Genomic DNA, 72,089 nt, shown 5'->3' with positions numbered 1-72,089 from the left:
TTTTAAGTTTTGCATAGTTTTGATAACATGAATAATGTAAGTTTTTTTATTAATTTTCAAATAACTTAATTATATTTCAAACATTAGATTTATTTCGAAATACGTTATTTCAATTTGAAGTACTCAGCATTAAAAACTGTTAATTATAAACTTGCAAAAAAACTACAAAAAAGATGATCAGTAAGTAAGTCAATTTTTATGTGAAATAATTTCTTTCATGTATGCACTCTTTGTGATTCTTGGTTAGTAAATGAAATATAACACACAGTGTTACGAACCATCCGAAGAACGCCATGTGCAGTGTTGAGCACGTAGCCGGCCGCACAAGGCAGGAAACAAAGTGAGTCCAGGAATAACTGAAAAGACAGAAATGCCTTTTGATAACGAATAAACCGCTGCTCTATCCATAATTTGCACATTAGTTTTATTTCGGAGTATCTAAAGATTCAACAGCAAATTAAAGCATCTAAACAAACACAGAAACGAAAGAAACCTTGTAATAACAATTCCCTACAAATAGAAGAACCGAAATCTGTAAACAGATTTCGACTGTTGTCATTTTGAGAGAAAGTAATAAATTTTTCTCCATGGTCGTTTGGCGATCGCGAGTATTTCGCGATACTGCTGGAGAACAGTGACCCCGCTTTTGTTGCCGACACCTAGTGTTGATGGTTCATCTATTCTCTCTCTCGAAGTGCTCTCAGTTAAACTTGTGTAGCTATAGGTGAATGCTATTTCTATACCTCATTCTGTGAAAGAGTCTATGTCAATCGAGGCTGCTCTCGGTTAAAAGTGCGTTGTTCTGTGCTAATTTCAGAATATATCTTTTTGTGCTACTTTCTAAATCTTTTATTTGTCTTTCAATTTCTACCACCTTCGCCCCAGCGTCTGTTCAAATTAGAGGTTCACTGCCAGTAGGGTGGTAGTCCATGTATTCCCACGGTCGGGCACTGTGTAGAATAATAACATTAGATCCCGATGGCCTGTCAATATTTACCTCGCCCACTAACTGGGATACGAAAACGGTCGCAGTCAATTTAGGTGTGGTAGCATAGGAAGTCGTATGTTGGCGGTAAGTTGGTGCACGGTGTGTATAATATCATACTCTGAGTTTTAGACATAGTTATAGGTTACAATTGTGCTGTGTCACATTAAAGTGAATTTTATGCTCTGTGTGCATGCAACAAATTATTTTGCGTACATATTTTGAATAAAAAACCTGAACACTTTCCTGCACGCAGAAGGATAATTCTAGATACTGAGCAGCAACAAATATGACGAAATAATTCGAATGAAGGCAATAAGTTAAGCAATGGGAATTACTAAATTAATTTTTATAAGTATCTTCCTTTCATGGACAATTCAACCTGTCCTCAGCTGCAGAACACATCACTCAAATACAAAGAGGTTATTGTCTGGGTTTGTCATTAATTAAAATTAAATATTGTACATGCAAGGAGACAGGTCTGAAAACGTGTGGGCTCATCTGAGGTCAAAGGTTTGAAAATGTGGGCGTCAGCCGCGATACAAATAAATATGAAAATGTAACGAAATGATATACATGTTGCAGGAGCAAAACAGAGGAATACATAAATGTTGTTGAAATTGTAAAACGTGAAAACAGTTAAAACAACAACCAATATCCTGTTGGAAAATAAATGAACTGGTATGTAGCTGTATTTCAAATCTCACAAGTCAATAAATATGGCAATTAAAATATCACATTGGACGTATTAATTATGGCCAAGGATCTCGTGCTTAAGTTGAATGCAACAGTAAATAAAAAAATGGACAAATTACCTCAGAACGAGTCTTTAATAGCAAAAAAATAATTAGAGCACTTTCAACACATATTACAGAAATCTATTAACAACTGAACCCATGCATAGAAAAATGAACTAACCTACAGTTTTTAAAAATGGAGAATACCAGGTTTTTGTAAATGAGGTAGTAAAAATATACATCAAATTACTTTATTATTATTTTTTTAACGGAAATTCGTACAGAAAGGACCAGTTAATGTTTCTAATCAGTCACGTCCCTTATAATGCAACTTAAAATATGAAATAATAATTGATTACTAACGAAGAACAATATTTTATGAAGACTGTTTTGTACATTATCAAACCTCGACAATCACACATTACCACTAAATCTAGTAAAATGTGTTTCTCTAGCCTTAACACTGTATAACAAGTTTGATGTATTTTAAATGAATTTATTCTAAAAAACACGCAGAACATATTGCTGTCTTTGCTCTTATCTTGCTAATGTTTGTATCTGTAAACGAATATGTCATGCTGGGATTCTTTTTCCTGGAGTAGTGACATGATTGCATAGAAGAACTATTTATCTCGATGCGTTTGTGTGTTCCATATCTCCTCCTAAACCACTGGACTGATTTCAACCAAATTTGGTACAGGCATCCTTTTCCGTCAGGTGACAATTGCTGTCAGGGAAATATCCACATACCCGTTATAGTTCAGAAGATATGACGTCATAAACGATGTGATGAGTGAAAAAGTGCAACGTCATGTATGTCGTTTAAAATTAGTACTTCTGAGATACTATCTCTATTGGTAATAAATCTCACTGACAGTATCCACATATGCCGCTAAATACACTTACAAAATAATGTCATTGTACCTCACATTGTTCAGGAGATATGACGTCATAAACGTTGAGATGTGTGAAAAAATTACCGCTCTGTACATGAAGTCCTAATACGTTTATTCTTTACTACTGAAACATTCCTATAGTCCAGTCAACTCAAGGAAATCCCTGACATCTGGTAGCGCTTTTGACAGCTTTCAACTGCGAAGCTCAAATGGCTGCAGACGAAAACAATAGCTGTCTATAGAACTATGAAGAGACGTTGCCATAGATATATTTACAAAATCGTGTTGTAGACACGCGAAGCAGCTGCGCCCAGCACACAAAAATATTGCGTTTATTAATCTGGATACTGAACTTATACTTTTGTACATTATGCATATTTCTTTGTATGATTCTTTCATAGTTTCAAAACTATTTTCACGAATACATGAAAATGAAATTTTTTGCGTACTTTACTACAGGCACAATTGATTTTTGTTTTCGTTTACATCCTATACAACGTAATTCAGCCTCCATGATATTTTCATATTATGAAAATAATATTTTCATTTGGGCTGAAAATGTTATAAGGGGGGGGATAGGACATGACATTTTATCCAACCTGTTTAACAGACACACATTACGATATTGATGAAGAAAAATGTATATTCTATTTAAGAGGTTATCCCTTGTTGTATTGAGTTTTCTATTTATCTCACAAATATTAACCAATATCAGAAGTGAAATAGGGGTCGAACAAAAAGTAGGAAGCACCACACTACCTCTCTACTCCACACATGGCTAAGGGGCTGCATATGTCTATCACTGTGAATGTAAGCCTAGTGTTTTGTTGTATGATCAAACGCAGAAACTTATCTCAGAAATTCCAGATGTTTATTTTGCCGAAACACATGAGACCGGTATCCGTCGATTATATGGAAGATTGATAGAACAGCTTTCTAACAGATCCAAACGTCTACGTCACCAAAATAACCTTACAGACGTGCTCCCTTGTATCTGTAGGTACAACACTGAAGCAGCTTCTCCCACATTCACAATCTGAACCTTGTGATTTTGGCCTTCGCATTAGAACCATATAATTCGTGTGCTCTTTACCATTGTTTCGCTTCTTCTTCTCAACTTCTTAGCACCAGCTGTGCAGATTACGCTTCCGCTTTCGGTAATTTCCACAGATCTTCCCATGTTCGTATTCACACTTTCCTTAATTCAAATATAATCTACCTCTGTCCCCAAACCTATTGATATTCAGTTAATTTACTTTTTCTGTTTATCATAAAGCACATTGTTAACTATCTTACTACTCAGCAGCTCAGCTTTTTGTCACTAGAGGGAGGCTGGAGTGTGGTGAAAGTTAGCCGTTTTAGACATCACAAAACTAATATCTAGAGATATGCCAGAAATTCTCTATGCTGAATTACATCCTAATGTGATACTTAGGGGATCAACCAACGTAAATTTTGATAGCTACTGTACCCAGTAACACATGGCAGCACTTACCACAGATTTGTTTTCCTTTTTTTAAAACCATTAGAAGGTTAGCCCGTTTTTCTGTGAATGCCGTGGCAAAATTATTGGAGGTAATGGTAAACCACCGCTAAAACACATAGCAGAATCCATTACAACAGAGGCTAGCGAACAAGATGTTTCAGTAAAGCTGTAAACTTTGAATGGCATGTTTAGGGAAAAGACCAAAACATGGCTAAAATAGTCAACGAAATTAAATGAAGCATAGAAGAAATAAGAGCACACTTACAGTAAAATAGTGTGTGCTGAAAGTAAAAACGTATATGACTCAGAATTGTGTTAGTAGCTAAAAATAACCCTGTAATTAGTGTTGAAAACTGCGATTTGTCTGAAATAGATACTTCAAAGGAACATATAATTAATTCCTTTAAAGCTGTAGTAATTAGTAATGAAACTGAACTGGACAATTTGTATGAGGGGATTGTAAGTATAGTAGATGATCTTGGTGTAGAGACAAATGGTTTTCTTGCTTTGAAATATGCCTTTGTTTCGGTGGAAAGTAAAAAGAAGGCATTTGAACTGTCAGTAACAGACAAATTTTCAGTATTAGATGCAAACAGAAGAAATGGCACTGATTCATGTAATGGTGTGGAAGACGTTAACGTTTTGAGTCATGTGCTAAAAATGTTGATGAAGAAGTAGACTGTTTTCTTGTTTTGAAAGACAGTCTTGTACTTGAAGAAGGTGTAAAGGTAGAACCCGAATTGTCTCTGACAAAAAAGTTTTCAAAACTGTATACAGGAAAATTTTTAATATCTAAATCGCATAAAAATTGTCCTGTGGGTTAGTTATACAAATTTTGTAATCAGATTCAAATTGACCAATGAAAGCTGTATCGAAACGAGTTTTGTCAACAGTTCAGAAACAATTGTAAAGGACGCTGTGTTACTGAAGCAAATTTCAAAATACTGATCTTTTGTATGCGCAGAAGGGAATAATTATTGAAGTCTGTGAATGTAAATTTATGTTGTTCTTGCTCAAAAGCAGCCCCAGATCTACGATATTTCCGAACCGGAGAAAAAAAATTGATAGTTGCGCTTCCCCTCCTCCCTTCCCCTCGAACGATTGATATAAGATGTCAAAAATTAAAAAAGAAATCGATGTTTCAAAAATGTCTATTTTGTAGCGCACATCTTTCTGAAGAGTTTAAAACATATATGTTCGAGGAAATGTAAGACATGTTATTTGTTCTTAAGTGTGCCATAGTGCAGTGGCACACCTGTTCACACAGCATTCTTGTATCGCAGGTCAAGGTACCTGTATTTCACTCTGTGGAATTCAAACGTGTTTGTTTTGTAATGGAAGCCATCAAACCTACACTCCTGGAAATGGAAAAAAGAACACATTGACACCGGTGTGTCAGACCCACCATACTTGCTCCGGACACTGCGAGAGGGCTGTACAAGCAATGATCACACGCACGGCACAGCGGACACACCAGGAACCGCGGTGTTGGCCGTCGAATGGCGCTAGCTGCGCAGCATTTGTGCACCGCTGCCGTCAGTGTCAGCCAGCTTGCCGTGGCATACGGAGCTCCATCGCAGTCTTTAACACTGGTAGCATGTCGCGACAGCGTGGACGTGAACCGTATGTGCAGTTGACGGACTTTGAGCGAGGGCGTATAGTGGGCATGCGGGAGGCCGGGTGGACGTACAGCCGAATTGCTCAACACGTGGGGCGTGAGGTCTCCACAGTACATCGATGTTGTCGCCAGTGGTCGGCGGAAGGTGCACGTGCCCGTCGACCTGGGACCGGACCGCAGCGACGCACGGATGCACGCCAAGACCGTAGGATCCTACGCAGTGCCGTAGGGAACCGCACCGCCACTTCCCAGCAAATTAGGGACACTGTTGCTCCTGGGGTATCGGCGAGGACCATTCGCAACCGTCTCGCACACCGTTAGGCCGTCTTCCGCTCACGCCCCAACATCGTGCAGCCCGCCTCCAGTGGTGTCGCGACAGGCGTGAATGGAGGGACGAATGGAGACGTGTCGTCTTCAGCGATGAGAGTCGCTTCTGCCTTGGTGCCAATGATGGTCGTATGCGTGTTTGGCGCCGTGCAGGTGAGCGCCACAATCAGGACTGCATACGACCGAGGCACACAGGGCCAACATCCGGCATCATGGTGTGGGGAGCGATCTCCTACACTGGCCGTACACCACTGGTGATCGTCGAGGGGACACTGAATAGTGCACGGTACATCCAAACCGTCATCGAACCCATCGTTCTACCATTCCTAGACTGGCAAGGGAACTTGCTGTTCCAACAGGACAATGCACGTCCGCATGTATCCCGTGCCACCCAGCGTGCTCTAGAAGGTGTAAGTCAACTACCCTGGCCAGCAAGATCTCCGGATCTGTCCCCCATTGAGCATGTTTGGGACTGGATGAAGCGTCGTCTCACGCGGTCTGCACGTCCAGCACGAACGCTGGTCCAACTGAGGCGCCAGGTGGAAATGGCATGGCAAGCCGTTCCACAGGACTACATCCATCATCTCTACGATCGTCTCCATGGGAGAATAGCAGCCTGCATTGCTGCGAAAGGTGGATATACACTGTACTAGTGCCGACATTGTGCATGCTCTGTTGCCTGTGTCTATGTGCCTGTGGTTCTGTCAGTGTGATCATGTGATGTATCTGACCCCAGGAATGTGTCAATAAAGTTTCCCCTTCCTGGGACAATGAATTCACGGTGTTCTTATTTCAATTTCCAGGAGTGTATATTGAGGACATTGGAAATTAAAATGTCCTGTGGTGCCTCTCCTGCTCCCAGTCGTTCGATTTGATGCTCTACCCCCTTTAAGGACACAGGGTACTTATAAATGGTGGAAAAATCGAAATATTTATGACTTTATTAAATTATATAGTCTTTAATGATTACAATGATGTATGTATTATGGGGTTTCAAATGAAAAATGATCTATATTTACAAAATTTTAAAGCAATGGTCATGTATGCCGCCACGTCCCCTTTATTTCTGTTACAGAAACCAGTATTATTTCGAAAAGAACAGTGAACTTTCTGTTTCCAACGTATGAATATTGTATATGTTGGTAACAGTCCAGGTTTCTAGTGTCTGTAAGTGATTATGTTTGCTAGTATTTACTTTTGTTTCGCTGAAGCTGTTTGTTCACATGTTACTGAATGTTTGTTGCCCAGGTGCTACATATATTTGTGGAAGTACATATCACTTAGTGTGCAATAAATAAGAACTATGCCACGCATCCAGAAATTCAATGAAAGGAAATTCTGTGGTAACCAGTTCACAAACAAAGCAAGCCACACTGTTGAAAGTAACCTCTGTATCAGTTCTTCAAGGAAGAAACTCCCACATGGCATGCCCTCTAGTGATCAAATTTTTGTGTTAACTACGTATGACGCTGTTTGTAGTGGATTTGTTCTTTTTGATGTGGGCGTCTTATCTTCTCTGATAAAGGAAGTGGCAAAATGTAAACAATGTGATGGTGTAGTCTGTCTAGAAATGACTGAACAACAAAGCAACAGGAAGGGTTTAGCGCCAAAATTAGTTTTCCTGTGTAGATCCTGCAATAAATTTACCGTGAAAATGACTTCGAACATTGTACATAATTCATATGATGTGAATTTGAAGTTAGTGTATGCAATGCGTGCAATAGGAAAAGGAAAAAAGATTGCTCAAACTTTTGCGGTTTAATGGACCTTCCTCCTCCTCCCAGTTGGTTCAGCAAGTACGTAAAAATACTTTTAGGTGCCTTGACGGTTGTGTCTAAAGCATCTATGAAACGTGCAGTGGCAGAAACTGTAAATATTAGTGGAACCAGGGACATTGCTGTTGCACTTGATGGGACATGGCAACGTCGAGGACATCGGTTATCTAAGTACTGCCACACCTGCCATGGTAACAATGAAGGACTTTCATTCGCAATTTCCCACTAGTTGTATTTTTCAGAATTCAGGTACAAATATTTCCTAAAGTTTATAAAGCATTGCTCTAATTTTTTTCTGTAATTTGCATTAGTCCATAATTATGTAGTAGACCTAAGCTTTATTGCAGAATCAACTAAATAATTTTAAAAAATAACATTTTTATTAGGAAAAAATTATAAAAATTAAAATGTAAGATGCGATATTTTTTATCCACGTAATAGGTGGAATTAAATAGGTCTAGTACCTCAGCCATTATGTTACGCATATCTGGAAAAAAATTTGGTCTCCTTCAAATGTATAACAGTGGATTAAATGGTAGCTCAAATTGAGGAAGCATTCTGGAAAAAAAAGGCATCATTTTCTTTGTAATTTTTGAATAACCCTAAGCAGATTCAATATTCAAAATATTCAAGAATTTTCAAAATTTGTTTAGAAACTGTGCTGCATTACCTGATATCAACAAACAATCTGTAAAACATATACATTATAAACAGTGCCTGAAAGATATAAGTGTTGATTTTGACATAACATTGAGCTGGAAAAGTACCCTGTATCCTTAAAAAAACTCACAATTAATACTGGTTGGCATTACTTGTGACTGGGAGAATAGGAACTCTTCAGAAAATTTGCACTTTTTATTGCCTGTTAGCTGATAACTTTCTCTTTTGTGTGATATAAAATGAAATGTAAGAAGCATAAAAACAGTAAAGACAAGAGACAAGCAATACAGCACACATTCCTTCAGTTCTTAGGTCTCAGTATTTTTTTGTCTCTAATCTTGCTACAGCTTTGCACAGCGTGCTTTCTTTCTGCGAAAGAATCTATTACTTCATCAAAGTTCGTCAAACGTTTAGCGACATGAAAACTCAAAACGTCGTCTAATACTGAAAAAGATGTTAGTATGAATAGTACCCAAGACTGCTGTGGTTTCTCAATTTGATTACTTCTATTTTGTCACTGTCTGGTAAACAAAGCGAAACAGGTGTTTCTAATATTTCAGCCACTGTAACAAGTGCCAAATAAGCGAGACTGTTTTGGCACAAATGGTCTTATTTATGTACCTCATTTTCATATATAACACGATAGACTATAATTCACGAAGTACCAATATCAAATGCCTATTAACCCTACAAGTAAAAAGTTTTATATAAGGAAATAGTTTCACATTTCATTCATACGCTCCAGTTTCTCAAGCATGACGTCGAAAAGTAGTAGTAAGAAATTTGTGTATAAATATGGAATCTTCATATTCTTTTATATAATTTGTGTGATGTATTTCTTCTCCTTCCTCGTTCTAACAAACAATCTTGTCATAACTAATTCTGTAACTATTCCTGTCATTGTCAAAACTTACTCTCCCGTTAACTTCACTAACCCTGCCAGAATCGCAGGTTCAGTTATCCCGCATTTATTCTCCAGTTAGGCGTCATTACGTATTCGTACCAACGCATTTTCCGTGCTGTTCCGAGAACAGAACATAATCGGCTGCTAACCGGAGACTGTATAATTGGCCCTTAGAAGTGTAGCCTTCTAGCAAAAATTTTCTATCAAAATTTGTTTTTCTTGGGTACACCGAGAAGATAATACGTAATCTTCCGTACCTGTTATTCCTGTTAGTTTTTTATTTCCACTCTGGTAGTTTGAATTTATGGATTTAGCTAATAATCATAACAACGCTGATCATTCGCACACCCAATCAACCATGTAAACAAACTGCTATTGGCACTTACTCGTTCGGGTTTATTCGGCTCAGCACGTATAGCCCTGTCCCCTTTTTGTCTGCGAGAAAGTTTTTTTATTTCTAGATGCAACGGGGATTCCCCTGGCAGGTACATCACGTACACTATGCATGCATTCAAAAATCTATTTACGATTTGTTCAGAAATTAACTTGGAATGTGTTCAAAAATGTTCAAAAACAAACTGGGATGCTTTTCAAAATCATATGAATAACCGATAAAGCAACGTGCGCTGTATACTTGGCGCTTTGTGAAACAATGTTATTTTCTTCAAGAATACGAATTTGTGGCACCCTCAAATTGCCGCCCGAGGCAGATTTGTTCACCCCCCCCCCCCCCCCCCGCCATTAAACTGGCCCTGCTGAAAAGGTACATAGTTTTTGGTTTGCCAGTGGGTTTAAGGTTTAAAAGAAAAAGCGAATGCAGGATGTACAAGAAACGTTATGTCCAACTGTGGAAAATTTAATGGTAGTGTTGTATTTGACTTTCACATTGAAATAGAAAAGGTACCACATGATGTCTTACTGCAAAGAGTAAAAAAATATAAAAAGTAATGTGTCTCAAAAAAATAACTGCAACGTAACTAAAATTTTGCCTCTTACAGAAGATGCCAAATATGTTCATTATATTTCGATATTGATCATTTCCTTGCCCTGTTATGTTGCACTTTATGAATTGTTTATTAATGTAGTTAACAATTTTGATGATCATTTAATATCTTAGCTTACATTATGACAGAATTTATGTTGAACCATGAGTAATAAATACTTTTGCGTGCGTTAACCCACTGTTGATAAATGTCTCCGTTCACTTCACGATACCTTTGACTTAACCATAATGCATTTTGAGACATTTCATGTCTCTGGAAGGTTTTCTCAAAGTTATTATCGCAGAAAACGTTTTGCAACTCGACCATCGTTCATGAACCTGCTATAAACGACATCTTTAAATACAAAGTGTCCATGTTGATAGAGGAAATCTTGAGCACAGATTATGATGTTCACATTTAGGGGTGCCATCATGAAAGGGTTTAACTGTAGTGTTGTACCTATTAATTTATACAAGTCGCTGCACAATTCCAGTAAGTGGACAGTAATTGATGATGAGATTGTATAGTATTAATGTGAATGCTGCTGTGTTCTTTCGAAAATTATATACAGACGTCAGTCAGCCAAGACTTTATAATCTCTTTCTGTTACGAACAATCTGTAATGTCAATGAAAGAAAACTTCTTAAATGCCTTCAGAATGAACATACATCCTTTATCCTCTTCAATGTCATAGTATGCTGGACATAACCTTGTGTACATATTGCGAAGCAGTATGTATAAATTGTCATACAGTTAAAAATCGGAACTATAAATTGTAATTGTTGAATTCACTCAAATCACATTTCAGGTTCACTTTACTATCGGTTTAAAATTCAAGTAGCATGAATCAAGGTGTTTCTAATTGAAGTGCTGTTTGAATAGTCCATCATTGTCAGGATGAACCTGTAAGTAGAGGATATTAAAAACCTCCTATTATCTGACATTTAAAGGCGACTGAATGTCGAAACTGAGTATTTTTAAAATTTCCTAATTTTTTCGTCGCTTACAGGGACATAAGATATTTTCCAATTAATGTCTCAAGTACAGTCTTGTTCTTTTAAGGATTAACACCCTGACTATATGCATTACCGTCCGTTCCACTTTATACTAATATAAGATGAAAGGTCTCTGTGTACTGCAGCACTATAAAAATATGTAAATTACCTAAATGTTCACATGCAAGTCCTAAATTAGATTTACATTGAATATATTTTATGAATGTATTTTATGTTGAAACAAAACTGGCGTTCTTCGCATCGGAGCGTGGAATATCAGATCTTTTTATCGGGCGGGAAGGTTAGAAAATTTAAAAAGGGAAATGGATAGATTAAATTTAGATATAGTGGGAATTAGTGAAGTTGGGTGGTAGGAGGAGCAAGACTTCTGGTCGGGTGAATACAGGGTTATAAATATAAAATCGAATAGGAGTAATGCAGGAGTATGTTTAATAATGAATTAAAAAATAGGAGCGCGGGTAAGCTACTACGAAGAGTACAGTGAACGCATCATTGTAGCCATGATAGGGACGAAGCCCACGCCTACCACAGTAGTACAAGTATATATGCCAACTAGCTCTGCAAATGACGAAGGGATTTAAGAAACGTATGATGAGATAAAAGAAATTATTCAGGTAGTGAAGGGAGACGAAAATTTAATAGTCATGGGGGACTGGAATTTGATAGTAGGAAAAGGAAGAGAAGGAAAAGTAGTAAGTGAATATGGAATGGAGGTAAGGAATGACAGAGGAAGCCTAAGCAAAGAAGGGAAAGCGGAAAGGTGGAAGGAATATACAGAGTGTCTATACAAGGGCGATGAACTTGAAGGCAATATTGTGGAGATAGAAGAGGAAGTAGATGAAGATGAAATGGGAGATGTGATACTGCGTGAAGAGTTTGACAGAACACTGTAAGGCCTCAGTCGAAACAAAGTCCCGGCAGTAGACGATATTCCGTTAGAACCACTGATAGCCTTGGGATAGACAGCCATGACAAAACTCTATCATCTGCTGAGCAAGATGTATGAGACAGGTGAAATAGCCTCAGATTTCAAGAAGTTTGTGGCATTTGTAGACTTAGAAAGAGCTTTTGACAATGTTGACTGAATACTCTCTTTCAAATTCTGAAGGTGGCAGAGGTAAATTACAGGGAGGGAAAGGCTATTTACAATTTGTACAGAAATGAGGTGACAGTTGTAAGAGTCGAGGAGCATGAAAGGGAAGCAGTGGTTGGGAAGGGAGTGAGACAGGGTTGTAGCCTGTCCCCGACGTTATTCAATCTGTATACTGAGAAAGCAGTAAAGGAAAGAAAAGAAAAATTTGAAGTAGGAATTAAAATCTATAGAGAAGAAATAAAAACTTCGAGATTTGAAGATGACATTGTAATTCTGTCAGCAAAGGACCTGGAAGAGCAGTTGAACGGAATGGACAGTGTCCTGAAGGGAGGATATAAGATGAACATCAACAAAAGCGAAACGAGGATTATGGAATGCAGTCGAATTAAATCAGATGATGCTGAGGGAATTAGATTAGGAAATGAGACACTTATAGTAGTAAATGAGTTTTGCTATTTGGGAAGCAAAACAACTGATTATGGTCAAGCAGAGAGGATATAAAATATAGACCGGTAATGGCAAGGAAAGCGTTTCTGAAGAAGAGAAGTTTGTTAACATCGAGTATAGATTTAAGTGTCAGGAAGTCGTTTCTGAAAGTATTTGTATGGAGTGCAGCCATGTATGGAAGTGAAACATGGACAATAAATAGTTTAGACAAGAAGAGAATAGAAGCTTTCGAAATGTGGTGCTACCGAAGAATGCTGAAGGTTAGATGGGTAGACCACGTAACTAATGAGGAGGTACTGAATAAAACTGGGGAGAAGAGGAATTTGTGGTACAGCTTGACTAGAAAAAGGGATCGGTTGGTAGGACATGTTCTGAGGCATCAAGGGATCACCAATTTAGTACTGGAGGGCAGTGTGGAGGGTAAAAATCGTAGAGGGAGACCAAGAGATGAATACACTGAGCAGATTCAGAAGGATGTCGGTTGCAGTAGGTACTGGGAGATGAAGAAGCTTGCACAGGAGAGCATGGAGACCTGCATCAAACCAGTCTCTGGACTAAAGACCACAACAACTACAAACATATTTTATGCTCCTAGATTTTTATCCTTCTCATTACCGTCTGTGTGAAAGTGCATGTATTTTTCCATTGGTAGCTAGTAGTATGGAAGTTGCTTTGGTCAGTCTGGCCAACTTTTGGTGTTATGTCAAAGCAAAGAGGTTTGTGCCATCTAAGTCGTCTTTATCGACGGTGGGTTGGTTGGTACCGGAAGCAGACCCTTTGGTCTGTTCTGGCTGCCTCCTTAGATTCGTGGTTTTAGGGTGGTTCTGTATTTGACGGTGGGCAGTTGTTGAGTGTGGTCGGTAGCTTAAGACAGACCTTAGCGTGAGATGTGTAAGTCTTCAGGCTAGTTGATGTAGTATAATTCACTTTTTATTACAGTGATAGGTTCGTTATATGATCCACAGTTTACCCAGGATAGGCCATGGTGCAATTTACCAATTGTTATAAGTGTCTTCTGGTACTTTCTTTGTGCCACCATAACTTCTAGTGTACAAACTCCTCCCATCTAGTGATGCTGACATTACGTTACAGTAGATTTTCCTAAGTGTGTAGGCAAGAATGGATACATTCTCGTGTGAATTCTTTCATTTATTATTCCAGTTTGAATTCTTTCGGTTTCACCTCTGATTTGAAAAAATTTGCATTTATGGTTTGCACCACATGTTGCGAACTTGCCTTCTGTGTTGTTCAGCGGTAATCAATCGTGTTCCCTAGAGTGAATTTAATATGTGTTGAATGTTCTACGTAAGTCATGGTTTTTGGTGTGAAATTTCAAATGAATGGCGTGCTTGCATTTTTAGTCTGAACTAGGTGCTTGGACGAGCCAGCTGAGCTCTCAGCTCTCTGCGTCCATCGAAGGATAAATTTCTTGCAGTTCATTTTATCTTTCTTCGCGTGTCACGCATATAATTTAACCGTTTTGTGAAAATATTCAGCCATCTGCTAAATGTGCTACCTTTTTTTAATCTATTTTCCACGTGGTCCCCACCCCCTCCCCAACTTTGTATCGGTTTTATTTGTGTGAGAATATTTTAAGCAATTGCATTTGTCAAAAGATTACTATTTCGGAAGACACGAATCTCTTTCCCTGACTCTTTGGTGAAGGCGTAATGTGTCTTGAGGTTTGTTCTTTAGTATGTATCTTACGTAAATACATGCATTTATCCTATCCTCTTCCCAGAATTTTCACATGCCTTCCCATTCATGTGGTCTGTCACCATTCAACCATTTGAAACAGTTGAAACAGTGTTAAATTTGACTCAGACAACAAGTGTTATTACAATCTGTTTATTGCATAGTGTTTAACTTGTGTTTTTTATTAAAATAAATTGTGTTTATACTTCATGAGTGTCCATCAACGCAGCCGCCCCTTCCGAAATCGATCTTAGTACATCCTACTTGTCGTTACCAAAGCGAAGTATTCTTGCAGGCCCAGATTCTGAATTTTAAATAGATTCTAAAGCATTATGTTTTAATTCAACTTCTTTCATTCAGTATGATCATTCTTTTGAGTAAATTCATTTCAGTGTTCATTTGATGAGTACTGACATATTAATGGTTGCTATGGTACAAGTTAATAATTTCTTTAATTAATTGTAATTAAGTTATTCCCAACTTCGTTGGGTGGCGACCTCAAGCAGAGAAGCAAATGTATTATGTTATGGTGTGATGTTACCATAAGATGTGAATCCTTTTTTGATGAGCTTCTCCAAGTATAGGACATTGCTGCTTGGAATGGTCAAAGTAACTTGGTGCTAAATGGCTACGCACGCCTCGATGTTATGCTAGAACATCACAGAAGAAAAAGGTTTGTGCGAAAAGTATTCTTGGTGATAGACTCGTTCATTGTTTTTGACTGGAGCGATTATGTTGAGTGATGACATTATTCCTGGATAGTTTATAGCCCAACGATTTAAAGAATTGATGGTTCTTTGGCTTAAACGCATCATGTTTAGGTTGTAAAATGATGTCCTGTTGGTTGCGTTTCCTGATTTTATACCATATGGCCAGCGTGCCGCAAATATGATCGTATCACGATTTCTTCATTGTGAAAGTTTACAAGATGATCTTTCTGATCCACAATCCTCAGCTTATGATGCTCTAATATCTGAACAGTCACTGGGAGGTTGGTGGCACTGCATGGCATCTCTACAATTTTGTACCCTGGACCGACTGTAGTGAAGAGTCCATAGACTGAATCAATTCGTTGCTGAAAAATGAATTGGTCACAGTATTGCATTTGACACAAATTGTGCTAACCAGTTCTTGTAAAATTTATTCTGATCATTCTGCAGAATTTGACCCTTTGAGAAACATAGTAGTGATCCTACAAATTTTTTTTTGTAAAGTCTATTGCTTCGTTGGTCGTTCTTATTTCCATTTTAAATGTATTGATGGTGAGATTAACTCTAATTCAGTAACAGCCCTTTAAAGTAAACATTTAAATCATACCTGTGGTATGTGTCATGGGGTATTTGCACTTCTTAACCATTTCCCAGACGTGCAGTTTGATGCTGTGATATTAGGAATAGTGTTTTAAGCCTATCAAAACAGTACTCCAATCACTTTGTCTTAATTTGATTGGTAGAAAGTAATTCGTACGTGATACCGACGATCGATCTTTTAAAATCAAAATATGTGGTATCGCTCCTGAAACTCAAGTAATAAGCTAGTGTGTCTGACTATTGTTTTCTTATCTTATTCTTCTTTGCAACTCTCAAAATGAACATGAGAATCGGTGCCCACAGAAGTAAGTATTTAACCTCTGACAGTGTTTAAAATTGTAGAATAGGTGGTTACCATTACAGTAGCGGCATAATTCTTCTGGTGGCTGTGAGTCACCGAATGAACTCAAGTAGTGGACACTGATTTGGGTTCCTCTTGTAATATGCGACCCAGTGAGTTCCAGGTCGTCCCCAAGGTCTAAATTTGCGGTTCCACATTTATTAGATTTCCACACAGTCACGGGTAGAGTATTCCGCATAAACACTGCACGAAATCTTGGAATGGAGAACTTCTAGACAAATTTAAGAAGATTAATGTATGCAAGTGACCTGTCGGACAGTATAGCTGTCAGCTTGTTTCTAATCAGCAATCCAAGCCGTATAGGGCTTTTCCAATAGCCAGAGAATCCATGAATTTGTAATGTCTCTTTCCTTTGTCAAGCTCCTGCTGTAAGTTTTCAGCAGTTTTCACTGTTGTACCAATAGCTGCCGCGTCACCAGCAAAAGAACCAAATGCTGAAATGCCGGTTAGAACTGGAATTTGCAGGGGAGATTCCATCTGATGTGGCAAGTACTGGTAGGACACTGGGCGTTTTGATCATTTGTCCTCTCAGAAATAATTTAGCTACTAAAATGATAACTGAATGTATTTTTTAAACAACCTAGTGTACTCTTGCCCTTCTTATTCTTCTGTGGATAACGAGCTGCATAAATAACTCAACTCAAATTTAGCCTCATACCTAATTTAAGTTTTGCATGCATTGCTTTGTCTACCACAAGTACGGTGACATGTTGGCCAGCACCAGTTTCCCTTCTTGGGTGTAGTTCCTTAGCACTGTTGACTAAACTTCGATATGCAGTGTGATGACCTGGGAGACCCTTAACTGCTTTGCACTCAATATCAATTTGCTGCAGGGTTCGTCTAAATGATTCCTTTGTCACCACGTAAGAGTCATTTGTGAAGCTTGGTTCCGGGCCCACAACAATTATACATAGGGATGTGAAGTTCTGTAAGTCGCTTGTCGATGTGCTTCTTATTATGCATGTAATACGACTGCGCCGTCAGATTTGTGCATCTTGTTGTATAGCAAACCACTAGCATCCACTCAACTGTTTTTCGATGAAGTGAAGCTCAGCCATTTAACAAGGGGCCTTTTCATCCCATCATCTTGTAACACGTTCTATGACAATGACGTTTAGTAAACTGCTTCTCTCTAATCATTGCAGGTAAAAACTACGAGCCACTTCATACCACTGCTATACTTTATGATGCAAGTTCTAGTGTTTGTTCATCAAACTTTGGAAACTGTAAATATCTCCGTTGATCAGTTTGGCAGGCATAAATTCTCAAATGCTCTCTTGCATTTTGAAATACGTACTAAATTATCTATATTACATTTCTGTTTGTAGCGGTCTGCCAGTTTAATACGACTGTACACAGTATTTAAAAGCTCATTATCATAAACATCAGTTGGTTTCAGTTTATCACCTGGTGCACGGTCTGGTTATACATGTCAGTGATAGGTAGGAGTATATCAGTTCATGTACTTACTACCCTCCCATGCTCAATATTTGTATCGCTCTCTTGGTCGGTTTTAGAACAAATGAAGAACACGTTTAATGACTCCCGTCTCTGGAGGGCCGCTCGAATTTTCGCGAGAGATGGACTGATCGGTTAACTTCAATGCTAATGAATTCAGAAATGGCGCAACGTTTCTTTGTTAACAATTATTTCTCAGCAGAATCTGCACTGCAACACCCTCACAAGCTTTTCAATCTGTTTCTAACCACCCTATTTACTTTCTCAGGGCAGCGTAGCTAATTTGGTAAACGAAAGTCTGTGATTGATCTATTGCTTTTAGCAGTGGAACCTACTATTTGACCCTTTGGTGGTACAGAAAGCCTACTATTTCAGTCTACTGAATGAACCTACTACCACAACTCTGTGGGACCTACAACTATTACTATGCCAAATGCAATACACAGACTACACGTTTTTTCACTTTTAGGTGAGTGATGTGTTATTAGCATTTAAAGTGCCAGAAGGTTTGCGAGTTCCATTTATTAATAGATACCAGAACTTATTCTGTGAAGTAACTTGAAAGAATCTCCCTCAGGGGCTCAGCATTCGTTTGCCGAGTACGGGCTTGGCGATCGCGGGGTTCCTGAGCTGGGGACAGGTAAGCGCCACCAGTCCTGTCGCCGTAAGCTCAGGTCATAATTCAACGACCACCGTGCGGCGCAGCGGTGGAATGTTCTGTGTTTCGGAGAACGGGGGTCTTGGCTTCGCCGCCTGGACTCCGAGGAAGGTACCCACCCACACACACACACACACACAAACACACACACATATATATACCTCAAGGTGTGCTACATGCTGAGGAGGTGAATAGCTGTTGAGATGAAACAGTTTTTAGCGAGCAACCTTTGGGGCACCTGCCGCACCCCAGTTGAATCAGGCTTGCTCAGGCATGCAGGGCTCTGCCTGGGTCGACGGTGGTTTCCCTAGCGTCTCGTAGGATCCTTATGGAACTGTCTCATGAAACTACTACTCCTGACGGGATGGGTGTACCGTCAGGCAACACCTACACCCACTCCTCAAAGAGAGCTCGGTTGGTCAGTCCTCCCAAAAAGAAGTTTCAGAGTAATAGTAACAGGGCATTAGTGTGCCATAACACTTTCACCGTAATCAAGCAAAATGGGGGAAGCTTTGAGAAGATATCCCCTTTCTATATTAACAAGGCATTGGAAGGTATTGCTGGGTCTCTGAAAAGTGTCAAACGACTACATAATGGAACACTTTTGGTTGAAACTGCTAATTCCACCCAAAATATCTGAACTTCTGGGATGTAAGGCCTTAGGTGACTCCCCAATCGAGGCTGAATTGCATAACAACCTTAACTATAATAAGGGCGTGGTTACCTCCTCCGATGTATTGGAGATGGACCCCGCGGAGTTGCGTGAAGAGTGGAAGAATGTGGGCGTCTTGGAGGTGCAGAATTATATGAGGAGAGTAATGGCAAATTGGAAAAATCGGCAACGTTTATTCTAACGTTTAGTGCTCCCGAATTACCGGGACATATCCTTGCCGGCTATATCCGCCTTAAGGTTCGCCCGTTTGTTCCTAACCCCATGCGATGCTATAAACGTCAAAGATTTGGCCATACCACTATGGGATGTAAGGGGAAGACTACGTGTGACAATTGTGGAGGCTCCGCTCACGAGTCAGGGACTTCTTGTACACTTCTTCCGAAATGTGTTAACTGCTCTGGGGATCACCCAGTGTGGAGCAGAAAGTGTGGGGTTTACAACGAGGAAAAGAAAATTCAAGAGTTGAAAGTACTGAGACACATACCCTATGGTGAAGCTAAAGAGGCTTACAAAGCCATGCAACCACCGGTTTTTGCATCAGCCCTTCAAACACCAATAGCTAAGTGTGATGCCTTCACACAAACTCAGATCACTGATTTAAGTACGAGCACATGCACTTGTCGCTGTACCTGTGGGGGAAACGCTCCACTTGCAACTGATGTCGCTCGGAAGCCGTAAGCAGTAGACTTACAACCTAAGCCACATACCACTCCCCAGCTTCAGAAGCCACCTAAGCCATCCCAGCAACCCCGGCAGCCTCCTCCTCCTCCTATCAGTACAGAAAAACGTCCTTCTAAAAGTAGTTCTAAGTCCAAGAAAGTAATAGGTAAGTCTTCGGATCGACGAGCGCTCTCCCTTTCTGATGGCGACTATGCCCTTGAAGATATGGACTTCCAATCGGAGGAACTAGAGAACGCAGAACCGGCTAACGTTCCCCCTGACCTCCCCGGTAAATCACCGCCCCCGACGGAGAAACGAAAGAACCACCATCGCTAACCAATGGCTTCCATAGGGACTTCTGTGTTGCAGTGGAAATTGAATGGATATTGCTCACATTTAGAAGAATTGCAGCTGCTGGTCCAGGATAAACCTTTCGGCATCTGCTTACAAGAAATGCATCTTAAAGTCACAGACACACCTACATTACGGGGCTATCACATATACAGGAAAGACGATACTTCTGTAGGCAGGGCTGAAGGTGGAGTGGCTATTTTTCTTGATGACACATACCACCCCTCTCCTGTCCCTCTTACCACGACCATCCAAGCAATTGCTGTGAAAGTTCTCTCACCGTTTACTATCACAGTGTGTTCTTTGTACCTGCCCCCCATGACGCTTTGGATGCGGACGCACTGGCAGATCTCTTCCAGGCACTGCCGCGCCCATTCCTTCTTGTGGAGAACTTTAATGCCTACAATGTGCTGTGGGGCTCGGCTAGGCTACTACTTGCTCCAGGGGTCGGCTGATCGAGCGACTCCTTCATTCTAAGGATATCTGCCTTCTGAACGCGGGTCAGATGACTCTCTTTTCCAAAGCTACAGGGTCGTTTTCAGCTATTGAACTATACTTTTGTTCCTCAGCTATTGCACATTCAGTTCAGTGGGAAATGGCTCCAGATTTACATTCTAGTGACCACTTCCCAGTGTGGATTCGTCTGCCGCCTAGGACAGTGACCAGTAGGAGACCAAAGCACTTCCACTCTTGGCAACTTAATTCTACTGGAGACGGCGATACAGGAGTCCTTCTTACGCCGAAACCTTAGTCTGTGTGTTTTTGACCTCGAAAAAGCATATGACACTACTTGGAGGTACAACATCCTTCGCCAACTTCATGAATGGGAAATACGTGGACGCCTGACGCTTCTGACCCAATCCTTTCTCGAGGACAGGCGTTTTCGTTATCGCATTGGCGATACCATGTCTGATTGCTATGTTCAGGAGAGTGGTATGCCAGGGCAGTGTCCTCAGTGTCACATTGCTTGCCATCGCTACCAATGGCATTTCCTCTGCAGTCAGAAGACTTGTCAAATGCTCTTTGTTTGTGGATGACTTTGCAATCTTCTACTCTTCCTCTGATCTTGCGACGACGACGAGGCAGCTACAGCTCACCATTAGGAGGATGGAAACCTGGGCCCAGACAACAGGTTTTCGGTTCTCACCTGAGAAGACTGTGTGTGTCAATTTTAATTGTGCTCGTCGGAGTTTTAGCCAACCAGAGCTTACAGGGGGGGGGGGGGGGGGAGGGGACAGGGGGGGACTTTGTTTACTTTTTCAAGGTACAGTGCGCTTTTTGGGTTTATTATTTGACTCGAAATTAACATGGCTCCCACACCTGAAAGATCTACAAACAAAGGGCTTCCGGTTGTTGAACATTTTAAAATGCAGAATCAGATTATCACTCTGCAACGGAGTGTGCGCTGATATGAAACTTCCTGACAGATTAAAACTGTGTGCCGGACCGAGACTCGAGCTCGGTACCTTTGCCTTTCGTAGGCAAGTGCTCTACCAACTGAGCTACCCGAGCACGACTCATATCAACGCACACTTCGCTGCAGAGTGAAAATCTCATTCTGGAAACATCCCCTAGGCTGTGGCTAAGCCATGTCTCCGCAATATCCTTTCTTCCAGGAGTGCTAGTTCTGCAAGGTTTGCAGAGAAGCTTCTGTGAAGTTTGGAAGGTAGGAGACGAGGTACTGGCAGAATTGAAGCTGTGAGGACGGGTCGGGAGTCGTGCTTGGGTAGCTCAGTTGGTAGACCTCTTGCCCGCGAAAGGCAAAGGTCCCGAGTTCGAGTCTCGGTCCGGCACACAGTTTTAATCTGTCAGGAAGTTTCATTTTGAAATGCCTTGGCGGAAAAACAGGGGGAGCTGACAGGTTCCGCCTCCTACAGTTTTATAGGGCATTTGTTCGATCAAGCTTAGACTATGGTTGCGTCGTCTACTGCCTACCTCCTGATGTTAGATGCTGTCCACCATGCGGGCATTCGGACTAGCTCAGTTCAGAGTATGTGTGCAGAGGCTGGTGAAGCACCACTCTGGATTCGGCGACGTACCCTTTTGGCTCGACAGGCGCTGAAAATCTCAGCGTCACCCCAGTCATTGGCATTTAGTTCAGTGATCCAACCCATCCTCGAACGACCGTTCAGGAATCGGCCCCAAGCGACCCAGCCATTTGGTATACGTGCTACAGACTGCCTCAAGGATTTGGATCTATCGGGCATGAAAATATACACCCAGGGATGGAACGCACTGCCGCCTTGGTGTCTTCGGAGGCCCAAAGTGATTTTAAGCTTGACGCAGTACCAGAAAAATTGTACTCCAGATATGGTTTTTACAACTTTCTTTTCGCCTATTTTAAGTATGTACCATAGTTTTATCGTTAATAATACAGATGGATCCCAGCAGGGGAATGCTCTCAGTTGTTCTGTGGTTTTCACTGATAGGGATTTTGGAGTACATCTTCCAGAACAATTTACAAATTATGATGCGGAGTTATATGGCATTCTAATGGCACTGGAGAGGGTTCACAGACATCACCATACGAGTTTTCTTGTCTGTTCCGACTGTCTTAGTGCGCTGCAAGCGCTTCACCAAATGTAACCGGCAGACTCGCTGATTCAGCTCGTCCGTGACTGTTTACATTGGCTCCAACGCCGTGGTAAGGAGGTGATCTTTTGCTTGGTACCTGGCTACGTTGGGATACAGAGTAACGACATGGCTGATTAAGCTGCCAATAAAGCACGTTGGGATGGTGCTGTCCATCAATGTCCCATCCTGCTGCACGCCATTATCTCATTTTCTGACAGATGCATCATGCGTCAGAGGGAGACTGAATGGTTGCAGGTGTCGGATAACAAACTGTGGTCGCTCAAACCGACCACAAAAGCTTGGCGGACTTCGTGACAGCCTCGCCGCTGGAAGGAGGTTCTGATTACCAGACTGTGCATCGGGCATATCCTTTCACTCATGGCTTCCTCCTCCGGGGGGAGGATCCACCTTTCTGTGAAGTTTGTGACGTGCTGCTTTCAGTTCAGCATATTGTGGATACGTGTGTTCTGTATACTGTATATTAATATTAGGGCAGCCCTTGGTCTCGCTGGAGATCTGCCCACCGTCCTCTCAGATACCGATACCAGTGTTAACAGAGTGGTGAAATTTTGTGAACTGTCAGGCCTCATCCCTAAACTGGTGGGAAAGGTGGCAGACTTTAGTACATTATAAATTGCTCAGCATGTGAGGACAGCCTTCGTCCCCAGCCATGAAATTTCGTCTTGACTTTTCGTCAGGGCTCTGATGACCGTGATGTCGAGCGCCCCCTCAACCCAACTCATCATCATCGTGTCAGCCTCGCCGCTGGATGGACGTTTTGCTTACCAGACTGTGCATCGGGCATAGCCCTTTCACACATGACTTCCTCCTCCGGGGGGAGGATCCACCTTCCTGTGAAGTTTGTGGCGTGCCGCTTTCAGTTCAGCATATTGTGGCTAGGTGTGTCCTGTATACTGATATTAGGGCAGCCCTTGGTCTCGTGGGAGATCTGCCCACCGACCTCGCAGATACCGATACTAGTGTTAACAGAGTGGTGAAATTTTGTGAACTATCAGGCCTCATCCCTAAACTGGCGGGGAAGGGCGGCAGACTTTCGTACGTTATAAACTGCTCTGCATGTGGGGACAGCCTTCGTCCCCACCTATGAGATTTCATGTTGACTTTTCGTCAGGTTACTGATGACCGTGATGTCGAGCGTCCCCCTCAACCCAACTCATCATCACTGAAAATATCTCTTCAGATTCCTGATGCATTAATTTTCGTAGATCTGCTATAAAAACGGCCCTGCAAGTCCCTACATGTCTGAGTGCTTTTCGTCATGAATAACAGCTACTACGTGGATTTTTATATCGTCAGCTATAAATAGTATAGGGAAAATCCTACCGGTATTGGTAAAAATATGTTTACATCTCCTAAGTAGATTATTGAAAATAGCCAGCAGGTATAGAAAGGGAATAGGATAAATATCTTTGTTCTGCCTGTAAATAGCAGCAATTCTAAGAGCATTCTCTAACTGGAGTGTGCTACAGGTATAAGCTTATCTGGAAGAAATCATCTTTGTCCAGAGTATGAAGAGCAGGCAAGCTTGGACCTGCAAATGGGGCAAATACCTTTTTTGTCTAGGATATGAAAAGCAGGGAGGCTTGGACCTGCAGGGGAAATGAACTTTGTCTCAGCTATGAATAGAACAGGAGTCGACCCGCCAGCAATCGTAAAATCGCGTGTGATAATGGGTGGTCAATGCGGCCACTGCAGTGTGGACATCTGGGATGCAGGAGTATCAGTGCAAGTGGAAGTAAGAGTGGGCTGGTAGAGGGGAAGCGTTGGCCATCACTGTGACGTGTGCTGTGGGGGGTGGGAGCAGGTAGCAGCAACGGAGTGCGCCCAGTCATGTTTGGGGCGATGAACTGCACAGACAGTGGCTTGCTGCTGGTGGTCGCGTGAGTCACATGGTGGCCCTGGTGGAGCGAATCAGGAGGCAGTTGGAAGACACCTCAATCTGACCCGGCATGGCACAGCAGACTAGGCTCAGTGCTGTGTGAATGTTGCATGGTGCGAACTTCCCATCCAGTTCGGCAATAATGAATCTCGCAATCACGGAATAGGGGACTCTCCCTACTGTGGTGTTCGTTTAAATAAATTTATAAACAACCCTGTCTTATTGCTACTACACAAAAAATAGTGTTAAACTTAGCGTGAGGACCATTTTAAAGCGTAAACTTTGTGATTTTCAAACTTAAGGGGAAGTGGACTCTTAGCACAAATGTAACGCCCTAGAGAAGAGATAAAATCAAGTATTTTTTCAATTTCCAGCAATTTTAACTTAAAAAAATATTCTAAACTTACAGCATATGCTATGTGACAACCATGCAGGCTGTCCTCGTTTTTTACGTCCACTACATTGGATTTAAGTGACCTTGTAACTATGTAGACTGTCCTCATAACTCCAGGTCAGCCATATTGGATTCTGACATCATATAGACTGTCATCGTATCTACTGGTTACCGTCTTGGATTGCCGTCTTGGACTTTTGATTTTAATTTCCCACCAGCTTAGGAAATCTGCCCTTCCATATTGATGCCGTACGATGTTCAAAATTGTTCAAAATTTGTGTGAATTCTTAAGGGACCAAACTGCTGAGGTCATCAGTCCCTAGACTTACACACTACCTGAAGTAACTTAAACTAACTTAAGACACGCACACCCATGCCCGAAGGAGGACTCGAACCTCCTGTGGGAGGGATGATAGGCTGGGTGAAACCCATCGCACAATTGGACCATTCTGAATTTCCCACCATTTATTCAATTTTATACATAGGGTAATAGGGGTCAGATGATGGTGTCCTCTTGGGTAAAATATTCCGGAAGTAAAATAGTCCCCCATTCGGATCTCCGGGCGGGGACTACTCAGGAGGACGTTGTTATCAGGAGAAAGAAAGCTGGCGTTCTACGGATCGGAGCATGGAATGTCAGATCCCTTAATCGGGTTGGTAGATTAGAAAATTTAAAAACGGAAATGGGTAGGTTAAAGTTAGATATAGTGGGAATTACTGAAGTTCGGTGGCAGGAGGAACAAGACTTTTGGTCAGGTGAATACAGGGTTATAAATACAAAATCAAACAGGGGTAATGCAGGAGTAGGTTTAATAATGAATAAAAAAATAGGAGTGCTGGTAAGCTACTACAAACAGCATAGTGAACGCATTATGGTGGCCAAGATAGACACGAAGCCCACGCCTACTACAGTAGTACAAGTTTATATGCCAACTAGCTCTGCAGATGACGAAGAAATTGAAGAAATGTATGATGAGATAAAAGAAATTATTCAGGTAGTGAATGGACACGAAAATTTAATAGTCATGGGTGACTGCAATGCAAGAGTAGGAAAAGGGAGAGAAGGAAACATAGTAGGTGAATATGGATTGGGGCTAAGAAATGAAAGAGGAAGCCGCCTGGTAGAATTTTGCGCAGAGCATAACTTAATCATAGCTAACACTTGGTTTAAGAATCATGAAAGAAGGTTGTATACATGGAAGAACCCTGGAGATACTGAAAGGTATCAGATAGATTATATAATGGAAAGACAGAGGTTTAGGAACCAGGTTTTAAATTGTAAGACATTTCCAGGGACAGATGTGGACTCTGACCACAATCTATTGGTTACGAACTGTAGACTAAAACTGAGGAAACTGCAAAAAGGTGGGAAATTAAGAAGGTGGGACCTGGATAAACTGAAAGAACCAGAGGTTGTACAGAGTTTCAGGGAGAGCATAAGGGAACAATTGACAGGAATGGGGGAAAGAAATACAGTAGAAGAAAAATGGGTAGCTTTGAGGGATGAAATAGTGAAGGCAGCAGAGGATCAAATAGGTAAAAAGACGAGGGCTAGTAGAAACCCTTGGGTAACAGAAGAAATATTGAATTTAATTGATGAAAGGAGAAAATATAAAAATGCAGTAAATGAAGCAGTCTCAAAACGTCTCAAAAATGAGATCGACAGGAAGTGCAAAATGGCTAAGCAGGGATGGCTAGAGGACAAATGTAACGATGTAGAGGCTTATTTCACTAGGGGTAAGATAGATACTGCCTACACGAAAATTAAAGAGACCTTTGGAGAAAAGAGAACCACTTGTATGAATATCAAGAGCTCAGATGGAAACCCAGTTCTAAGCAAAGAAGGGAAAGCAGAAAGGTGGAAGGAGTATATAGAGGGTCTATACAAGGGCGATGTACTTGAGGACAGTATTATGGAAATGAAAGAGGATGTAGATGAAGATGAAATGGGAGATAAGATACTGTGCGAAGAGTTTGACAGAGCACTGAAAGACCTGAGTCGAAACAAGGCCCCGGGAGTAGACAAAATTCCATTAGAACTACTGATGGCCTTGGGAGAGCCAATCCTGACAAAACTCTGCCATCTGGTGAGCAAGATGTACGAGACAGGCGAAATACCCCTAGACTTCAAGAAGAATATAATAAGCAGATGCAGAAGGTTGTAGGCTGCAGTAGGTACTGGGAGATGAAGAAGCTTGCACAGTATAGAGTAGCATGGAGAACTGCATCAAACCAGTCTCAGGACTGAAGATCACAACAACAACAATAGGGGTCAGATGGATTGGGGAGGAGGTGTAGGGAAGAAATCAGGAAAAAGCACATGGTGTCATAGGTGTAAGGGAGGATAAGGAGGGGGAGATCTAGCACCAATGTAGGATTTCTTCAAACCGACACACCCATACTAGTCTTATTACAGATGGGATCAGTTTTTAACTTTCATTTTGACAGATATTACTCCATTTTGGATTGGAAACGGATAAAAGTCTGCCCAGATCTCGTTCTGAATTGCCCAAATGTTTCCATGGATGCTGAAAACACACACATTTGTCATGTTTTCTTCGACTGGACTAACGGTTAACAGTGAGATAGCTGGATGCTGATGTTAAATCAGAGTTTTTTATGTAAGTCTACAGGACCGATTGACAGGGACAGAGAGGTGGTGGAACCTCTGTGCTTTTCAAGAGATTCAAAGTTACCAATACACTCACGGATCACCTGCTTGTACATTAAGTAAGAGCAAAATTTGAACTGGTAGGCTGACTCATTAGTATTAAGATGCAAACTGTCTGCTTGATCTCATGTTGTTCATTTAGCCGTTGTTTTTGTCTTCAGTCTGAAGGCTACTTTGATGCAGCTCTTCATGCTACTTTATCCTGTGGACGCCTCTTCATCGCTAAATAGCTACTGCAACCTGCATCCTTCTGAATCTGTTTACTGTGTTCATCTCTCGGTCTCCATCTACGAGTTTTACCCCCCCCCCCCCCAATACTTCCCTCCAATACTAAATTGGTGCTTCCTTGATGTTTCAGAGTGTGTCCTAGCAACTGATCCCTTGTTCCATAAATTTCGTTTCTCCCCAGTTCTGTTTAGTACCTCATCATTAGTTACATGATCAATCTATCTAATCTTCAGCATTCTTCTGTAGCACAACATTTCAAAAGCCTCTAATCTCTTCTTGTCTTAACTGTTTATCGTCCATGTTTCACTTCCATACATGGATAACCCCATACAAATGTTTTCAGAAAAGATTTCCTAACACTTAAATCTATATTCGATGTTAACAAATTTCTCTTCTCAAGAAACAATTTATTTGTCGTTGCTAGTCTACATTTTATATCTTCCCTATTTTGGCCATCATCATTTATTTTGCTGCCCAAATAGCAAAACTCATCTACTGCCGTCTGGTTTCTGTACAAGCTGCAAATAAATTTGCAGGCCCTGCTACCTTCAGAATTTCAAAGAGAGTATTCCAGTCAACACTACCAAAAACTTTCTCTAAGTCTACAAATGCTATAAACTTAGGTTTGCCTTTCCTTAACCTGTCTTCTAGGAGAAGTTGTAGGGTCAGTATTGCGTCGCGTGTTCTTGCATTTCACCAGAATTCAAACTGATCTTCTCCAAGCTTGGCTTCTACCAGTTTTTCCATTCTTCTACAAATAAATCGTGTTAGCATTTTATAACCATGAATTATTAAACTAATAGTTCGATAATTTTCATATCTGTCAACACCTGCTTTCTTTGCAGTTGGAATTATTATATTCTTCTTGAAGTCTGAGGGTATTTCGCCAGTTTCATTTATTTTGTTCAGCAGATGGAAGAGTTTTGTCCTGAGTGGTTTTCCAAAGGCTATATGTAGTTGCCAGAGAATGTCGTCTAATCCCAGGGCCTTGTTTCCACTTAGGTCTTTCAGCACTCTGTCAAATTCTTCTCGTAGTATCATATGTCACATCTCATCTTCATCTACGTCCTGTTCCATTTCTATAATATTGCCTTCAAGTACATCTCCTTTGTAACGATTCTTTACATACTCCTTCAACCTTTCAGCATTTCCTTCCTTGCTTAGGACTTGTTTCTCATCTGAGCTCTTGATATTCATACAGCTGCCTCTCTTTTCTCGAAAGACCTCTTTGTTTTTAGACATTTGAATTTCCTTTTGCCTGCTTCATTTACAGCATTTTTATATTTTCCCCTCTTATCAATTAAATGCAATACATCCTGAGTTATCGATGAATTTCTATTAGGCGTTGTCTTTGCCTATTTGATCCTCTGCTGCGTTCCCTATTTCCTCTCTCAAAGCCACGCATTCGTCTTGAACTGTATTCCCCTCCCCTATTCTTGTCAATCGTTGCCTAATGCCACCTTCGCAGTTCTCAACAACTTCTGTTTAAGTCCAATCTCTTTAATTTTCTACCTTTCACTTAAGTTCCCACTGTTGTTTACACTTTTTCACATACGACTGAAAGTTTAAGGACTATCACTTTCCAAGTAACGGAGCCGTTTAATAGACTCTGCGTGAGACGACACAAATAGCACGTGACTTGTAAACAGTGGCTGCAGCACACACAATTCAATACGGTCTGACCGGCCGCTATGACCGACGAAGTGGAACTATCACATCGGTTCGTGCACAGTGTTGGTGCTGTATTCAATATGTCAGACACCCATGATGTGACAGCCATAAAATTCTTACAAATGGCGTGTCTTGGCCACTTTCACGCCTCGAAATGCTGTTCAGCCTATATTTCAGGCATATATTTTCAACAGAATTTAGATGTCAGTGCTATTTATATTTCTATTATGGCAGTCTTATGTTCCAAGTGTTTTGTGTTCGTTGGGGGTGGTAACAAATGAAGGTAATTCTTAATATTTATCTTAAACGCTCCTGCAGTTAGCTAGGATTAGACACCCTTTTTCTTTCTCTGGCCTTCTGACACATGTATCTCGCTCCAGAATTAATACTGTGCTATTTTAAATGCCGTATGCAGTATTGTACTCGAATAGTTCCTCTGTGTCAATGGTGCACGCTTGATATAATCATGCGGACGCTATAATTCTTTGCCCTGTGGCACAGGTCAAGGAATCTGCATTAGAGATCGTGACAGAAATGATGGCATCTCTGGTTGAAGAGTTTCACTGTTTCAAATGACAGGAGAGCAGACAAAATAGAGGACGAGTGAGGATAGCACGAGACAGAGGTGCCAAAGTTAGCTTTTGAGTCGAGACATCAGGCGTTGCTGTGACATAAGCAGATGGTTGCACTTATAATGAATCACCCTCCTCTAACATTACCTTTCTTAAATAGAGATAACCGATACCGTGTATACTATTAATTCTTGCATACGATGTATTATATTTCAGGCTAAACTGTATAAAAAAGAAGTCAAGGTGTTACTTTCGATATGTACTAACAGAGTTGCTCTTCTTTTAAAAATGTTTGAAATTACGAAATTTCTGGTATACTTAAAATTCATATTATTAATTGTACAATCTAATGCTAATTATTAAATTTATTAACTTGGTAAAGGTTCTTATCCTGTCGAGAAAGTTTGTAAACTCTTTTGCTTCGTAAGCTCTTTGGAATTTGTGAGCACAACAGAATGTAGGGTGTGGTGGACATGCCTTTGATGGAAGTAGACATTTTCTAAGTTTGTCACCAACAATGTAATTATTGTTTTTTTTAATGTGGAAAATGTAGAAAGCGTGTGATGTTGAAAGATGTGACAAAGAATAAAATTCAAGAATAATACAGGTAAGTCTTCATCAGTTATTTATTCATCAAGAACCCACAAAATCGAAATTTCAGCTACAAGAATATACCCCTAGACAAGACTATGAGCCATCGACGACAACAACGAGATAATGTAGATAAGTAAAAAGTTATTCATTTGTGTATCTTACGACTCTCGAAGCTTTCAAAATTTGTGCAAAGAATAAGAATTTCAATAGTGATGTGTGGGAGGGTAAGATTACACGCTGAATGTGTTTCATAGCTGTTAATAAAGTCTCCTCGACATGTTATTTTGTTGAAAATCGACACGGTGATACCATGGGTCTGTGAAAATTTCAATAAAGCAGTTATTTTTCTTACATGTTTTTTTTTTTCTGTAGGAGACCGCCACCCCGTAGAGGATACGCCACAGCAAAAATCGGCGAATATCACATATTTGGCATAAGCTATATGGAATTTCAAACATGAATAGCTGATTAAGAACCTGTTAATTCGAAACTGGTAATAACGCTTTTTGTTCCAAATAAATAGCGTTCTTAACAGTGGTTAGTTGCTGAATTTCTTTTATTGTCTCCCTGGCGTGTCGAAAGAGACAGCTCCCCCAACACCTTACTACCACGCGTCATACATCAGAACACTAACCTTACTTCCTTCCGGACTTGTTTGCTGTATATCTAGAGACTCCATTAGCTGCAAAGCTGTGACGTCTCAATAGTAACCAATTGCTTACGTTATGTACATTCGGACTGCGCAGAAATGTCGGTGCTAAGCCCAACAGATGACCTGACATTATGTTCATTTAATCGGTAACGTTCCACGCCTCATGTCTGTGTTTCAGTCGTGCAAGCACATCCGAGCTACTGCCACCACATTCCAAGGGCGCCAGTACCATGCTTTGAGAGAGGAGGGGCCTACACATGGGGGTATGGAGTATTTTTAACATCTTGGAAGACGAATGGCGACTTGTAAGTAGCCACAGAAAAGTTCCAATCCTCCGCAATACCGACTTTGAAATCAATTTCTTGAAAGACAAACACTAACTACAGTATATGTTTTCGTTTTATTGAGAGTTTAGGAGGGGGGGGGGGGACTCCTCCTTGCCATAGGGTATGAGCGCCATTGCCACATTCACACTCAGTCCAGACACCGCAGCCTGGCTAGGACAGTTGTGTCGGCTCGTGCAGAAGTTCCAAGACCTTTCTAGATAACAGCTTTACTCGAAGGAAGACTGGGGTTTAACGTCCCGTCAGCGACGAGGTCATCAGCGACGGACCGCTAGCTCGGATTGGGACTGATGGGGAAGTAAATCTGGCGTGCCCTTCCAAAGGAATAATCCGGCCATTCGCTTTAAGCGATTTAAGGAATGTTTGAGAAACCCAAATCTGGATGGCTGGGTGCGAATTTCAGCGTCTCTCATCCAAAATACGTGTTCGGCGTCTTACCATATCGTTAGTTCTCTCGGCAGCCTCATGTGAGGTGTTACAGTATTCATCCCAGACGCTGCACCGCTACGGCCTTGTGTTTGAAGCCTGTCGACTATGACCAACGCTGCTTCCAGTTGTTGCAGTCAGTGGCCAATTCCCCATTCATGCACACACAACAAGCACTATTTATCCGTTACAGTTTTATTTACTGAAAGTCCCTGAATATTTGTTATCTGACCATTCATCCGGGCCGCCACTCAACTGCTATAAGAACAATGTTCATCGCCCAATGAGATGATATTGAGTGTTAAATTATTGATGGTTAATAATTTGAGCATTGATAGTATTTGAAAAAAAAATGACGTGTTGTTTGAAGAAGAAGCGGTTTTTTTCGTAGGAAATACTCATCATTGTAATACATCATTCTTCTCTCCATAACCAAAACCTGCAGCAGACAATTATATGTAATAACGCAGTCGTAGAGTTGAGGGGGTCTAACATCTGTGGTACGCAAGGGAAGAAAAGCTGGAAGGGAATAAGGAGATAGATGTATTGATGGACGGAAGGAAGAAGGTTGGAGATCATTAGAAATGGAGTACTCATCTGATGGAAGAAAGAATCGACTACGACCTCGTCAAATCAATTATCACAGAATTCGCTCCAGGTGATTTAAAAGCTCTATGTCAGAATGAAATCTGAGTGGCTAGAGGAAGGTCTGTAGCTCGGAACGGGAAAATAAGAGGTGGACCAAGAACCATAACCAGCGTGTTAGCTAATTCAGAAAACCTTAAAAATGTTCACTGTCTTAGTTGACAATGTATAACGAAGAGTGCGCTGTTATTACAGTAGTGTGTGCACCACATTGTTGAAGTTTGTTTCAAGAGCAGTGACATACCCCCGTATTCAACAAAAAAGGTAAAAAGATTCGCAACTAAGACAAATGAATGAGTTTTTCATCGAGTATACCTGCTCGGACTTCGTGTCTTCTTCTGAAGAATAATATTATCTCCGGAAACACCACTTACTTTTAGTTTGTACACCCATCATTAAGATAATATTGGAAGTAGAACGGCTGTACATATTTCCCCCTCAAGTGAGTGCTCCAGTAATATATAGAACAAACAGACCGCTTATATTCTCTCACTATTCGTAGCCGACTAATTTCAGTAGCAATTTCAAATGATTTTCTGGTTATCATTTAAACGATCAATTTAATTCTCTAATTAATTTATTGCTTAATTATATAAACTGTGTAATTTAGCCAACATCTAAAAAAATACTACGAAAGTACCTGAATAGTTTCCGAGAGAAAGCTCTGGAAACCCTGCTATCAGCAGAGCGTCTGTGTCGCTTGGCGTGTGTCCAACGAAACAGAGTTCATCGCAGTTTGCTGGAAAGAAAAGGACTAAAAGTTTCTTTAACCTCCAGAGCTACCTCGTTTGTCACAAGAACGAAGAGACCACCATTTCTGCTAGAGGGTTCGTGTTCCACTTAATTGAATGCGTTGTTTATATGTTTTTGCGAAGTATCTGCACAGACAGATGTAGAAAGTATGGTTCGCTGTGACAGAGATCAGAGAACGCATCTTGTCGTGTTTGCGCTCCACAAACCTAAAATTTTTAGCAAAGGGTGTTTTGAAAAGCCTGTGACTAGACAGGAGCTGAATAAATCTACTGTAACATTCTGGATGACTATGGTTCTTTTCTGCAAAAATGTCGAACAACGCTGTTTTGTGTTCTACTTTTGTTTCCCAGGATATCATCTGAATAAGATCAAGTTGCATCTGCTAAGCTAAAGTAGGCACATGTCGTGATGAAAATCTGAAATTATGCTTAGAAACCTGACACCATAGTACTAACTGTGTAAGCACTTTTTGTTGTCACTACAATATAACTGAGGGTGTAATGGTTGTGATGGTATATGTTTCACATATTTTTATTTGAGTGTGGCGGGAATGTTGCCTTTTTACGTTCACATATAAAAGTTTTGCCACATGATGCTCACTTAGAGCGAAGCAACGTTGGCAAATAAGTATTATTATTTAAACTGGTATCAGCGACCGTGAGGCGCTTGTAGCAACAATAATTACCAAAGTACAATGAGATTCTAAAACATGTAGAAGGATTTACATATTCAGTAAACTAATTAAGAGGCAGCAGAGTCGTATCTCAATCAGGATTCAAAACATTTAGCTCTGAAGAGGAGCATGTAAAAGAACTATGGCTAGGTTTATAAGTATAGTTGACCATACGCTTGACAGATATGTACCTAGTAGAACTGTTTACGATGGGAGAGATCCTCCATAATTTTGTCACTTCAAGGAAACTTCTAAAAAACGGAGACTATTACATAACAATGTATAGGGCTATAAATATTCTAATGGAGAACCACACACCTTTGGCTGTTAAAAGGGCAACACGTGAAGCTTTCAATGACTACCGTGGCAGGACGTTATCGATGGATGTCTTTCCAAAACCCAAAGAAATTCTAGCAGTATGTGGTGTCAGACACTCATCGGCGAGACAGGAACTGAAATTGAGGGTAGCAAAGTAAAAGTAGGAATACTGAACGCCATTTACGAATGTTCCTTCACAAAGAAAAATCCTTGGGTATTACCTTAGTTTACTTTTTACGCCACTGCAAATATGAGTGACATAAATATTGTCAGTCGTGTTGAGAAAGAGCTGGAACTCCTAAACTGAACGAAGCTTCAGGGCCCGATGGAATCCGTATCACAGTCTATACCGAATTTGGGGCTGAGTTATACCCTCTTTTAATCATAATGTTCAGTCGAACCCTTGAACAAAAAATCGTGCCAAGTAATTGGAGGAAATCATAAGAAGATTTCCAGAAGTGATCAACAAAACTAGCCTCCAATACCACTAGCATCTATTTGTTGTAGAATCTTACAACATATTGTGAGATCAAACGTGATAAGGTATCTCAAACAGATTGACCTCCTATATATCAACCCTTATGGATGCCGAAAACATTGATCGCACTTTTCTCACATTTAATTCTTAGTCATGGATCAAGGCAGTTAACTAGATACAGAATATCTTCATTTCTGAAAATCACTTGACTCACTACCACACCTAAGCTTATTAGCGAAAGTACGATCGTAGAGAACTGGTATTTGAAGCTGACTGCAAAACCATTAAATTACCGCCAACATACACTTCGCGTAAGGACGACGAAAATAAGAGAAATTATGGATCGTGTGGTGGCATATAGACATTCGTTTTTCCCTCGCCATACACCGTACGGTTGCTTGTGGAGTATGTTTGTAGACTTAGTTGTAACTGCTTAGCTGGGAGGACGCAGCGTGTTATCTCGGATGGGGAATCATCGACAGATGTAGAAGTAACTTCGGGAGTGCCTTAGGAAAGGGTGTTGGGTCCCTTGCTGTTAATGCTATGTATTGGTGACTTGACAGACAATATTAATATTAACCTCAGTCTTTTCGCAGGTGAAGCGCTCATCTATAATGAAGTCCTCTCTGAAAAAATCTGTACAAATAAATATTTAGTCGGATATTAACAATATTTCAATCTGATGCATAAATTGGCAACTTACTTTAAATGTTTAGAAATGTGAAAGTGTGTACTGAAAAATATACTAATATCCTATGACTACAACGCCAATGAAACGGTCAACTTACACAATTAACTGGGTGTAAGGGATACATCATATCAGTCATAAGTAAAGTAGGTGACAGGCTGCAGTTCATTACTAGAATACTAAAGACATGCAATCAGCTTACAACGACTCTTCGCTCTACTACCTCTGAATATCGTGAACTTTTATCGTCTATTTTACGAATGACTGGTAGCGACCGTTAGTCTGCATGAACTGGGCTCTACTTCAACTTGTCGTTGCGTCAAACTAAGCACTCCCAAAGATTAATAAAAATTACACTTCGAAAGCTGATTTTACTGAAACTGAATTTCTAGTAAAGTGTAACAGTCTGTTAACATGTTTGACTATTGTTAAGGCTATCGTCATTATTCTAGAGCATTTAAAGGAATTTTATATGGGTCTATCTCTCTAGAAACAGTATTTATCACTTCACACCTAGCTTAGTTACTGTTTTGATAACACATTTCCCACTTACACTCAGTGCTAGCATTTACAATTGGGCCAGAAACCAGTACAAACACATCTACTCAAGATCTGGAAACAAGCAATATTGCCTACAGAAATCGGTTGCCAGCCCTAATGGACAAATTTTGAAAACAGTTCTTTTAATTGGATTTTAAATAACGAACTTATCTGCGAATGAATTCAACTTTAATTTTTAGTAGGAGAATGAAATTCACAAAACATTTAGCGTGTTTAGTTTTAACAATCAAATTTACGAAACTTTTCAAATTAAATGGAAGTTACTTACTATTATCTGGTTGAATTTACTTTTGTCTCGAGAAATTAAGTGTGTTAAAGTAACCAAGCAGGGGAGGTTGTTGTACCCAGAGGATTACCAAGGAACACATGATCTCTTTTGGGCGGTATTTCAGTGTAATGATTGATTTTAGACTCACATGAAGGAATGCGCAGTAGAGACTGCCATAAGCTGTTTTCGCCATTTTCTACAGTTTTTGTTGTTTTTGTGTTCCGTGCACCATTTGTAAACATTTCGAGTTCTAAATATTTAAGTGCTGTATGATATGTTAAATGTATTTGGAATATATTGTTCATTATTCAGCTACAGAATTTTGTGGCAAGTGCAATTATATATATTTTTAAGACTAGTTAATAACGTGTGGACTGTAAGACATACTTCGTCGGTCGTGCAACTTCTTGAACCTTGAAACAGAGGAATGTCATATTTGTCGTACTCGCAAATTAACTGGTTGTTTGTTTTGAAAATGGAAATCTGTGTTAGTTTCCAGTAGCTTCAACTTCAAAATGTACACTGTTGCGCAAAACATGAGGGCGAAAGTAACTTTCACATGGCGTGTCACTGCCAAGTAATATGGCATGATGAAACTTGGACCATACAGAGAAAAACTGCTACATATAGAATAGAAGGTAACACAAAGATATACGTAGTGGGACGAACAGAAGAGACACTTTTATTCGAGAACAATAATTGCACGGAAGACACCGCGATTCGTGATTGTTCCCTGGACATTACAAGCGGTGGAAGATGATGATTAATAGGCTTTGCGATCAATATGGACAGCAATGCATGCTCTGGAACAAGTATGGTAAGGAACTGTTGTGGTGGGGCGTTTCATTGATGCAGCAGCGCGGTTGGCTGCAGCACGTCTCCTCAACGCATCCCACACCTGCTCGATGGAAACGGGCAGGCCAGGCCATTGGCCGAATATTCCCTCTTTCCAAGAGTTCTCCTACCTGCGCTGTTGGATGCGATCGTACATTGTCACCCATAAATGAAAGTACCCATGAAAAGGCGAACGTGGGGATGGAGTGCAGTGTCCCAATAACATTGATCGCTGAGAGTACCATGTTCAAAGATTTGGAGATCAGTACGCTCATGTAACATTATGCGTCACCACACCATAACACTTGGACCCCAAAACAATCATGTGCGTCTATGATGGACGCCCCCTCATGTAGCGAGACGTCGGACAACTTAATGTGAAGTGTCTGCGCTAGCAAAATAGAAATGCGGAAAACACAAGTCCGAAAACAATTTATTGGACTCACCAAAACGAAAAAATAATACAATCTCCAAAAGAACAACAGACTCGATCCCAACTGTGGATTGTCAAAAATATAAAATAACAAATAATAATAGAAAAGAGTCCGCCACTCGTGGTCTCGCGGTAGCGTTCTCGCTTCCCGAGCACGGGGTCCCGGGTTCGATTCCTGGCAGGGTCAGGGATTTTCACCTGCCCCGAGATGACTGGGTGTTGTTGTGACGTCTTCATTATCATCATTCATCCCAATTACTGTCGCAGGAAGGCATCGACAAACCACCTCCATTAACACCTTGCCCAGTACAGCGGTGCAGGTTTCCCGCATCGTTCCCCTACGCTCTGTCAAGAAGCGTGGGACTTCATTTGCATTACAATAGAAAAGACCCGTCTCTTCACGGGGAGAGATCACAATGAAACAATTCTACAATATCAAGAGGTTTGTCGACTATACCAAGTCCATCCGCAAGAGATCGGCCAGCTAGAACAGGCGTCTGGCCGTAGCTGCCGGGGTGGCAGCTCTATAGACTTCCAAGCGGTGCGTCGAACTACCCTTTGCCGGTAGTGCGCCGCCCTTTAAAGCCCGTTTGGCGGATGTATCTGCCGGATCTATTTGCGATCACGTGCCTGGCTTATCAAAGTAGTTCCTGGGCTAGCTGTAACCTCTGGTGAAGGTGTTCTGCAGGCTCCGCGAACGGGTAGCGGTCCCTGTCCGCCGTTGGTGGAGACCTGGTGTTGTGTTCTGTTGAGAACGCCGGTAAATATTTGTGTGACAACACAGACGACGTAGGTTTTCCTGGTGAATATAGGCCCTGTGATGCAGGCACCCCGTGTTGGTTAGACGTGAAGTGGGATGCCGATGCAGTAGGCGCTACGGTGTAGGAAGTGAACGGCCACAGCATAATCCACGTAGGAACATTGCCGAACATGATCGGTTTGGTGGTCTACGTGTTATGGTGTGGGCTGGCATGCATGTACTGACTTCCAAATCTTTGAACACAATACACTCACCGGGCAACGTTATCATGATATTGTACTCCTGCCCCAAGTGCATCTTTTCAGGGGTGCATTCAGCCACAACTTCATATTTATGGCATTTTTTTATCAACCTTGTGGCTAGCATGCGAGCACGTTGCAGAGCATGCACTGCCGTCTGTCTGATCACATACCCTATTAAGAACCATGTCCTTTCATTTGTATTGGCCACGGGACATTATGAAGCGGGTTAATTTCCGTGTGATTATTGTCCTTGAATAAAAGTGTCATTTCTGTTCGTCTCATTGCATATTTCTTACAGTCACCTTCTGTACTATACTCTAGCAGTTCTTTCTATGTGTGGTGCAAGTTTTGTTACTTCGCAGTGACATATCATGCGAAAGTTACTTCTGTCCTGGAGTTTTGCACACTACTGTATTTAAGGTGTATCTGGTTTACTGGTCTTTGATAATACTTCCGCTTAATTTGATTCCAGTTGCTATATTATCGTTGTGTAATAGACTAATATTGTAACTGAAAGACGAATAAATGCAATACTGGCAAAATTTTCTCGATTTCAGCGCTTTTAAATTTCAGTTGAACATTTGTTCCTAGATAGATGACCATGTTGTATCTTGGAACATGTTTTCACATCTGAAGCAACCTTAACTGTTCGGAGTAATTTTTGTAAACCAAGAAAAAGACTGCAGCACACAAAAATCAGCACCATCATTTAAAAATGGGATAAGAAAATATATTAGACGCCATTCACAGGACTGGATAGAGGCGGAAGTATCAAAAGTGTTCCAAGGCAAAACATTCTCCCCAAGTATTGCAATGTTACCCATAAAATTTGTACTTCAGCAGTTTCTTATATAATTTTACCACACGAAACTTTACATGGACAGAGATCTCTTTTCAGCTAACGAATAATATCTGTATAGGTTTGAAGCAAAAACGATCAAAACGTGATTGTAAAAGATTGTAGCACCATTTGCTACAAATTATTAGTATATTGTTTCCCAACTAAACAGTCCCAAGACTCCTTATCTAAAATGTCAGTCTCTCCTGTAACAATAGTAATTACAAAATATAACGTGAGTACTGCAATTATTGCAGCACCGACTTTTGCCAGGGAATATCTTGCATCCAAGGTTCCAATTTTTATGAGACCCCTTCCATAAAGAACAACATTCGTGTTCTTGCAGAGTGCACTCTTATGTGAACTTGAGTCATACACTGCCTATTAGGTACTCTGTTCGTTGCTGTGCGCCAGGCGCACTCCTCATCCATAGAAAAGGCATTCCAGAAAACGGGAAGTAGAAGGCCAAAGACGTACATTGCAGCTACTGTATCCGCTGTGGTCAACCTACTGCGCACTTCTGCTACAAAGCGGGAACGACAAGGAAAAAATCGTAGCAGTTTAAAGACGTATTGGCTTCCCTAGTTTTGCGGTTAACTAACAACCTTTTCTTTACAATAAATTATTCTTTCCTCACGAAGAGAGTAGATGTTAATAATTTTGGTTGCTACAAATAATGATTTACACTGAGGTGGCAAAAGTCATGGAAATTTGTGGTAAGTTCCTATTGGACCAAATTACTGAGGTCATCGGTACCTAGGCTTACACCACATAATATAAATTAAACTACGCTAAGGACAACACACACGCACCCATGCCCAAGGGAGGACTCGAACCTCCGACGGGAGGAGCCGCGCGAACTGTGACAAGGCGCCTGAGACCGCGCGGCTACCCCACGCGGCACGTAAGCCGTGGTACAGACTAACGCACTCATACAGATTGCGGTAGTATCGCGTAAGAAAGATATAAAAGATTGGTGCGTTGGCGGAGCTGTCATTTGTACTCAGGTGATTCAAGTGAAAAGGTGTCCGACGATGGCCGCGCGACGGGAATTAACACACTTTGAATGCGAAATGGTATTTCGAGCTAGACGCATGGGACATTCCATTTCGGAAATCGTTAGGGAATTCAATATTCCGAGATCCACAGTGTCAAGAATGGACCGAGAATACTAAATTTCAGGCATTACCTCTCACCATAGACAACCCAATGGCCGGCGGTCTTCAACAAACGACTGACAATAGCGCCCTTTGTAGAGCTGTCAATGTTAAAAGACAAGCTACACTGCTTGGAATGAGCGCAGAAATCAATATTGGACGTACGGAGAACTTATCCGTTAGGACAGTACAGCGAAATTTGGCGTTAATGGGCTATGGCAGCAAAGGACAGACGCGAGTGTCTTTGCTAACAACATGACATTTCCTGCAGCGCCTTCCCTCCGCTCGTGACCACAGCGGTTGGACCCTAGGCTACTCCAGAACCGTGGGCTGGTCGGATGAGTTCTAATTTCAGTTGGTAAGAGCTGATGGTAGAGTTCGAGAGTGGTGCAGACCCCACGAGCCATGGACCCAAGTTGTCAACAAGGCACTATGCAAGATGGCGATGGATCCTCAATAGTGTGACCTGTGCGTACATGGAATGGACTGGGTCCTGTGGTCCAACTGAAGCGTTCATTGACTGGAGATGTTTATGTTTGGTTACTTGGAGACAATCTGCAGCCATTCGTGGACTGCACGTTCCCAAAGAACCATACAATTTTTGTGGATGTCAATGCGCTATGTCATTGGGCCACAATTGTTCACGACTGGTTTGAAGAACATTTTGGACAGTTAGAGCTACAAACTGGCCACCCAGATCGATCAACATGAATCCCATCGAAAATTTATGGGACATAATCGAGAGGTCAGTTTGTGCACAAAATCCTGCATCGAAAACACTTTCGCTGTTATGGACAGCTATAGAGGCAGTATGGCTCAACCTTTGTGCAGGGGACATCCAACGGCTTATTGAGTCCACGCCACCTCAAGTTGCTGCACTAAGCCAGGCAAAAGGAGGTGCTACACAAAATTCGGAGGTATCCCGCGAATTCTGTCAATGTATACAGCAATGTAATAATGTAATAAACTGATAATTGCTAAATACATATACGGCGACATTATGACATTTTTTCACAATACCAAAATCATCGGTATTATCGTCAATAAATTATAAAATTTACTCATAACACATTACAAAAAAAGTAAATTTTAACGCTGTTCCTTTTCAAGTCCGCATAGGAGACTGCACGCAGAACAGTCCTGTGATCCAACCTAGAATGTTTTTGAAGTGTGTGGGACCCATACCAGATGTCACTACTAGGAATTTTGAACGGATACAAACTATAACAGCACGAATGCTCACGGTTTGTTTGACCCACGGGAGAGTGGTCCACAGAGTCTACAAGAACTGAACTGGCAGAGGCCTGAAGATAAATGCAAACTATCCAGTAAAAAGGTGATTACATAGTTTGTAGAACCAAGTGCAAGTGATGAATCTAGGAATGTGCTAGAATCCCTTACGCATCGCACACGCCGGTATCTTGAGGACAGGATTAGATTAGCTAGAGCACACATAGAGGTGTTTAAACACTCATTCTTTCTGCGCCCCATACGTGAATGGAACGGAAAGAATCACTACTAATGAATACATTGGGAAGTACCTTTTCCCATTAACTTGCCATAAATTTCACAGTGGCTGCAGATGTAAATGTGGATTATTATTGAAACAGAAGCATTGGTGGTCATGATGTATTTGAAACTTTGAAATTGAAATATTTATTAGTCACTGTACGTTTATTACCATCTGCTGCATAAATCAAGGGCAGGGAGCGAGAAGATATGTAATGCAAAAATAGTTCTCCTGAAGCAGCTCCTCCTACTGGCCGTCGAATACTTGCAGTCCACGTTGGTGAAAACCTCTGTAGCAGCATTGAGGCTAATCCTAATTTTACATTCTCTATAAGCGCCGTGAGGATAAAATGTGCCTTGAGAACTTATTACTAAACTAATGAAATAACAAGTTTACTCATACCAGCCACTATTTATATCCGCAGTGTGTTTCGATGGTTTAAAATCTCCGACATCAGGAGGTTTTACATATGTTAGTACCACAGGTGTGTGTTTTGTTAGGACTTTGGGATAACTTGTATTCCAGACCATGGTCTGAGGAGGTTTCCGATTAAAAACCAAACATACGAAAAACATAAGTGTGACAATAAAACAGCTAAAATAGAAAACCTCCAGTGGTCATAGGCTCCTTTCTCTGTCGTAATACATCACATAAAAACAGTTATAATTTGTAAACAAAGATGGTGTCTGGAAACTAGTAGATGCAAAGAACATGTAGCAAATCAGTAACATTATAATGACGTGCTGCAAAGAATACGTAGTAAAAAAACACTATTATTTCAGAATAAGTGTTAAAGGATTCAAGCGGTATACAAATACTTTCCTGTCACAATCATAAAGTTTAAATTTCATACTCATTTGCATAATTAGGTGACATGCTGCAAAACTTAAGTATCTACATTATCTATGTTGCCAACAATTTAAAATTATGGCTGGGATTTAGAGATAGAGGATGTAAGGGTTGTGAGAAGCAGAGCTAAATTTTGGCTGTGCTAGAGCTGTGGGTAGAAATTGTTGGTTTTATTTTAGTGGCTCTATTGAGTTTAGTGTGCTCGGCAAGTTATTGTTCATTTGGAAACTATCAAAGATAATATGCAAATCAATAAATTAAATCATGGAAAAGCACTAACGTTTGTGTGGCCCAGAGAACTGAGAAGGAGTCCCTAGAGTGCGAGGTCGCAAGTTCAATCTTTAGTAAGGCTCATCTGAAAGTGTTGCGTTAACAGTTATGGCAGAATAAATATTTGCTGCTAATGATTCACCATGTGCATCAGGAGTGCGACATGTCCGGGACATTCAGAAATCAACCTCCTATGGGATGTATGTGCTACACTTCACAAAATGAACATAATTGACATTTAAGAAATGTTCAGAACAAACCATTAACTTGCACCCTGAACAGCAAATGGAACATAGCCCGCCACAGCGACCACAAAGATTCACGCCACCAAGATTGAAGGCGAACTCTTTGGGAGTTGCAAACCGTGCAGGAAGTTCAGCTAGGTATCCATTCTCATATATAATCATATTGGTGTAACGGGGTGATGATAACTTATTGAATGCGATGGCTTGAAATCAAATGCGAAAGAGTCTGTCGTGGAGATTATCGTGAAACTGGCTATACATTAAGGTGTAGCTGCAGATATAGCGACAATATGTGTTACAGGCATGGAGAAAACAAGCATCCAGAGACAGAACTTGTCGAGTGGTTCCAGGTGGTATGAATTGCTATGTCACACACTTTTCGGGAGGGAGTATGATTTTTGTACACATACCGTAGCTGTAGTTCTCTTACACCAGTTTTGCAATTCTTGCTTCCTGTGATGCCAATATTCCCCCCACACGAGAAAGGATCGTAGGAGGCAGAGCACCTCCAGCTCCTCGCAGCACAATAAATAACTTTCCAGCCAATTTACCATCCAGATTAACAGTCGGCATACGAGGACTTTTCAAAAAATTCCAGAATATTCCTAATTTCGCGTGAATGGTGTGTTGGAGCGATATGTGGTTCAGATACCTGCACACACCTCTGTTTAATGTATAACTGCCGGAAGTTTCATTGTTGTAAGTCTGTTAGTTATCGTCCAGATTTTTATCGAGTAGAACGTCGGGTTGGACAGTTTGCGAATTTAGAGAAGTTCCTACTAAGGTTGTGGGGAAAAGTGTACCAACAATAAGTGATTTTAAGACTGAAGAGAACTGGGCTACATATACGCCCAGCAGTGGTGTCTCTCGTTAAACTGGAAGTTCCTTTGACGAAGAGCCATCAAATGAAGTGATAACTTCTAAGAAAGTGCCAGTGTACCTTATCGACTTGAGACAGTGCAGTTACAGTATTTGAGAGAGTCAGATCGGGACAGAATATTGTCAGACCGTAACATTTCAATTCAGCCAGGTATGCACCTGCGGAATCAGTGGTTGAGAGAGTTTCGCAGGTAGTAATGAGTGGGAACCTGATACGGATCCCGTAACGCAGGTATAGCACAGACCACCCGCCATCCTTTCAGCACGGCTGTAACAGACTGTACCATAAAGGAAGAAGACTTTTTGCGTCTTCACTAGGCTGGAAAGAAATTCACCATAGGAGTAGCATCTTATTGGTAGGGAAAAAGAATTTGTGGTCTTATTTCCCCGGAGTACAGGTACGTAGTATGGGAAGTACAGTATTTTCATTAACTTCTAGTTTTTCACGATCCTCTTTCTCTGCCTCGAGGAAGGTCGAGAGTTCGAATTCTGATTTATTTTAGTGCTCTCGTGTCTATATTAGTCCAAGATCCAAACCCAGAACTTTCAGGGTTCAATGATAGACGCGAAGACACACGAACTGCTACAGTTTTCTCGAATCTCTTTAGTAGAGTGAGTGAGGACAGATGTGGCTGCATTAAAATCCTTTCTTTGTTTCTTAAGCTCTCTTCCATACTGTTTGCAGTGTGGACCCGTTTGCAACACGTTTCCATGTCCTGTATTGTTGGCTGGACTGGAGGCATGCTTGCCAGCGTTCGAGCTTACATTTACCAGGAATCACAAATCCTCCATAATCCGATGAGTCCATGAATGCTATCTGTGGGGTGTTGCATGAGAAAATGTGTTTTTTTTTAAACTATGCACTTTCACCCTTTCCTACAATGATGGCAAGATACGTGTCAGCAGCTATCATTCCATGGAAGAAAAGTAACAACAAGTCTGATGTTAGTAGTGGGGCAGAACCAATGTTAGGACGATAATTTACGACCATTCTGCTAACAAGCCACACATGTTACTTTCAAGGCTACCTCCTTCTCCACCACCCTCCTCTTCCCCTCGTTCTTCACTCTCCATTTAGGCCACTTGGGCTGTTATTTTGTGTTTATATAGGATATAATTTATTACCCAAGTTGGCTGCCAGGGATGTTTTTCCAAGATAAACTAAACTAAACTCCTCCCGAACAGGCCATGAAGGTCCAACGGCACCGACGGGCCGCCGTGTCATCCTCAGACCATAGGCGTCACTGGATGCGGATATGGAGGGGCATGTAGTCAGCACACTGCTCTCCTGGCCGTATGTCAGTTTCCGAGACTGGAGCCGCTACTTCTCAATCAAGTAGCTCCTCAGTTTGCCTCACAAGGGCTAAGTGCACCCCGTGTGCCAACAGCGCTCGGTAGACTGGATGGTCACCCATCCAAGAGCTAGCCCAGCCCGACAGCGCTTAACTTCGGTGATCTGACGGGAACCGGTGTTACCACTGCGGCAAGGCCGTTGGCATGTTTTTCCAAGATAGCCTTACCTTAATTATTATAATTTATGACCTAATATGGCTGCCACAATAAAAATGGCTGTCCAAGATTTTCCTCAACCACCTACCAAGTCCAAAATAGTCCAAAATAGTTAATCCAATATCCCTGGCATTCTAGTCACCTACAGCCACAATTCACTCCTGCGTCTGGGCATGCTAAACATCACATGAATTCGGCACTCGTGCTCTTTACACTGTAGTGAAAGGATCATTATGAAGTGTCAACAGAGAACAGCTACCTCCAAATAGAATAAAAAACTGACTGACACAGTGAAATGGAAGTCTTAATAGCCCTTTCTTCTGTCTCGCTGATCATTTTTATTCATTGTGTATATGTGTTTTCATTTCTTAATATTATTTTGTCCTCGGTACAACAGCACCCTGATGCACTGGAGCAGAAATCAACAGATATACTACCTGATATATCAGAGCAGGACACAGAAATGTTCTCAGACATTCAATTTATATCATCTCCACCACCACTCATCGAGCAGTAGATAAGTGTATTCAGTTACTGCTCCTCACCTTACTCATCAGTTGACTGCCAGCAAATCGAAACATGTGAATGTGGGTATAGCAACAAAAATTTAGAACGTTCGATATGGTGGTAAAGAGCAGTTTACTGAGATTGGAAGGGGGGGGGGGGGGCAGTATCTATGTAACAGGATGCAATACATCGAGAGGCTGATGACTACAGTGTATGAACCATCTCAACCTCCTTCAGACACTTACATCTTTACCAAGAAGGCATCCATTATCGATGAGTATTGGAGCTCCAACACTGAAGGTAACATGTGGTGACTCTTCGCAATGAACTTACTTACATGTCGTTCAAGCATTGTGAATTTACGTGATCTATGCGGTTCATTATGGATTGTGACAGACAGGTTGAACCAGTGGCAGCCATATGTCAAACCACTATTCAGTGATTTTGGGAGCATACTTCCCACATGTGCATGAGCATAGTATGTGTGTTGAGAAGTTAGAGCAATGTATACATTCATGTATTCATGCAGTACTGATGTCTTCTACCATTACCCCTATAGAAATGAAACCCACACTTGCAGAATTTAGGGATAGACTACCTCAGTATATTGTTGCTGCTATGAGTTTGGACATAATACAGGGTGAATTTAATGCATGTAAAAACAATTACTCGTGAAACATTGCTATGGGTGATGACTATGTAGATATAATAATAACTGTATCGAGAAATATATAATAGAATAATAGTAATATTTATTATAAAATTATTGTATTTCCCCAAGTCCAATCCATCTTTTTTTTTTACTTCTAATATGACTGAAAAGTTTGTAAAGATACACAGTCATTGTAGTTTAGTCAGTAATGTAATTACAGAGGTTTGTACAGTACAGAGTAGTCCCATTACTGTCATACCCTCAAGTGGCTAAGTTATAACGACTGCACACTTTTGTAAGAATTTTTTTAAGAAAGAAAAAGACACATAATACAATGAAAAAATAGTTTATTTGTTCCCTTTTGCAGCCCTCATATCGCAGTTTAATAGAAGGAGGTCCGTCAGTTTTACATTCTACATTCAAACCATAATGCTTATAAAAGTAATCATACTAAGATATAGGTACGCCACTCTGAAACACTTGAGATAACTTGTGAAAGACGTGTGACATGTTCAGTATCAAGGTCATCAGTTATTTAGGAGAAAATAATAGTCAACTGCGTTCAAATTACGTCACTCTTCCATAAGTTTTTGATAAACATTAAGATACAGCTTACATTATTTTCAGATTTAAGCCACTCGAACAAGTAATAAGGATTAACACTCTCTCCTTTCTCATCATATCCATAATCTTCCAGCTGCAGCATCATGACATATTGAGGAATAATTTTTTCCAAAATATTTAGGATAACTGGACTTCACATCTGAGGTCATCAGTCCCCTAGACTTAGAACAGCAGCGCGGTTCCGGACTGAAGCGCCTAGAACCGCTCGGTCACAGCGGCCGGCTTTTCTTGAAAACATCACATGTTGTGACAATAATGCTACTTTGTTCAACAACGGTATTGACAGTAGTGTGGGGATTATGTCGGGTCGTGAGTTCTAGTTGGTGGTGGTTTTCGAAAATCCTTGATATAGTGATAGAAAAATCACGCTATTCTGGGATGAATGGATATGTTTATGTGCTACTTCGATGCAAATGACTGCCTTGTTCAGTGGAAGTGCTCAAACTCTCGCAGTGAATTAGGTGGTCATACTATCTCTGCAGAGTACTTCCCACAAATGCCTAAATTTTTTAACGAGGCAGAGTGCACTCATCTGCAAGACAAAATGTAAGAATTTAACACTAAAATGCCGGAAGGGGTCAAAATGGTCCGTTTCATATCTTTTTATTCAATGTGATATCCAATTCTTTTATTTCATTCATGAAATTATATGACTTTTCCTAATTTTTTTCTTCTTTTACGATGATGTATTAGGATTTACAAAGAATTTATTTTTATGGAACATTTCACTCGATATACCTAGAATGGCGGAAGGGGTCAATTTGACGCAGATTTATTGTCTGTTCTGAATATACACTCCCGGAAATGGAAAAAAGAACACATTGACACCGGTGTGTCAGACCCACCATACTTGCTCCTGACACTGCGAGACGGCTGTACAAGCAATGATCACACGCACGGCACAGCGGACACACCAGGAACCGCGGTGTTGGCCGTCGAATGGCGCTAGCTGCGCAGCATTTGTGCACCGCCGCCATCAGTGTCAGCCAGTTTGCCGTGGCATACGGAGCTCCATCGCAGTCTTTAACACTGGTAGCATGCCGCGACAGCGTGGACGTGAACCGTATGTGCAGTTGACGGACTTTGAGCGAGGGCGTATAGTGGGCATGCGGGAGGCCGGGTGGACGTACCGCCGAATTGCTCAACACGTGGGGCGTGAGGTCTCCACAGTAGATCGATGTTGTCGCCAGTGGTCGGCGGAAGGTGCACGTGCCCGTCGACCTGGGACCGGACCGCAGCGACGCACGGATGCACGCCAAGACCGTAGGATCCTACGCAGTGCCGTAGGGGACCGCACCGCCACTTCCCAGCAAATTAGGGACACTGTTGCTCCTGGGGTATCGGCGAGGACCATTCGCAACCGTCTCCATGAAGCTGGGCTACGGTCCCGCACACCGTTAGGCCGTCTTCCGCGCACGCCCCAACATCGTGCAGCCCGCCTCCAGTGGTGTCGCGACAGGCGTGAATGGAGGGACGAATGGAGACGTGTCGTCTTCAGCGATGAGAGTCGCTTCTGCCTTGGTGCCAATGATGGTCGTATGCGTGTTTGGCGCCGTGCAGGTGAGCGCCACAATCAGGACTGCATACGACTGAGGCACACAGGGCCAACACCCGGCATCATGGTGTGGGGAGCGATCTCCTACACTGGCCGTACACCACTGGTGATCGTCGAGGGGACACTGAATAGTGCACGGTACATCCAAACAGTCATCGAACCCATCGTTCTACCATTCCTTGACCGGCAAGGGAACTTGCTGTTCCAACAGGACAATGCACGTCCGCATGTATCCCGTGCCACCCAACGTGCTCTAGAAGGTGTTAGTCAACTACCCTGGCCAGCAAGATCTCCGGATCTGTCCCCCATTGAGCATGTTTGGGACTGGATGAAGCATCGTCTCACGCGGTCTGCACGTCCAGCACGAACGCTGGCCCAACTGAGGCGCCAGGTGGAAATGGCATGGCAAGCCGTTCCACAGGACTACATCCAGCATCTCTACGATCGTCTCCATGGGAGAATAGCAGCCTGCATTGCTGCGAAAGGTGGATATACACTGTACTAGTGCCGACATTGTGCATGCTCTGTTGCCTGTGTCTATGTGCCTGTGGTTCTGTCAGTGTGATCATGTGATGTATCTGACCCCAGGAATGTGTCAATAAAGTTTCCCCTTCCTGGGACAATGGATTCACGGTGTTCTTATTTCAATTTCCAGGAGTGTACATAAATAATCCAACAATAAGCAGCAGCATTGTTGCGTCTTGGCACATGCACGTTCTAATCTGCTACAGTTTATGCTGCGTCATTAAGGCGACATTCTTTTTCTACGAAAGATATTTTTGAGCATGTGTCGTCCGTGTGGGCTTTCCGATACAGAAATGTTATGGCACTTAGAGAAATTCGACAATGAAAAGGAAAACGACTTCACTGATGAAGATGAGGATTTTGTACCAGTGTCAAGTGAAGATGAAGACGTTGTGAACGAGGGGGGATTAGCGGATGAGACTTGAGATGCTGATCTACCTCATCCATCACAGCAGACCAGTTGAATGCGTCTACAAAGTTGCTCGCTAGGGAAGGAATCGAGTGGGAGATTGCCAAGTTTTCATCTTCTAGTAGAAGTTCGGTCGTGAACGTTCTGAGGGAGAGCCGGCCGGGGTGGCCCAGTGGTACTAGGCGCTACAGTCTGGAACTGCACGACCGCTACGGTCGCAGGTTCGAATCCTGCCTCGGGCATGGATGTGTGTGATGTCCTTAGGTTAGTTAGGCTTAAGTAGTTCTAAGTTCTAGGGGACTGATGACCTCAGATGTTAAGTTCCATAGTGTTCAGAGCCGTTTGAGCCTGCATCACAGTCCAAGGTAGTAATTTCGAACACCTTCTTTGATGACGATCGTTGTCTGTTTTTGTTCTTATGTCTTCGTTTCTACTGCACTAAGCACAGTAAACATGTTTTTTCACTCTGTTCGTGTCCTTTCCTCCTTGTGTTGTGTGTCGTCACTACCACGCCAGGAAAGTGTTTCCGACCACGCATTGTTATGTGATTTTCCATTGTCTAGGTGTACCCTATTTCTCCTTAAAGTTTGTAACCGCTGTGCTGAAACATCCTATGTATGTATACCGGGTGTTTCAAAATGAGTATACGTGTTTTAAGGCTTTATAGCATTTATTACATTTAACTTACAATTGGTGTGCCGCTTCCCTGGCATGACTCAGTACGCGACTGATTAAATGGCGTTGTACTCGACCGGGGGGTTGGCCGTAAGGGCCTAGATGACAGAGCCTGTTTTGCATGACCTGCACATTTATACACGATCTGGCGCCATGTGAGTTTTACCTTTGGGCGTTCATAAAAGATGATATGTTTGTGCTTCCGCTACCAGCTGCTCTACCCAACTTTAGAAACAGCATTGTCACAACAGTCACTCCAGATACACTGATTAAGGTGATTTGTGTGAACAGAGTGCGGGCAGGTCGAGACCTCTGGTTTTTTATATTCGGTGATCGTGACTGCTTGTCACGACCGCCAGTGGAGCGAATGCAGCTATCTATGACATAGACAGGCCTTGTCTCCTATGAATGTGACGCTTTGTTGCCGAGGTGGCTCACTGTGTCGGACATGCGCTTCTGTCCACAGTGTATTGTCTCCCAGAATCCTTTATACAATCTCCGGTGTTTTGCAGTGTATTATACAGGATATAATAGGCAGAGAACGCGTCGAAATTACCAGGGGGGGGGGGGGGGGATGTCGGCCTATACAGCAGCCAACACTGTCTCTTCTGGAGAGTGCAATCGGCCGCATTACATGAATAACGGCAGACATTACTGAATTTAAAGGGCAGGAACCATGAATGCAAGGAAATGGTGAGCAACCATATTTGTAGATACTGTGGCAGGCGTCAGACAACAGGATCCAAGGAATGTAAATTACCATATATTTCGTTGGTACAGAAAATTAAATACATTGTACAAAGTAAACAAGATGTACAACAAACGTTACAAACTAAATGTTCCATTGAAATCGAGACTATTTTCCTCGCTTGAATACGTTAGTTCAGCAGATCGCTGGTACTCCCCACAACAATGCTTTTACAACTTACGAATTACATACAGTTATAGTATGTGCTCAGAATACCTGCCTCCAGGATGGCAGTATGGTTGACATCTGTCTTACTCGCTCAGAGATACTGGACCACGTCACAAGCTACATGTAGCGGAGTCGACTGGGGTTTCTTACTACACATTTCTTTAGATGGCCCTACAGGAAGAAGTCAGAGGGTTGAGGTCAAGTGGAAGAGCCGCCCACATTTCAGGGTCATCTTGATCAATCTAGCGATCGCAAAACATCGGTCCGATGTGGGTTTTGGTAGTCGACTGAATATTATGGGTGCCCCATCGTGCTGGGATCAAATGCGTCGACGGACTACAAGTGGCACTTCCTCCAGTAATTCCCGCAGCACCTCCTGATGACTGTTGTATAGCTATTGCCTGTGAGTCGAGGGGGAAGCATGTAGGCATCAGTCAACTAATCGTGGACTATGGCGGCCCATACACTGATAGTGAAATTTTCCTGGTGACCTCGCTTGTGGGTGGCGTGGTGGTTCTCCTCTGCCCACACTTGGCTATTGTGGGCATTGAACGCACCCTGGTGCAGTGCTGCGAGAACAGCTGCCCGAAATCCACACACGGGGCAAAATCGTGGACCAACAGGGCCTATTTCGTCTGAAGATGGAGTGGATGCCTTTCCTCCTCTTGGGGCACCCTCCGAGCAACTGAGCGGGTGCTTTGCGTCGTGTGTGCCACAGTGCGAGTGCTTACGGATGGGTCTGCATCAAACCTCTCTAATACGTCCTCCGCAAATCATGGCGTGTGTACACTTCACGCGCGACCTCTGTCCTGTCGACACCTTGTGAAACCACCCGTTTCACTTAGATGCTGATGGATGGCCACAAACGTGGAGTAGAGCGACTGACACCTATCGGGATATCGTTGTCCCTAGATGCGCAACGCTGTTTGCCCGTTGCCCCAACGTACGTGAAATACATGTCACGCTGCTCGGTCCAGGCGAACGTCTCCGTGATGCAGCACACTAGCACGTGACAAACTGTGTCTGAGCGCTTGGTTTCCCCTGCGTATGTCTGTCGTTGCCCTCCGCTGCTGCTGTTACTAGTGGTCTTTACAGTGTTGGTGTGACAGCCATGGGTGTGTTCAGCACCATCTAATGTTCAGACTGCCCGTGGTCTGTTCGCACACAAAGTCACACCTGCTGCTGGAGGGGAGGCCTGTTGACAGGCGCCGTACGTTATCTTTTATATAATTTTTTGTACAGTATCTTCTTGAGTGTATTTAAAAAAGTTATAGCTGCTTGCAGTGTGAGACATAATTTTACGAGGGAAATGTGTATATCTTGCCCAGCGGAAAGTCCCAAGTGAAAGGAAAAAGTGCAGGTCACTGCTTTGTACAAGAAGCGCAAAATTAAAAAGCAATCGGTATGCTGCAGGGTTCTTGAATATATTCTCAGTTCCAGTATAATAAATTTCCTTGAGATGGAAAAGCTCCTGTCCACAAATCACCACAGTCTTAGAAAGTAACATTCGTCTGAAACTCAGCTTGTCCTTTTCTCACGTGATATTCTGTGAACTATGGATGAAGGCCAAAGGTAGATATTATATTCCTAGATTTCTAAAAAGGGTTTGACATGGTGCCCCACTGCAGATTGTTAACGAAAATATAAGCACACGGAATAGCTCCCCAGACATGTAAGTGGCTTGAAGACTTCTTAAGTGAGAGGACCCAGTCTGTTGTCCTCGTCGTCGAGTATTCATCAGAGACAAGATAGGAATGCTATTATTCTCTATATACATAAACCATCTGACAGACAGGATGAGCAGCAATCTGCGGCTGTTGGTTGATGATGCTGTAGTGTACAGGAAGCTATCGTCGTTGAGTAACTGTAGGAGGATACTTGATGATTGGTCAAAATGTATAGTTGGAGTAAGGAATGACAATTAGCTGTAAATGTAAAAAAAAAAGTGATTTAATGCAGATGAGCAGGTTAAGCATTCCCACAATATTCAAATACTGCGTTAGTAGAGTGCTACTTGACGCGTTCAAGTTGATTAAATATACGAAAGGGAACGAATATGCAAAGACTTTAGTAGGGAACGCGAACGATCAACGTCGTTTTTTTGGAGAGTTTTAGGAAAGAGTGGTTCATCTATGTAGGAGACGGCACTTGGAACACGTTTGTGACCCATTCTTGAGTACTCTCGAGTGTCTGGGATTCCCACTATGTCGAATGAAAGGAAGGCATCAAAGATACCCTGAGACGGGGTTCTAGATTTGTTACCGCTATGTTCTGTTAAGACGCAAGTATTAAAGAGACGCTTCAGGACTCAAATGAGAATTCCTGGAGGGAATGTGAAGTCCTTTGAGAAGAAGTGGCATTTGAAGCTGACTGCAGGACGACCCCACTGCCGCCCAACATTTTCCATAAGGATCACAAACATAAGATAAGAGACATTAGGGCTCATGAAGAGGCACTGAGACAATTGTATTTCTCTCACTGTATTTTAGAGTGGAAAAGAAAAGGAAATGACTAGTAGTGGTACAGTGTACCCTCCACCACGTACCGAATAGCGGCTTGCGGAGTACGTATGTAGATATTGATACTTAAAACTAATAATAACTAGTAGCATGGAAAATAAAAGCTAATACATACACTTATAAGCAGTTACAATAACCCGTACACACACACTCACTCACACAAATACGCACACACTATACACTCCTGTACGACATTTCTTTATACAATATGTTTCCCATGACAGTCTCTAAAATGTTACAATTTATCATTCTACTTTTATGCAGTTGTTGCAATGTTACAGCTATTTTTTGACGCAGTTTTTGCAATGTTATATCTGTGATTCTTTGATAATGCTGTTGCAATCTTAGAAAGAGAGATTCTTTTACATGTGTAAGGAAATATATATGTGATGCTAAGCCTAATATAATGACTGCAATGACTAGCAGTGAGGAAAAACCGAATGAAACTGAACACTATATATACATTTGAAGCACATGTACAATATACATACAATTCACACGCACACATAGTGTGCGATCAATTCTGATACACAGTGTAATAGTAAGCGCGCGAGCGCGCGCGCGCAAACACACACACGCACACACACACACACACACACACACACACACACACACACACACACACACACACACAGAAACACACATATACACGCCTGCATACACTATGATAAATGGGTCATTCTCATCCAACTACTCTCCCACGTTTATTTACAAATAGACACATCAGAAATCTCTCTAATGGCCAAATGAATAGTGCGAGTACGGCAGCTTTTCGATTCCATCCTCACAGCTGCCCAATTCCAGCTGCGAAACAGTATGTACCATATGGTCCCACGTTTTAATGTTAACTTGGCGCATAATATGCAGAGAATGAAGTCGAGTACCGCCAACACTCCCATGCAGGCATTGCAAGTAATCATCGCCCACCAGAGACATTGAGGCTATACGCTGCACACTCACCTGTCACTGTACGGTATGCACACATGTTTTACCTAAGACCTACATACTTATCAGTGATCCATTCGCCTCCACTGGGGGCCGAACCGCACAATAACCCTGGGTTCGGTGTGGGGCGGCGGTGGGGCGAGTGGACTGCTGTAGCCTGATGTGTGGTTGTGTACCACTGCGAGCTAGGGCGGGAACGAAGCCTCTCCGTCGTTTCTAGGTCCCCAGATCCATACAATACAATACAAGACTTGGGTTTTAGCACATATTGTATGTGGAGTTCTGTGCAGGTGGTATGTGAGTCAGTGTGGTCACTATAATAGCATGCCACAGGAGCTGCAAGTCACTCAAAGTCAGGTCAGCATATGCAACAAAGGGGACACACTCCTTGTGGTTGAAACTGCTATATTTTAAGGACTCTTTTGACTTGCTAAGCATATCAACACATACAAGTTCCTGTCTAAAGCAGTCCAACAGATTCTGTGTCAACTGTTCACTCGCAGTAAACACATTGAGATACCCAGGGAAAAAATATCGTTTACGATCTTTGATACTCATTTTGGGGCGAAACTAAGTGGGACATGTTTTTGACCGAACAGTACTGTCGTTTCTCCCCCAGAGAGAACAACATCAAATCTACGTGTGCTGGCTGGTGAAACTGGAAATGTAAAAGTGTTCAACAACTTTATGCTACCCTGTCTTCCTCCGCTCCAGGCTGTAAACGTGAATAAACTTACCGTGATTCTGCCTCTCAAAATTAAATACGTTCTGGAGTTTCATGGAGAAACTGATACATCAAACTTATTGTGCAAGCAAACATTAAAAGTCTAGTATCTGGTTGTACACTCCAGATGTGTCTCGTAATTTCTTTTGCAAGTTAGAAGTGACAACACAAAGTGAAAGTCGTCGTTAATTTGGACATGAATAAAAGCTCCATCCCCTGGAAGAGGGATGTAAGAGGATCCTCCATTTAATGGATCAGAGACAAAACGTAAAACTTAACCACTCCATTAGAGCTTTACGAGACCCTCTTTCCTGTATTTCAGAGTATTGGTTCTGAACGACCCTCAAGATGAAATCTGCTATATCCGCAGGTAGCCAGCTATCGGTGCACACTTCGGAGCTCCGGAAGGAAAGGAAGAAATGGAGGAGGCCGTCATGTGGCAGAGCCGCCTGTGGAAGAGTAACTGATACTAACAGTAGATAAGCGAAATGTGACTAGGACAAAGACAAACAACCTAGGCGACCAAGAGGCGCTAAGCAAAGCTTTTGCCAGAGTGATGGCAACAAAGCCCAGATCATCAGAGAGACAAAACCAAGATGCGTCCAACGAGAGTAACCAGGTGACAAGCACGGTAGTCATCAAGCAGTCCTATTAAAGCAAAGATACATTCGACAATATGAACGGCCATCTATATACAAGTTGTGTGGAATACTACTGGCCGCCGTATACACATGGCGCTAGACATTGGGGCTTTAGACTTGTGAGTACAACACCAAGCGAACACAGTGCCCCCTAACGGACATCTAAATCCATCTACTCCGGTAGGCATTAAACGTCTGCTGCGTCCGATTCCAGAAAAAAAATGAAACACTCAGCAACAAAGGTGCCCTGCAATATCTCTCCACGTATGCAATACATACACAGTGGTTTGTTCTTCACCATGAGCATTCTGTTCAGGGGAAGATGTGTTTTCAGCATAACACTACAGTACATTTAATGGCCAGATATCGTTCTTTGTTTACGATTTTAGGAAGGTCCCTTTCCAAAAAGGGTAGACATGTGTTTAGGAACTGGAATGGGTATTTGTACCCGATGAGCATGATAGATGGGGGCATAGGGGATCATGTCCTCAAATGTGCCTCTAATGACTGAGTACATTATAGCTGGTGGCAGCACACTTGATGCTCGTCGACTGTAGTAGGATGTGCCAATAACTGCAGTTACCTGGTGGATTACAACAATAACTTACAGACGCTGGAGGTGATCATGATGTCTTCAGTCCAGGATAAGGTGAGCATGTCGTTGATTGCCCAGGAAAAGGCAACCATAATGGTTCAGGCTGAAGTGTTGCTGATACAAGACTACCTCCTTATGGTTCCAACATTCCCGTGGAAGAAATGAAATAGATTTGTATTAATATTGTGCATGTGTGTGTGTGTGTGTGTGTGTGTGTGTGTGTGTGTGTGTGTGTTTGATTCTAAGGCGGAAACAAACATGTTGGTTAAGAATCATATGTAAGGGTAAATATTTTTTTTTTGTTACTTATGTAGGATTTCAATAGTGTCAGTATTGGTCCACTCGGATTTCATATCTTCATCGAGAGCCTGAGACTGGGGTATGTTGCTTACTACAGACTTCAGCTCACATCTGTACCTAACTGAACTGTGGTGTGAACCCATTTCAACATAGCTGATATACGTGATAACCATTGTATACAAGTGCGAATTGTTATTATTGTAGAAATACTTTCATGAATTATCACTTACATATTTGTTCCTCCTCAATCAGAGTCCAGCCCTGAAAACCTATGGCTAAGAACGGCGTCATACATTGTGCTGACAAAATGTTGGTAATGTCGTCATGTTCTGTGTCATTTGCCATGGCACTGCTCCATTCTGACACAGATGTGTCATAACCAGATGTATCTACAAACATGAGAAACATCAGACAAGCACTGTATGCAAATGTAAATGATTATTATAGAATCACTTTTAAGAAGTACCACTCACGTATTCGTTCTTACAAAACTGAGCCCTGTGAATGGATGGCTGAGAATGGCACCCCATAATATGTACTGCCAACTGGCCATTAAAATTGCTACACCAAGAAGAAATGCACATGATAAACGGATATTCGTTGGACAAATATATTATACTAGAACTACATGTGATTACATTTTCACGCAATTTTGGTGCATAGATCCTGAGAAATCAGTACCCAGAACAACCTGTAGTAAAGGCCTTGATACGCCTGCGCATTGAGTCAAACAGAGCTTGGATAGCGTGTACAGGCACAGCTGCCCATGCAGCTTCAACACGATACCACAGATCATCAAGAGTAGTGACTGGCGTATTGTGACGAGCCAACTGCTCGGCCACCATTGACCAGACGTTTTCAATTGGTGAGACATCTGGAGAATGTGATGGCCAGGGCAGCAGTCGAACATTTTCTGTATCCAGAAAGGCCCGTACAGGCCCTGCAGCATGTGGTCGTGCATTATCCTGCTGAAATGTACTGTTTCGCAGGGATCGAATGAAGGGTAGAGCCACGGATCGTAACACATCTGAAACGTTACGTCCACTGTTCAAAGTGCCGTCAACGCGAACAAGAGGTGACCGAGACGTGTAACCAATGGCACCCCATACCATCACGCCGGGTGATAAGCCAGTATGGCGATGACGAATACACGCTTCCAGTGTGCGTTCACCGCGATGTCGCCAAACGCGGATGCGACCACCATGATGCTGTAAACAGAACCTGGATTCATCCGAAAAAATAACGTTTTGCCATTCGTGCACCCAGGTTCGTAGTTGAGTACACCATCGCAGGCGCTCCTGTCTGTGATGCAGCGTCAAGGATAACTGCAGCCACGCTCTCCAAGCTGCTAGTCCATGCTGCTGCAAACGTCGTCGAACTGTTCTTGCAGATGGTTGTTGTCTTGCAAGCGTCCCCATCTGTTGACTCAGGGATCGAGACGTGGCTGCACGATCCGTTACAGCCATGCGGATAAGATGCCTGTCATCTCGACTGCTAGTGATACGAGGCCTTTGGGATCCAGCACGGCGTTCCGTATTACCCTCCTGAACCCACCGATTTCATATTCTGCTAACAGTCATTGGATCTCGACCAACGGGAGCAGCAATGTCGCGATACGACAAACCGCAATCGCGATAGGCTACACTCCGACCTTTATGAAAGTCGGAAACGTGATGGTACGCATTTCTCCTCCTTACACGAGGCATCACAACAACGTTTCACCAGGCAACGCCGGTCAACTGCTGTTTGTGTATGAGAAATCGGTTGGAAACTTTGCTCATGTCAGCAGGTTGTAGGTGTTGCCACCGGCGTCAACCTTGTGGGAATGCTATGAAAAGCTACTTATTTGCATATCACAGCATCTTCTTCCTGTTGCTTAAATTTCGCGTCTGTAGCACGTCATCTTCGTGGTGTAGCAATTTCAATGGCCAGTAGTACATATATACTTGCTTTTATGAAGAAGGAATTACCAAGCAAGTATATATATACTACTGGCCACTGAAATTGCTACACCACGAAGATGACGTGCTACAGACGCTATATATATATATAGGGTGTCCCAGCTATCTTGTCCACCTAAAATATCTCTGGAACAATAACAGCTATTGGAAAACGACTTTCACCGGTATCAATGTAGGGTTGGGGCCCATGAATGTACATATTTGGAAACATTCTAAAACGAAAGCATATGTGCTTTTTAACAGAAACTTATGTTTTTTTAAATGGACCTCCTATATTTTTTCTTCAGCAGTCCATAGCATGACAAAGCACATACACAATGGCGTTGATTGCATCGCAATATTCCCATTACATCCCGAGATATTAAGACGCGAAGTTGACGCTTGAAACACCCGACATGCGCTGCTGGCGCACGTCCTAAGGCTCAGGCGTGAACCCCATGCTGCCCGTAATCGCGATGTGATTGACATGCGTAATCACACTTCCATACTTATCAAGAGGTCCGAAACGAATAATACGGTCTGCTGCCACCCTGCAGCATGGGGTTCACGCCTGAGCCTCAGGACGTGCGCTAGCAGCGCATGTCGGGTGTTTCAAGCGTCAACTTCGCGTCCCAATATCTCGGGATGTAATGGGAATATTGCGATGCAATCAACGCCATTGTGTATGTGCTTTATCATGCTATGGACTGCTGAAGAAAAAATATAGGAGGTCCATTTAAAAAAACATAAGTTTGTGTTAAAAAACACATATGCTTTCGTTTTATAATATTTCCAAATATGTGCATTCATGGGACCCAGCCCTATATTGATACCGGTGAAAGTCATTTTCCAATAGCTGTTATTGTTCCAGAGATATATTGGGTGGACAAGATAGCTGGGACACCCTATATATATATATATATATATATATATATATATATATATATATATATGGTGGTCCGTCTGAAGTTTCGGATGAGATTATCTCGAAAAATATACATCGTGTAAAAATAGTGGGAAGACAAGTTCATAAGCTGAAAGGGGGACATCAAATGATACTACACGTGACCCCCAGACCCCGCCCCCTTGGGTGGGGTGCGGGTTCAAATGGCTCTGAGCACTATGGGACTTAACATCTATGGTCATCAGGCCCCTAGAACTTAGAACTACTTAAACCTAACTAACCTAAGGACATCACACAACACCCAGTCATCACGAGGCAGAGAAAGGTGGGGCGCGGGTCAACTTTTAAATCTTAAATGGAAACACCCATTTGTTATTGTAGATTCGGATTCTCCATAAACAAGTTATCAAGTTTTGACTGAAACATTTTTTTAAACCATTGATAGATGGCGCTGAAATCGAGATAAATTAAAATTGACAGATGGCGCTGAAATCGAGATAAACTAAAATTGGGGAAGAACTCCGACTTATTTAAAATGATCCAAGAAGGACGCATCAAACCGATAAAAAATGTGCACCAATTTTTTCACTACTGCCAAATTAAGCTACTTTTTTTTTACAAAATGTATCCTACCTGCCACAATTTTTGATGGAGGGAGGCAGAATAGTATTAAAATTTCGTTACGGAACTCTTCACAATTACATTACTCACCCGATTGTGGCGCTACCATGGCCAAACTGCGAACTATGGATCAGTATAAAGGTTGGTGCAATGCGATCAGACGTCACTTCACTTTCAGATTGTGAACTGTAAACGTCAACTGACGAAAATAAATTATTCCTTAGCGAAACATGGCTCACTATCCGCCTATAGAGATTGTTGATATGATGTGAATTTTATGTGAGTGCCATAACAATTACGCTGCAGCTGTGCAATTGTGTGCTGATCGTTTCCCAAACAGACGACATCAAAGCGAAATCATTATTCGAAATTGCACTCAACGAGCTGTAAATGGATACATGCACCGTCCACCTCGTCACCGCGAATACAATGAAAATGACACTCGTACCCTTACCGTTCTCGCCTGTGTTCAACTGGATCCCGAAATTAGTAGTAGTGCGATTCAGAGACAAACTGGAATAGCGAAATCAACTGTTTTGAGGATTTTTAAAGCACATAAATATCATGCATATCATATCACACTGGCACAGGCATTAACGCCGAAATATATACAAATACGAGAGCATTTCTGCCAATGAGCCTTGGAAACGATAAGAGGTGACAATGACTTTTTAGATACGTTATGTTCACCGATGAAGCCACATTCACAAACAATGGCGAATTAAATAGTCACGATTGTCATTATCGGTCCCCTGTTAATCCACACTGGCACAGACACGTTGACAATCAACACAAATGGCCGTTAATGGTCTGGTGTGGAATTTTAAATGGTTACTTGACAGGGCCGTATTTTTTTGACCGAAATGTTACTGGGGAATCTTATTTACAACTTCTCCGCGATGATTTGTTGGAGCTAATGTAAGATGTTGCTTTAGAAACTAGGCAACGAATGTGGTTCCAACAGGACGGAGCAGCTCCCCATTATGCTAAAAATGTGCGGAACATTTTAAATTGACGGTACCCTGATCGGCGGATAGGACGCGGCTGACCAGTTCAGTGGCCTCCACGTTCACCAGACCTAACATCTCCTGATTTTCGCTTGTGGGGTTATTTACAAAATATTGTTTATGGAAGTCAGCCCACAACGAGAAACGATATGGAGCAACACATTCGAAGAGCGTGTGCAGCCCCACCAAGGGATGTGCTGCTCAAAACTGTGAACAACTTTCGCAGACGATTGACTTTAGGCACTGAAGCCAATGGGGATAATTTTGAACAATTACTTCGTGGCTAATTTCATTAATTAAGCACCCCAAATTATGAGAGGCAGGGGGACTCATACTAATGAAGCACCCCATGGGAACATCATTCCACTACGTCCATGTCGTTGTTCCTGGGTAACGCTAAAAGTAGGATACAGTACATTTTGTACAAAAACAGCATAAGTTGGCGTAACGAAAGAATTGGTGCACATTTTTTATCAATCTGATGCGTCTTTCTCGGATATATCTAAATAAATCAGTGTTATTCCCCAATTATACGTTTTTCTCGATTTCAGCGCCATATATCAATGGTTTAAAAAATGTTTCAGACAAAACGTGATTACTTTTTTAATGGAGAATCCGAATCTGAAATAAAAATGGGTGTTTCCATTTTAGATTTAAAAGTTGCCCACCGCCCCACCCAAGGGGGTGGGGGCTGGAGGTCACGTGTAGTATCATTTGATGTCCCCCTTTGAGCTTACAAACTTGTCTTACCCACTATTTTTGCCCGATGTATAGTTTTCGAGATAATCTCATCCGAAACTTCAGATGGACCACCCTATATATATAAAGATTGGCACTTGCAAACACAATTGACCAGCCGTTGTTGCCGAGCGGTTCTAGGCGCTTCAGTCTGGAACCGCGCGACCGCTACAGTCGCAGGTTCGAATCCTGCCTCGGGTATGGATGTGTGTGAAGTCCTTCGGTTAGTTAGGTTTAAGTAGTTCTCTAAGTTCTAGGCGACTGATGACCTTAGAAGTTAAGTCGCACAGTGCTCAGAGCCATTTGAACCATTTTTATATTTCCTCTCGTATTAGGTCCTGGAGTCTATTGACATGCAGTTTATAGAACGGAGGCCTGTTACGCTGCCATTATCTCCTGATGCGGTTGCTCATTGAGATAAAGCCTAGGATTTCCAGGGGCATGGCCGTCGAGTATTGTTGCGGTGTTGTGTGTGGAATTCAAAGTGAGGTAGCATGAGCTATGTATGTAGGAATTTTTCTCCAGACGTATATATGCGAGTATTAGTTTTAGAAAAATTAACGCTGCAAATATAGACAGCGCTGTACTAAGTCTAAAATGGCGTGAAATGCAAGATAGTTTGCCGGCCGGAGTGGCCGTGCGGTTCTAGGCGCTACAGTCTGGAACCGAGCGACCGCTACGGTCGCAGGTTCGAATCCTGCCTCGTGCATGGATGTGCGTGATGTCCTTAGGTTAGTTAGGTTTAATTAGTTCTAAGTTCTAGGCGACTGATGACCTCAGAAGTTAAGTCGCATAGTGCTCAGAGCCATTTTTTGCAAGATAGTTTGCTTGTTAAAACAATTAATGGCGTATTTTAGTGCATTATAAGTTTTTAGAGTTGTTCATGAAGCAGAAACCTTTCAAAAACGTAGCCACTGTAGGAAGCTTGTGTTTGCACTAGAGCACATTGTCAGTTATAGAAATGCTTTATTTGACATTTTAAAACATTCGCACACTTGAAAAATTCATCGATACAGTCAACAGAGAGAGATACCGGCACACTGCACTGCATAACCGTGAGATGTGGCTGTCTTGTGACACATGTCGCAGCCCCTACAAACAGCCTTCTTGCATGTGCCATGACTTGTGGCCACTGGTCCCTCGCATTTCTGCCAGCAGCGGCGCAGCTACCCATCCCTGCTTACATAAGCGGTGCCGTGCAGTGATCGGCACAACGCCAAGTGTATAGACTGCCAATTCATTGTTATTTCCCTAAATGGCACAGCCTGCTCCTGACATGAGTGCTCAAAAAGAGGTGAAGGCACGTGTCCATCCTCAGCGCACCTCAAGCCACAGAGCGCTCCTCGAGTAGCACAGACACGCAACCTCTTAAAATCACTCCACATGTCGGCCATTAGACGGCAGCAGCAGCTCTCATTTTCATCACATGTGAATTAGTGCACCCAAGTCTTTGATTCAGACCCTCACACAACCCTAGACACATAGGTTGAATTATACATACCAGACTTTGCTTCGATACACAAATGAACCCTCACACATGCCATGTCAGGGACGTTGAATAATACATTGTTACATTTATATGGTCTGTTAACTCGTCAGGTTAGCTGAGGGTGCTAATACGCTGCTTCCTGGAGTCGGGTAGGCACGCCGGCCCCGAATCGAATCCGCCCAGCGGATTAACGACGCCGGCCGGTGTGCCGGCCTGCCTGGATCTGGTTTTTAGGCGGTTTTCTTCATCCCACTAGGTGAATACTGGGCTGGTGCCCATGTTCCTCCTCAGTTACACTAGTCGCAGACATTTGAAAACATTCGTACTATTTCATGGCTCACACTAGACACAGACAACTGTGGTACACTAATTCCGTCCCGAGGGGTATGGTGTGGCGACAAGAAGGGCATCCGGCGACTCCCTGACGCCAACATCGCCAAATCCATAGTAACAGGGCCGACCCCTCGTTGAAGTGGGACAAAGGCAAAAAGCAAATGACGATGAAATTTATATGAGCTGTTAAACATCATGTAGGCGCGGACTGCAGCACATGTTCAGTGTTATTTGCCTATCTAACCTTCAGACAGCGGCCGCATTCAATTCGTTAAGGCACCATCGCATAAACTCAGTGCACGTGAATAAATATGCACTATGATGTATCTGTATAACCTCCAGACAAAGGCTGCATTATGTATATTAAGGGAAACTCTCATACCTCCCTGACAGAGAAGTTCAATATACATTGGTAAATTTGTATGATCTGTTAATCATCCTCTACACACAGGCTACAGGGCACATGCACAGTATAATTTGTCTATCTAACCTCCAGTCAGTGGCAGCATTCAATATCTCCGACATGTTAACGGATCCTCACACAAATGAAATGAACCTGAATAAATAGACGATATGTGTATCCGTCTAACGTCCAGACAGTTAGTCCATTCTGTACATATGGAGACTGTCTTCCAATCCTGCAAGACAGATGCATAAGCACCGTCCCTCCTGTTCATCCAGGTCTTTTCTCCTACTGACTGGAAAAATTGCAGTCTGTTGTTATCCTGTTGGCTGGATGCATAAGATTTGGTCGCCAGCAACACAAGCTATACGCACATGCATCTTGCCTCCCACTCCACTCGACCCCCAGTGACTGTATGTACGAGGGTTGGAACTTTAATAGCGGTTCCGGACTGAAGCGCCTAGAACCGCACGGCCACCGTGGCCGGGACTCTTCGTTCAACTTTTGACCCAATCTATCTCCAGATGGGCGCGTATTAATGGTTAATTATAATGAGACGTACGCAAACATCGCTGTACCCACATCCTGCGAGACCTTACGTAGTGAAATCTAACCAATATCGAGAGATGGCGGTAGACCTTTTGTGCTGGCCATCAGACCGGGCCATGTGCACTGTGATGTCACACTGTTTGACTTACCATGGGCATTCATGTCGATTGTAAATTTGAAAATTTGTGGTAAGATCTTATGGGAGCAAACTGCTGAGGTCATTGGTCCCTAAGCTTACACACTATTTAATCTAACTTAAACTAACTTACGCTAAGGACGACACACACATCCATGCCCGAGGGAGGACTCGGGCCTTCGACGGGGGACCCACGCGGTCCGTGACAAGACGCATTGGAGCACGCGGCTACCCCGCGTGGCTCATATTTATCGTCTCTTCATGCGGTATCATGACAAGTTCGTGATGGATCGGTGATACCCGGTGTGAGCCGGGCCCATCCTCTGGCGTGCTGTCCATCCTTCGTACTTGAACTCGGCTGCTCGGTCCTCATGGTACGTTCTAGTAAATCACAAGTACTTGACATGGGCCATACTGCACGTAGTTAACATGGGTGATTCGGATTCCCCCTTTGCACATATTAAGGGGCTATAGGCAGAGATGAACACCGTTTAGTGTGTGGAAAGGCGATGGACACGTCGTATCACAGATATTTCCATTTTCACTTATTGCAGTAGTGCGTACCTGATTGTTTTGTCTTGCTGCCTTTTATGACGTATTGTATTTTTTCCTTATCTTAAATGTGGCTCCATGTGAAAAGTATAGAATAAACTTCAAATATGTTCGCTTTCTGTTAGTAAAAAAATTAAAAAAAAAGAACCGTATTAGTCTTATAATTTTCTGCCTTTTATGGAAATTTGTAATGTTTTGTTATGTGGTTCCTTGCGAGAAGCGAGTAATTAAAAAAATTGTAAAGTGACAGACTAGGGATTCAAAAGCGCGTGCCCAAAGTAGTAAAGCAGCGCTTGTGCTTGGCATGGTTTCGGTAAGTCCTCGGTAGGTTACCGGAAATATGCGGCACCAAATGTCTAAGCACAGGTTACGCAATTACCTTAAATTAAGGACCGGTAGTTTGTGAGTGCTGATCTAGCACCCGATTGACACCCACATTTGTTCCATCGCATTCAGATAAGGTGAATCTGCTCCTCATGACATTACCGTCTGTCCACTATCATGACCTCAAACAACTGCAGCACGATTCTGGTATTGTGACACGGAGAGTTATCCTGCTGGAAGACGCCGTCCACGTCGGGAAAGATATCAAGCATGAGGGAATCCAGGTAGTCCGTAATAATGTTCACGTAGTCCATAGCAGTCATGGTGCGTTCGATTACTACCACAGGTCGCATGGAAGCCACTCGAATGTCACCCACAGCGTAATACTGCCCCCACTGACCTACGCCCGTGATGCGGTGCATTTCGAGCAGCAGCTTGCGCGGATAACAGCAAATTGTGATTCGACCAGCTGCTTGGTCTAACAAGAATCGTCATTTATCTGACCCAGAGACGCATTTCCATTTACCCATGGCCCAGTCTCAATGACCCCGTGTCCACTGCAATTAGGATAGGCTATGTCGTTGGGCCAAAGTGGGAAAAAGTAGGCATCGTCTTTCGCGGAGCTCCGTGTTCAACAATGTGCGTTGAACGGTGCGCTCCGAAACACTTGTGCCTGTACCAGTATCGTACTCTGTCGGCAGTCTGCTTCACAGAGCGGGCAAGCCTCCAACGTCCACTGTAGTGTAACGACGTAAGTTTTGTATAAATGATTTTCTTTTGACATATGACCATGTGCAGACTTCGTCACCTACGTCAGTTACACAACACTTCAAAATTTTTTAAATTCTTTTTAAAGTTGTCTCTGAATGGTTCTTGAAAGAAACTGTAATTAAAACATCACCATTTGAGTCGTATGCGCAGAATTACGTCACTCACTCCAATTGGTTTGCGCAAACAATTTCAATTTAGATGTCGTTTGTTTCTTCTCAGAAATAATATTAATGCAAGTTATCTGCCTCAAAAAATATTAAAACCACATCGAATAAACTTTTAAGACTCAAACTCGCGATGAACGTTGTCAAAAATTAATAATATTGTCAAATAAATCAGTAATACTTCTTCCTTAATATAATTCTTCATAAATAAATTCTCGGAACACGTATTTAAACTTTTGTAGTATACACTAGTTTATTATCTTCACATATACTACATATAGACGTGAACATGAGCCTTGACAAGATGGGACTGAACATTTACAACATGATTAACCTCTCTATGACGTCATTGTTGTAGAAACATAACAAATTGTTATTTTTTCAATTTTTAGAAGCACGACGCAACAACTCTGTTTCAGGATCTTCTGTTGCTCTTTGGCTGTCGACCCGCGACATATAGTGGCCAGCAATTTTCTCTCTGGTCCCGGCAGTGAAGATGCTGTCTCCGTTCGTTGCGCCGCCCTCTCCGTACATGAAACATAAAAATAAATACAAAACTTTAGATAATTCACAAAATATTACAAAACACATAAACAAAACACTAAATTAAGCTTATATTCACCTGCAAACTGGGCTGACACTGGTGGATGGGTGACGCTTCAATTTCGCGTCCCACTACACCACGTTCTGTGATGAAGCGTGGATGTCCAACACCTTGTCGCCTAATCGTTGTTCCAACGTTCTTCAATCAGTTTCCAAGGATGCTCACACCAGTAGCAGGCTAACAGCGGACCATCTTCGTCGTTTCCGAAATGTTCGGACACCTGTCCTTTGCCAAAGTAACTGATGTCAGTAGATTTCGGAATTTACTTGCCACGTCACATGTCTGCAAAGCCAGCCGGTGGCATTCAGTCTCACCGTGAGTGACGGACAAAACTTTTTGGCTCATCAATGTGTGTGCTCAGCAGCAGATGAGTGAGTATTGACTGTAGCACTAAATTAAATCCGACCTGAATAACAGGGTGTTGTTGTTGTTGTGGTCTTCAGTCCTGAGACTGGTTTGATGCAGCTCTCCATGCTACTCTATCCTGTGCAAGCTTCTTCATCTCCCAGTACCTCCTGCAACCTACATCCTTCTGAATCTGCTTAGTGTTTTCATCTCTTGGTCTCCCTCTACGATTTTTACCCTCCACGGTGCCCTCCAATGCTAAATTTGTGATCCCTTGATGCCTCAAAACATGTCCTACCAACCGATCCCTTCTTCTAGTCAAGTTGTGCCACAAACTTCACTTCTCCCCAATCCTATTCAATACCTCCTCATTAGTTACGTGATCTACCCACCTTATCTTCAGCATTCTTCTGTAGCACCACATTTCGAAAGCTTCTATTCTCTTCCTGTCCAAACTAGTTATCGTCCATGTTTCACTTCCATACATGGCTACACTCCATACAAATACTTTCAGAAACGACTGCCTGACACTTAAATCTATACTCGATGTTAACAAATTTCTCTTCTTGAGAAACGCTTTCCTTGCCATTGCCAGTCTACATTTTATATCCTCTCTACTTTGACCGTCATCAGTTATTTTACTCCTTAAATAGCAAAACTCCTTTACTACTTTAAGTGTCTCATTTCCTAATCTAATTCCCTCAGCATCACCCGACTTAATTTGAATACATTCCATTATCCTCGTTTTGCTTTTGTTGATGTTCATCTTATACCCTCCTTTCAAGACACTGTCCATTCCGTTCAACTGCTCTTCCAAGTCCTTTGCTGTCTCTGACAGAATTACAATGTCATCGGCGAACCTCAAAGTTTTTACTTCTTGTCCATGAATTTTAATACCTACTCCGAATTGTTCTTTTGTTTCCTTTACTGCTTGCTCAATATACAGATTGAATAACATCGGGGAGATGCTACAACCCTGTCTCACTCCTTTCCCAACCACTGCTTCCCTTTCATGCCCCTCGACTCTTATAACTGCCATCTGGTTTCTGTACAAATTGTAAATAGCCTTTCGCTCCCTGTATTTTACCCCTGCCACCTTCAGAATTTGAAAGAGAATATTCCAGTTAACATTGTCAAAAGCTTTCTCTAAGTCTACAAATGCTAGGTTTGCCATTTCTTAATCTTTCTTCTAAGATAAGTCGTAAGGTCAGTATTGCCTCACGTGTTCCAACATTTCTACGGAATCCAAACTGATCTTCCCCGAGGTCGGCTTCTACCAGTTTTTCCATTCATCTGTAAAGAATTCGCGTTAGTATTTTGCAGCTGTGACTTATTAAACTGATAGTTCGGTAATTTTCACATCTGTCAACACCTGCTTTCTTTGGGATTGGAATTATTATATTCTTCTTGAAGTCTGAGGGTATTTCGCCTGTCTCATACATCGTGCTCACCAGATGGTAGAGTTTTGTCATGACTGGCTCTCCCGAGGCCATCAGTAGTTCTAATGGAATGTTATCTACTCCCGGGGCCTTGTTTCGACTCAGGTCTTTCAGTGCTCTGTCAAACTCTTCACGCAGTATCTTATCTCCCATTTCGTCTTCATCTACATCCTCTTCCATTTCCATAATATTGTCCTCAAGTACATCGTCCTTGTATAAACCCTCTATATACTCCTTCCACCTTTCTGCCTTCCCTTCTTTGCTCAGAACTGGGTTTCCATCTGAGCTCTTGATATTCATACAAGTGGTTCTCTTCTCTCCAAAGGTCTCTTTAATTTTCCTGTAGGCAGTATCTATCTTACCCCTAGTGAGACAAGCCTCTACATCCTTACATTTGTCCTCTAGCCATCCCTGCTTAGCCAATTTGCACTTCCTGTCGATGTCATTTTTGAGACGTTTGTATTCCTTTTTGCCTGCTTCATTTACTGCATTTTTATATTTTCTCCTTTCATCAATTAAATTCAATATTTCTTATGTTACCCAAGGATTTCTATTAGCCCTCGTCTTTTTACCTACTTGATCGTCTGCTGCCTTCACTACTTCATCCCTCAGAGCTACCCATTCTTCTTCTACTGTATTTCTTTCCCCCATTCCTGTCAATTGTTCCCTTATGCTCTCCCTGATACTCTCTACAATCTCTGGTTCTTTCAGTTTATCCAGGTCCCATCTCCTTAAATTCCCACCTTTTTGCAGTTTCTTCAGTTTCAATCTGCAGTTCATAACTAATAGATTGTGGTCAGAATCCACATCTGCCCCAGGAAATGTCTTACAATTTAAAACCTGGTTCCTAAATCTCTGTCTTGTTGTTGTTGTGGTCTTCAGTCCTGAGACTGGTTTGATGCAGCTCTCCATGCTACTCTATCCTGTGCAAGCTTTTTCATCTCCCAGTACCTACTGCAACCTACATCCTTCTGAATCTGCTTAGTGTATTCATCTCTTGGTCTCCCTCTACGATTTTTACCCTCCACACTGCCCTCCAGTACTAAATTGGTGACCCCTTGATGCCTCAGAACATGTCCTACCAACCGATCCCTTCTTCTGGTCAAGTTGTGCCACAAACTTCTCTTCTCCCCAATCCTATTCAATACTTCCTCATTAGTTATGTGATCTACCCATCTAATCTTCAGCATTCTTCTGTAGCACGACATTTCGAAAGCTTATATTCTCTTCTTGTCCAAACTATTTATCGTCCATGTTTCACTTCCATACATGGCTACACTCCATACGAATACTTTCAGAAATGACTTCCTGACTCTTAAATCAATACTGGATGTTAACAAATTTCTCTTCTTCAGAAACGCTTTCCTTGCCATTGCCAGCCTACATTTTATATCCTCTCTACTTCGACCATCATCAGTTATTTTGCTCCCCAAATAGCAAAACTCCTTTACTACTTTAAGTGCCTCATTTCCTAATCTAATTCCCTCAGCATCACCCGACTTAATTAGACTACATTCCATTATCCTTGTTTTGCTTTTGTTGATGTTCATCTTATATCCTCCTTTCAAGACACTGTCCATTCCATTCAACTGCTCTTCCAAGTCCTTTGCTGTCTCTGACAGAATTACAATGTCATGGGCGAACCTCAAAGTTTTTATTTCTTCTCCCTGAATTTTAATACCTACTCCGAATTTTTCTTTTGTTTCCTTTACTGCTTGCTCAATATACAGATTGAACAACATCGGGGAGAGGCTACAACCCTGTCTTACTCCCTTCCCAACCACTGCTTCCCTTTCATGTCCCTCGACTCTTATAACTGCCATCTGGTTTCTGTACAAATTGTAAATAGCCTTTCGCTCCCTGTATTTTACCCCTGCCACCTTTAGAATTTGAAAGAGAGTATTCCAGTCAACATTGTCAAAATCTTTCTCTAAGTCTACAAATGCTAGAAACGTAGGTTTGCCTTTCCTTAATCTTTCTTCTAAGATAAGTCGTAAGGTCAGTATTGCCTCACGTGTTCCAGTGTTTCTACGGAATCCAAACTGATCTTCCCCGAGGTTGGCTTCTACTAGTTTTTCCATTCGTCTGTAAAGAATTCGTGTTAGTAATTTGCAGCTGTGACTTATTAAGCTGATAGTTCGGTAATTTTCACAT

The 72,089-nt window shown here is 42.1% G+C and overlaps 1 pseudogene; it reads right to left on the bottom strand.

Annotated features, from left to right (window-relative positions):
• Positions 1–45,899: 45,899 nt before the first annotated feature.
• LOC124723477 lies at positions 45,900–46,017 on the bottom strand (annotated as a pseudogene).
• Between the last annotated feature and the right edge of the window lie 26,072 nt (positions 46,018–72,089).

The sequence above is a fragment of the Schistocerca piceifrons genome, chromosome X, assembly GCF_021461385.2.
Source record: "Schistocerca piceifrons isolate TAMUIC-IGC-003096 chromosome X, iqSchPice1.1, whole genome shotgun sequence".
NCBI lineage: Eukaryota > Metazoa > Arthropoda > Insecta > Orthoptera > Acrididae > Schistocerca > Schistocerca piceifrons.
The sequence above is the reverse complement of the archived record's forward strand: the minus strand, read 5'-3'. Positions and strand labels throughout refer to the sequence as shown.